Source organism: Schistocerca gregaria, chromosome 4, assembly GCF_023897955.1.
Source record: "Schistocerca gregaria isolate iqSchGreg1 chromosome 4, iqSchGreg1.2, whole genome shotgun sequence".
NCBI classification, from domain to species: domain Eukaryota; kingdom Metazoa; phylum Arthropoda; class Insecta; order Orthoptera; family Acrididae; genus Schistocerca; species Schistocerca gregaria.
The window spans coordinates 155,014,740-155,086,828 of record NC_064923.1 but is presented as its reverse complement, the minus strand read 5'-3'; positions in this window follow the sequence as shown (position 1 = coordinate 155,086,828).

Here is a 72,089-nt window from a genome sequence, read left to right as displayed (position 1 = left end):
CAACATAATGGCTGTAAAATTAGAACTGAGAGAGCTTCCCTATTTTAAATGTCAAACATTTACAAACTTCCCTTTTACGGGGGCGCGGAGAAAAGTAATGTCTCACACTTTTTTATGTGAAAACTTTTAAAGTTTCTAGAATGAAATTTTCACTCTACAGTATTCATCCAGTATCTGAGGGTGAGGTAACATAGCCGGCCGGAGTGGCCGAGCAGTTCTAGGCGCTACAGTCTGGTTTAAGTAGTTGTAAGTTCTAGGAGACAAATGACTTCAGAAGTTAAGTCGCATAGTGCTCAGAGCCATTTGAGATCACATAGCGACTACTAACATTTTCAAACATTTTCGAAACATTTCCTCACTGAATTCACCCAGCTTTTGGTATATATAAAACAAATCAAAAGATAAATAATTATCTCTTACTACATTTTAGTTGTTCATGCAATAAAACGTCAGAATCGCGATTGACGTTTTAATTTATTACGTCTGAGCTATTAGCTTTATATGCAACACATATGGTACACACTATGTTAATATATCTCCGAATGTACATGCAAAATCATACCTTGTGTGGCACATGGTTCAGCAGGAGTGACGTCATAAGCCATGAGATGAATGAAACATGAGATGCCTATGAAGCTATGGAGCGTGTATTGCCCAGCTATTGGTTTTTAATATTTTATTAGTGTGTGGATGAATAATCTGTACCTAATGAAACAATCATAATTAGAATTTTGTGTCTTCAACCATAAACATTTTACATGTTTAACGTCAGATATTTAGCACGTTATCTCATTTGTAAATTGCGGTATGCAGACGTTTGTGGCTGTTTTATAATGGAAGTTCGATTAATTAATCCTTTCACTGTCAGTGCTTACAGCTGGAAACCACTTTTATTATTATTATTATTATTATTATTATTATTATTATTTGCAGTATCAGTGCCTTCCGCATGAAATCATCGATGCTACTGCAAGAGAGAGACGTCAGTCTAGTGTACACTGAAGTCACTTACATTGCTTTCTTTGGTGATAAAAATTAACGCTGCGAAAAATTTAAAGTTGTCTTTTATGTTATTGAACTCAAAGCGTTAAATAATCTGGGCTGCGGGGGTTGCAAGTGTTTAGACGAAGCAGATTCGTGAAATGCAGATGGTATGATCATTTAACGTGTGACTTAGTTGATTTGACGTAATTCCAACTTGTGGTATGACAAGGTGATCTCCAAGTGCTGTGATTTTCCTTAAAGTGTTGATAAAAAGAAGACAGGATGACTCCCTGGCTCACAGTGCACATAGAAACCCACACACACTGACAATCTCCAGGCGTCGAGCTATCACCATCCGTGACAAGTAACTTGGTCCTAAGGATTTGGCCCATAGAGGCCGGATGCTTTCATATAAGAAGAATATCGGCGAAGCATTACCCCCTAGTAATAGTGCTCCAAACGAATGTGTACTAAGATCGTCAAACTGAACGGGTGTCTTACTCAAAATCAAGAACGCCTGAAGAAGAAATTGTGACTGGAATAAAGAAAGCGACTGCAAGGATCGCTTGTCTACCTTATGCTGGCCTAACACTCGGAAAGACAATAGTGGATTCAACAATAAAAGAGGATTAACGACTGTACTGAGAGACGGAGGTTGAACTCCTCTAAAATGACAGCGCGTGACAAACACTAGTTGCCAGTCTGGCTATAATCTACAGCTACATCATTACTCTGCAATTCACATTTAAGTGCTTGGCAGAGGGCTCATCGAACCACAATTATACTATCTCTTTACCATTCCACTCCCGAACAGCGCGTGGGAAAAATGAAAACACAAACCTTTCGGTTCGAGCTCTGATTTCTCTTATTTTATTTTGATGATCATTCCTACCTATATAGGTTGCGCATTCGGAAGAGAAAGTTGGTGACTGCAATTTCGTAAATAGATCTCGCCGCGACGAAAAACGTCTTTGCTTTAATGACTTCCATCCCAACTCGTGTATCATATCTGCCACACTCTCTCCCCTATTACGTGATAATACAAAACGAGCTGCCCTTTTTTGCACCCTTTCGATGTCCTCCGTCAATCCCACCTGGTAAGGATCCCACACCGTGCAGCAATATTCTAACAGAGGACGAACGAGTGTAGTGTAAGCTGTCTCTTTAGTGGACTTGTTGCATCTTCTAAGTGTCCTGCCAATGAAACGCAACCTTTGGCTCGCCTTCCCCACAATATTATCTATGTGGTCTTTCCAACTGAAGTCGTTCGTAATTTTAACACCCAGGTACTTAGTTGAATTGACAGCCTTGAAAATTTTACTATTTATCGAGTAACCGAATTCCAACGGATTTCTTTTGGAACTCATGTGGATCACCTCACACTTTTCGTTATTTAGTGTCAACTGCCACCTGCAACACCATACAGCAATCTTTTCTAGATCGCTTTGCAACTGATACTGGTCTTCGAATGACCTTACTAGACAGAAAATTACAGCAACATCTGCGAACAACCTAAGAGAACAGCTCAGATTGTCACCCAGGTCATTTAAATAGATCAGGAACAGCAGAGGTCCCAGGATGCTTCCCTGAGCAACACCTGATATCACTTCAGTTTTACTCAATGATTTGCCATCTATTACTACGAACTGCGACCTTCCTGAAAGGAAATCACGAATCCAGTCGCACAACTGAGACGATACCGCATAGTCCCGCAGCTTGATTAGAAGTCGCTTGTGAGGAACGGTGTCAAAAGCTTTCCGGAAATCTAGAAATACGGAAACAACTTGAGATCCCCTGTCGATAGCGGCCATTACTTCGTGCGAATAAAGAGCTAGCTGCGTTGAACAAGAATGATGTTGTCTGAAAGCATGCTGATTACGTATCAATAGATCGTTCCCTTCGAGGTGATTCATAATGTTTGAATACAGTATATGCTGCAAAGCCCTACCGCAAATCGACGTCAATGATATAGGTCTGTAGTTCGATGGATCTAGCCAGCGAGAACACATAATAACAAATCTCCCAGCATCAAAAGAAGATGAGTGGGTCGAGCGTCGAAATACAGCACATAAAATACAGACAACTTCGTGATACTTCCGAAAGTGCCCAATTTCTTCAGACTTGTCATTTTCAGCTGGAGGTAACATCGTAATTCCATTGCATGGAAACTGGTCCATAACTCTTTGATTTCTTTCTGCATCACCGATAAGGCGTTTTATTTCCTCCACACATCGAAAAATCACCTGTATACTTCACATAGCCCAGAGTGAATGTCTTCAGCACGTAATGTCCCTAGATCAATTTACACTTAACATTTACCACTACACGAATAACAAAGGCTACTAAAATGCTTTACGTAGCGGGTTTGTCATACTGGATATCGTATCTTCAGATGAACAGAGATTGACGTGACACGACTTGTACGTACAAAGTAATCATTCCTTTCTACTTTCTGTAGCTTATAGAGATAGGCGTAAACTCTCCTGGTGGTACTGTAGCCTGATTTCTGCGCCGTAACGCTTTAGTTATTGTATTTCAAAATATTCAGTGTTTAATGTAAAGATCGTTACTTACTCCACGTATTCTCTACATTTTGTGCATCCTGCCATCCAAGGCAGACTTTCTTTTCTATCCATCTTTCTTCAATTGCTCCTCGTCGGTATTGTACTTTGTATCTGTAACTTCTCGAAATATCTTTTATTTAACATTTCAGAGCGTTAGTGAACCTGCTGTCAAGGCCTTCTGTTTCAAGATATTTAGTTTTCTTTCGACGTCTGATAGTTTTTCAGATAAGGTAGCGAAATCATCCTCAAATGCAAGGTAGTTTACTTAAATCAAGAAGATGATACATCGTACCCTTTTAATTTTGATTTTAATTTTTACTAGTCTTTCTAACACGTAGCTTGCACAGAATGGAGATAAACCATCTGCTTGTCATGCTCCTGTATTTACTTTAAACGATCGGAATTTAAATGTAACAAAAAGAGTAATCAAGACATATTTCATCGTTATTAAACAGGGGAGAAAGCTTTAAACTTGCGACCTAAATATGTCATACAGTGTTTAACTCACACAATGCCATACTATTCCGTGTTTTTTTATTCATTTGAAACGAATGCACGTGCGATTTTTTATTTTTTCAGTAAAGTTAAAACCGATATCTCCACTCATTTTTCTGGAGTAACTAACAAACCCTTCGACCACAATATAGTAAATTAAGGGATTCCTCCCTGAATGGGCTGCTTTTTGAGATTATCCTCCCCATCACGGATTTATAAAGCAGAAGTAGCTCAAAATGTATACATGTAAGTATCGTTTTTAATCAAAGAATTTCTCAGAAAATCATATAGATATCTAAAATGGTTCAAATGGCTCTGAGCACTATGCGACTTAACTTCTGAGGTCATCAGTCGCCTAGAACTTAGAACTAATTAAACCTAACTAACCTAAGGACATCACACACATCCATGCCCGAGGCAGGATTCGAACGTGCGACCGTAGCGGTCGCTCGGCTCCAGAATGTAGCGCCTAGAACAGCACGGCCACTCTGGTCGACTGCGATATCGAAAATATAGTGATATTGACAACAATATTTATAAAATGGTAAAAAATAACAGAACACTGTTTAACTAAGATACCATTTTCTTTGGTATCTCTGACTGCGCAGCTTAGAAAAATAGCCAGGCTACAGACAAAATTCAGAGAAGTATTTATGCCTCCAGTTGGCTCTTTGAAGTTTATCTGTGACAAATAAAAAAAATATTTTACCACAGGAAATGTATTAAAAATTTAGATCAATAATCACACACACGATCATCGCATTTTAAAATTTTCTAAAAACAGTAGCAAGTGGGGTAAGAAGATAGATCTAATCATGTGTGCTAATTTTGTTGAATTTAGCTTCAGTCATTTAGGAGAGAAGTGCACCTGATTGTAAAAAAATAAGATTTCTGGTAAACTATTGAACAAAGAAGGCCACTAACATGATTTACATAGAACACTGAAGTTGCGTATTCCTTTGGTCACCTGTTTCTTTGTCTCCCATACACTTTTGCTTCGTTCTTGTATTCATCCTGGCCTCCTTGCTCGCGTCCGATCTCTAACAGTTAGGCCTCAAATTATATCCCCTCCAGTATGAATGGCTAGCCTTCTTGAAACACGACTCCTATAAATTGCACTATCATTGATAGTTATGCTGAGTTTATTACTCATATCTTCAACATCGCCAGACGGACAGATTCTGTTTCAGGTATACACTCCCCTCTGCAGCTGTTGAAGGTTCCTTTGGAATTCTGTGAGAGGTCATGGAGGATATCTCCTAAGGAATTTGTATTTGCCAGATCTCTTTACTCAGCTGCCAACAAAACCAGAAAGAATGCTTGTGAGAGTGTTGTGTGCTAGTACACACAATTTCTATGGGTGAGTATTGAACCAATGATCGGTGTTGCTCGGAACTAATTACATCGAAATCTCCTTTTAGTGTTAAATTTTTTTATTCTTGGCATTTCTATTCTTGGCGGTACGTACACTGAAATAGAGCACCAGTAGCTATAAAGCACACGTGCATAAAAATTCCGAAAACAAGAAGTCAAAATATACATGGTAAGATCTCTGTTTGCAGCTAGGCCACAGCCTTCTAGATACGCCTGTAATTATGTTAGAGTAGTCAGATCCTTCTACAGAGGCACCATTGCTTACGAGCCATATCTACAAGGTGAAATATACGGAGGGGTATAGCACCTGTGCAACATTAAGTTCAAACTAAATTTTCGAATAAACGGGTGATTAAATTTTCCGTAAATTATACATTTTTGTAATTGGGATGAAATGATCTTTTCGGTACAGTAAAAGTATTTTTTTTACAAATTACTGGTCATTTTGCACGAGCAGGTACCCTCAACATTTAACTTGTATCTGTAATTTTATTTTGTGTTATCGTTCTACTCTGGATCAAATATTTCATTCGGAAGGATCTGACATAAAAGAGTCCTACGTCCAACGGAGACAGCGTGTTAATTTTCTGCCGTCTCACTGATTCTGGAATGCAGTGCAACAAAACGGACGCCCTTCAACACGGCGGGGGGATCGACCGGCAAAAGGGTCCGAATGGCAAGGTAGGGTGTGTAGCAACCCTGTTCCCCGCCAGAAATCGATTGCTAATTCCAGGGACGTGTCAGATGCACACTGCGGACTTATTTTAAAATTAAAGCTCGCCGGGCCCCCTACCTGTAATCCCTTTATGCAGAGCACAAAAGCGCTCCCCGGACCCCTTGCGGCACTCACCACTTGCTAATTTCTGACCGGGTAATTGGCTTAGGAACGCGCAGGCGGTGATTTCCTTCTTTCTCCGCCACCGCCACTAATGCCCAGGTTCCGATAGCTCCCGCGCCCCGTTACGGCGCTGTGTAATCACCAATAAAAATTACCTGAACGGGATATCGTGGCTAGGTGCCGTGTTTCAGCGCTAACGCAGTGCTACTCAGACATGCAAATCAAAGTTAACATTAATTTGCGGAACAGGCAGGGACGAGTTCGTATGGAAATTCCTGCGGCTCTACTACCACTGGAGTGAAGTAAGCTTGGTGTTGGCCGAGATTCATCGAAACTGACTCTCGCTGCTGCAGTCGAGTAGTACGTACTAACAACGAGATGCTCCGCATTCCAAACTGGAATGAACTGTGAGGCCACTGTGAAATATTACCAGACACAGGGTGTAACGCGTGTCTGTGCAGATATTTTTAATATGTACATACGTCCGTTTGTTGGTTCTTTTTCTCTGCGACGAACAGCATTACCGTAAACACGTCACATTTACCACCCGATGTTTTCTGCTCGGTCATAATGCACCACTAAGTGGACTACGCCTGTCAGTATCGATTAACAGTTTGGCGTTCACACGTCCCCACTTCAGTTCCGATCTGCTGCCCAAGGGGAAAAACTGTCAATGGCTTACTCTTTGCCGGCCGCGGTGGCCGAGCGGTTCTAGACGCTTCAGTCGGAAACCGCGAGACTGCTACGGTCGCAGGTTCCAATCCTGCCTCGGGCATTGATGTTTGTGATGTCCTTAGGTTACTTAGGTTTAAGTAGTTCTAAGTTGTAGGCGACTGATGACCTTAGCAGTAAAGTCCCATAGCGCTCAGAGCCATTTGAACCATTTGTTAAGTCCTATAGTTCTCAGAGCCATTTGAACCATTTGGGCTTACTCTTTCCACATGTACTTCGATGTACTACCCGACCTAAAAGCACAGCACTCGTAGTAACTATAATTATTAGTCTGCAAATTATTTTGTAATGTTGTTCACTGCAATGTCCTCAGTCACCGATTGAAATATCTGCACAACGTATGTACGTCACGTATAAGAGACCACCTGCCTTTCATTAATATAGTGAAGCTTTGTATGTAATACTTGTGTAATATAAGTCTAACAATGGAAAATCCAGATTGGAGTGAAACAATCTTATGAAAACGAAGATGCCGCTCATCATATAGCGGAGATACTGAGCCACCGATAGGCACAACAAAACGACTGTCACAAATAAAGCTTTCGGCCTGTAAGGCCTTAGTCAGACAAAGACGACAGATACACACGCACTCAAGCAAACGCAACTCTCTCTCTCTCTCTCTCTCTCTCTCTCTCTCTCTCCCACACACACACACACACACACACACACACACACACACACACACACACATGATTGCAGCCTCAGGCATCTGTAGCCACACTGCAGTTCGTGACAGTCTTTTTGTTGAACGTGTCTGCGTCTCACCATCTCCGCTGTAATATAAAGAAAGTCAGAGTGGTGTCGGGAAAAGGTTCAGAATTTGAGTGCTTTAGTTTCACATACACGCTGTAAACGCACTTCTGCGAAACACGGCCATCTGTATCCGAAAAGATACCGAGTAGCGGAAATGGTCACCAGAGAATGGCACACTGTTCGCACAAAGTGATATCTGGACTCAGCAGTTGCCTTGGGCCAGGTACTGGCCATTGGCGCTTTGAATAAGCAGTGAGACTGAACGATTTTTTGTTTAAAATCTATTTTTCATGTTTTTTGGTTAGAAATTCCTTCTTGTGTTTTTCATTTTTCCAATGATCTCTTCAAAGTAAATAGTGCGAACTCAGAAAACGAAGCAGTTTTCAGTCGAACGAATAGTTAAACTCCGTTGTTCACCTCTTAATTAATGATTTGCATCATTAAGTTACCACTTGTATTGCGTAATTTAGCGCTGTGTAAAGCTGCGACAAATTGGCATCGGAATTCTTACCAAGTTTCTGTGCTTGGATTCATATAGTGGTCTATCTTGAATCCATGGGAACTGAATTACGTACACCAACTAGCGGTTTATTCGTTTTATATTTTCAATACCTGTTCTAAACATTTTGGGCAGGAGGACAACTCATGAATGCGAATTTTGTGCGCCACATGATTAGCGCCAACCTTTGTCCCGTTGACTTGGGTATTTGAAATTTGTGGGAAACGAATTCTTACGAAAATTGATGCTCTTTATAAGCAAGCTGGGGTCAGTTTCACGACAGTAAAGCAATCTTTGAGCAATTCTGATAACTTTAATAATCTATGGATAAATGGGTCTTACTACCCCGCCATATGTCCTGGTGGGGTAAAGATTTTATAGTTAACGTTCCTCTATGATGTTCAACTCTGTTATCACTTAGAAATCAGATTGTACAATACTTTTGTCTAAAACCTGTGGCTGAACTATTGGATATATTGATATGGGGCAATTTTTGTAGATGTAGGCCACATCACCTCTCCTTGACAAATAAGTTTAACGTTCCAAAAAGCTTATACCTTTTGAAGCATTTTAAGAAACTATATGCCTCGCTATTTCATATAATTAGCAAATTCTGAAATTTATTTAATTTCGAGAGATTGCAGCGAGTGGTACTGGCTAATTAACTAAAGTGTTCATAACACGTCCCATTGCAAACACTCATGCACGCCACTGTTACTTATTTCAGTTTGATGTCAGTGGTAGGCGTGTTGCAGTTCCAGTGCTTTCGGGTGACAAATGTAGCTAGAGGAGATTAAAACAGCACAGAATGTGTATGTGTGATCAGGTTTCTTTTTCGTAAGGCGCTAAGTTCACGAAAAGATGCATTAACTTTTGTAGGACGGAGTACTGTGTTCAAGATCGTATGCAGCCAGCTTCTTTCAGATACACAGAAGTAATTATTGTTAGATACCGTATGTTATTCTTTATTCTTTTGGACAGGACAGATAGCAGTAACAACAATTTCTTTTGGGTTCATAGTAGTTGTGTGTGGATTCGAATGTTCATTGGACTTCTGAGAACGTACAACTTGTCGAAGAGAATACGGCAGGTGCCAAAACACTGTTTTCCGAAAAAAAAAAAAAAATGGTTCAAATGGCTCTGAGCACTGTGGGACTTAACATCTATGGTCATCAGTCCCCTAGAACTTAGAACTAGTTAAACCTAACTAATCTAAGGACAGCACACAACACCCAGCCATCACGACGCAGCTCTGACCCCGCCGGGAATCGAACCCGGGAACATGGCGTGGGAAGCGAGAACGCTACCGCACGACCACGAGATGCGGGCACTGGTTTTCAGAAACTTGGCCAACAGAAAGCAAGCAAACACTTGTTTCGGCTTATCCGTAGATCCTTCGTTGTAAATTACTTTATTTTCACACGACCGGTTTCTGACTGTTATAAGCCCATCCTCAGGTGTCGAAGCTGTGCTGCGGTCCCCGAGCGCCGCGTGTACCACTGTATCACATCAAAAACAGCCTCAAGATGACGCACTGAAGCGCTGAAACTGGTAGCGACAAAACAAAACCAAATCATAAGCGTGGCTTTAGGTCTTTTTATTTACTTGTCACTTTTTGAGTACGTCGCAATGAAAATTACTGTTATAAGTGGCGACGTAATGTGTTTATTTAAGGGTGAGTATACATAAAGTAATCTAGGTTTTCAGAGAGCCATCGACCTGTACGCGTTGCTACATGTTTCTAAGATACTGACAGAGACAAAATTGCTACGTTGCCTATAATGTACCACTGAAAGTATCCGATAATGTAACTATGCAGTTTGAGGCATTTGCTCTTGTAATGATATTGATTTATGCGTTTCGCATTATTAGTGCAACACTAAATTTACAAATAATGTTGCTAATACCAGAATGAAATTATCACCCTGCAGCGGAGTGTGCGCTGATACGAAACTTCCTGGCAGATTAAAACTGTGTACTGGAGACTCGAGCACTTGCCCGCGAAAGGCAAAGGTCCCGAGTTCGAATCTCGGTCCGGCGCACAGTTTAAATGTACTAGGAAGTTTCAATGTTGCTAATTTTTAATTTGTTCTATATTTTATTATTTATAATAATTTGTATTACAGTATGGCACAGTATTGTGTTGTGGAATGTGGAGCACAGGTGAAATATGTTTAGCTGAAACATCGTCTAAAGGGGGACCATGGATTAAATGAACGTGCTTGCTTATACAATATGTGTAAACCAAGAATTAAGAGGCATGCTGAAAATAAAAGGAAAAATTGCCGTAGATAATTTCAACGTTTCTTAATAATAATAATGGTTATTTGTTGTGAACTAAACTCTTGTCTTTAACTTCGTGTGCCTATATTGTAGTCTTGAACAATGCAAGTGATGTAGTTACAGAAACGCTATCTGATAAACGAGTCACCAGAACTGAAACTGTCTTCCTATTTTAACTATCTTCAACCAAATTAATTAGAAAGCCATAACTGTAAACTAAATAAGATGTCCTGTAAAACTTTACTGTGCGGAACATTGAGCAGTGCTACAATGAGTGACGTCACAATATGTAACTCGCAGTGTTAACGCACGAACTAACAGAATAAAAATATGACATGAATTACGAAACTAATTTTGAAAGAGAAAAGCACTATGACGTTACTACAATAATGGCCCGTAAAATTTACGTACGCCATCTGACTAAACAAATCACAGATGCTAAATATTGTACACGTAAACATAAAAATGCACTATGAAATGAAACTGTCTGTATATGAAATTAAATCTGAATTGATCCTCAACACGATAATGATTTTGAAAAAGCAATGCTTAACACTGAATGATTATTCTGAGTCCTGACTGCAATGTAACTGGCACTAACAAATTTCTTTGCCTTGCTCGTGCCAATGGAATCTCGGTAGCGCTGGAAGTGATTAAAAAAAATTTTCTGCGCATCAGCAAAATTTCTGCGCATCAGCAACCAAGTTAAACAGGGAAGAAAAGCTTTCCGCAGTCCAATGCCAGTATATGCAACTATTTTCAGCAGGTCGCGATTCAGTCAATGTGTTCCACATATTCCAATGCATTGACACACATGAAGAGAAAATACGAAATCCTTCCGTAGTGAAACAGTAGCGGAATTTGAACTTGCTAAATGATTGAAGGAAAACTGAGCTACAAAAAACTATACTGCAAAAACTGAACCTCATTGTCTAACTATTACAATCACCTTTGCAAAAATTATTCTTTTTTACAAAAGATATTACTCTGCAAAGTGACTAATAAGTGAAAATGGTAAAGAAGTGGTACAAATCTTTAATTCCTGAGAGGGAGCCATGTGAATAAAGACTGTACTCATTCTAGTTGAAACAGTGAAGCCAACTAAACCGAACCCACAACCAGAAATTCCACTAAAACATTCCGTTATTCACACACATTATAATTACGCTCAGACAAACAATGCCTTAACACCTGTACCTGGACATCTTCACTTCCGAAATTATCTTAAACAAATAATATCTCGCAGTTCATCGTCCTCCGTAGTTTTCTCTCTTTACTCTGCAAGCTATCTGATGATAGGTCAGTAGCGTAGCCAACATACAACTCTCTCACTAGCGTTTCTTCGAAAGCTGCTGCAACCACAATATTGGCAGCAACCAAAGGTCAGAGAGCTTGTACTCACAACCTGTGTAGCGTAACATACCGACTATCTAAAACTGCTGTTCGAAAAATGTCGTGTGTATACCTATGAAACATGACACGTCGAATGAAAATATAAGGCTCACGTCACTTTCCTGGAACACCAAAAATAAACTAAGAACCTTATGGGCTTACAGAAAACACACCGGTGCTATTTTGCTATTTGATGCACGTACAAATTGGTTGGTGAACGTGTAAATGGCATTCTCAGCAGCGCACCTCGTCTGGATTCTAAACTGTGACTTATTGAGGATATTAGGGTTCGGGCAATATTATAAATACACTAACTACTTAAAAATTTTGGAAAAATGATGCCAGCATTGAAAGTGGTCCACGGTTACTGATTTGACAATGACATACTTTAATCTCCCTGGAAAAATGCCTTGTGTTAGTGATGCGGTAGATGTTCCTCTATTCCTCGCCAGCGCGATTGACAACTGATGGATGGTCCATGTGGACGAACTGCAATGCGTCTCTCACAACGCACCCCACACTTACTCATACGTGTTACGTCTGTGGAACCGAAAGTCGAGTTATTTCGCTAGTGTTCTCTCGTCCCAACAGTTCCTCCATCTGTGCTGTTCGATGTGGACTCTCGTTATGTTAAATAAGAATGAAGTCGGAGTTCTATCTAGCCCTAAAAAGACGCATATGTTGGATGTGTTGTATCAGTAGAATGAAGTCGGAGCTCAATCTAGCCCTGAAAAGACGCATATGTTGGATGTGTTGTATCAGTAACGCTGACTCGTAAGTTTACAGTGTTCAAAGATTTGGAAATCAGTACGTCCATGTCTGTGATTTCAACCTCTCGCCTAATGAAAGGCTGAATCGGCTCTCATCAGTAAATAAGCACGTGACCCCAATCGTGGTTGGTCCTTTCCCTATGCTCTTGGCACCATAGCAAACGGCGCCGCCAATGTGCACGCGTCAACGGAACACAACGTAATGGTCATATGGCAAAGTGACCACTCCCATGCAGTCGCCGAATCACTACGGAGCGTCACATTGTGTGCCTTGCAGTTCTATTGAGTGTGGTTGGAATGGCAGCGGCTGTTTGCCGTGGATCTTCCCCGTTGCAAAATTTACAATTTAACTTATGAGGTGACCATGGTCTACCGTCTTCTCTCCTTCGGGCAGCAGTAAATGTGGTTCGGAACGATCCCGGCATACTTTAAACAATATCTAATTCCTGGGGTACACTAGTCACACTTCGTCATTCTTCCAATTTTTTGTTGATTCTTCGCCGTGCAAAGCCACCCAAATGTTGTCTCAGGGTCATGTTGTAATGAACGAAACAGTTCCCCGTAACTGCTCGCTGATTAAGACGCACTGTCCTTCCCTTAAACGGCCTTGTTTTTTGAGGTCCGCCTCATTTGGCAGTACAGTCGCTCTGACTTCAAGTCGAATGACATCCGGCGTTTTGTAGACGGCTGGGTGACCTCAGGGAACGTGCTCCCATACTTTCATTCCTTTTTACTTAGCTGTTTATACATGGCGTCTCAAAATTTTTTGGTCAAATTGAAAGATGAGAAACACACACATAGAATGATGCTAAATAGAGACTACTGGTGGAACATGTATTACACCCTATCATAAAGAACGTGTGCGAGCACTGCGACCAACGAATTTTGAACCCTATGTTCACTTCTGTCAGTGGATTATCCACCGCAGTGCTGTAGTAATGAACTTCGTACAGTTTTTACTGTTCATGGATGAGGCCTCATTCCCAATTATGGAGTTTTCAGCTGCCACTACAGCCATGTCTGCAGTGAGGACATTCCCGACGCCACCGACATCGGTGATAATCAGAAACGATTCTCTACCAACAAATGGGCGGGCATTGTCGAAGATCAGATGAGAGGACGTTAAGCACTGCCTTGCCGTTTGTCTGGTCCACGTCACCTGGGGTTCCTGCGAGATGTTCTGCCGCAGTTATTGGAGACTATACCCCTTGTCTGAGAAATAATGTGGTTTCAACACGACGGTGCACTACCTCCCTTCTATGTTAATTTTCGCGAAAACTAAACAGCACCTACCCTCAACGTTGGATTTGAAGGGGAGGTCTTGTCCCAAGGACTGCTCGATCGCAGGATCTGAATCTCAAACCTGTGGGCTTTTTTCTGTGGGGTTATGTCAAGGCCTTAGTGTATGAACCCCTTGGAAAAACGGTGAACACCTATCTGCTGGGTCCAAGGGGCCTGTTTCATGGTAGAATAGACACCAGGAATCTTTGAGAGAGTGCAGCTCAACTTCATGCGCCTTTGTCATGCATGGATTGAGCCTGGCGGTCGTCACTTTGAACAGTTCCTATGAACAACGTTGTTGTTATGTGTTTGTCCATAAGGAAATAAACATGCATTTTCCACTACTCGTTTCCTGTCTCAGTATAATCGTTTGTGGATCCATTATCCCCTGTTTCAGGTTGACACAAAAAGCTTGTGACGCCTATTTGTTATGTCACTATATCTAACTCGTCCGAAAGTTTTATATTTCATTCACCTTAAGGCAAGTAACCGCGCCTACAGCAACCATCCCAGATGCGGATAGGTGCCTATTTTAAATTCATCATCATCACTATCATCAGCCGATTTAGGCCCTTGGCAGAAGACAAAAATATTCAAATACATTAAATTAAAACATAACAGAATGGTTAACACATGCAGTGCACGAGTCACGACTTAATAGAATTGTAATATCACAAAAACTGGTTATATATTTTTTCCCACTTCCTTCTGTGCTGCTGTTATATCTGCTTCTTCCAGGGTCACTAAAGTTCTGTCTTCCCACTTCGTTCGCCGTCGACCTCTTGGATGACGACCAATTGGCTGACGTACTAATACTTCGGTAGAGACAGTATCCACTGCTTGGAGAACATGCCCTGCCCACTGTAGTCTTCTTCTTACAATCATAGTCTCAGTATCAACTTTATTAAACCGCCTTCTCTTCCATCTTCCAGTTTCTGTGTTGTATACTGGACCATCAATTTCCCTTAAAATCTTCCTCTCAAATGCACGGATGCGCTCTTGTTCATGTCACAACCATGCAGTATAACCGGTCGCACTGGTAACTTGTACAACTGTACCTTGCTTTCCTGTGATACAGTTCTTTATGCATATATTGATCTGTTACAAATTTATTGCATCGTGTATTCCTTGACGGGTTCTTTTCCACGTGATGCAGCACGGCCTCTTTCAGTTTGGAACAACTCTGCCATTGCCGAGAGCTTCGCAATACAGAACGATCATGTCGGTGTATTCTGTAAACGTGTACTCAACCAAGCTGCTCTAGCACTCAAACACATGTGAATGAGGCTCTAACCAGGTCAGATAGGTATGATAGGATTCAAATGACATCAGCCAATCCGACGTAACCGCTCCCCACCATCACTACCTTGCTCTATGCTTACCTAACAAACATGTTTTCAAACGTCTGTAGCACGGAAACGGTACCATTCCGTACAGGGGTTATTTTGTACTCACGCCCCTTTACGAGCCATAGAAGATTGTAATGGTAACTTCCGAACACTGTTTATATGTGTTTCTGTTTCTATGCTGTGTAAGATTAGTGTCGGTTGTTCGCATATTACTGACAGAAGAAAACAATTTATTCTGGGGATACCCTCTTCCCCACATGTAAATGTAGATGCCTGTCTCAGAATTACGCCGTTTAAGTACCTGGGATAAGGTCCGTATCAAATTAAGAATTGTACCATATCGTGGCTGGGATCGATGTATTTCGCTTACAGCAATTCACCAATGTCAGAGAGCAAATCTTACAGTCTATGTCCCTCATCACTTACACCCACTCACTTTTCCATGTACCCAAACGCCAACTTTAAAAGTAACGTGTCTTCTGCATCGGTAGTCCAGCTATTGTGTGTACCATAACTAGTTCAAATGGTTCAAATGGCTCTGAGCACTATGGGACTTAACATCTGAGGTCATCAGTCCCCTAGAACTTAGAACTACTTAATCCTAACGAACTTAAGGACATCACACACATCCAAGCTCGAGGCAGGATTAGAACCTGCGACCGTAGCACTCGCTCGGTTCTGGACTGAAGCGCCTAGAACCGCTCTGCCGCCGCAGCCAGCGCCGTATCTAGTCTTCCCACCCTTAACCACTACTCTGTATTTGCTCGTGATATCTATAGGGCACATGTCGAACACCACACATAGTGCATCCACTGAGGTGGCGGCTGATGGCCTAAGTAGAACAGTTCTTTGCACTCACCTCATGGCTTGTTGGCGCCCAGGTTCAGTCTGTGTTCCAATGTGCTCGGTTTGATCCTGAGTACTGATGCGAAGAACGTACAGTGGCATGTCCGTATGACAGATAGGGAAGTTCTGTACAGTTTCAAAGTCAGCCCACCAGTTTACGCAGTAATTTTTCTGCTTTGTTTGTTGTTAATCCTATGTGTTCGTGGAAGCTCAGTTTCTCATCTATATGTACCCCAAGATGGCTGTGACATATGCTCGTTTGATACATTATATGTTTGGATAGTTTAAGGCGTAGTACACCCGGTTCGCCTTAATTATTCTCAGTCGAAATGCTTGAAATAACATCCGAGCCAGTTTCATTTTGCGCGACTGAGCCAACGTTAATCACCAATATTATAAGTGTATTAAATCCATTCGCAGTTTCGTATAAGGACAACCATCAGAAGTAGAATGGATGGACGAGAACGAAAATTCGTGCCGAATCGGGACGCGAGCCCGGATTTCCCGCTTATCGCGAGCGGTAGCCTTACCATTTGGCTATTGGTGGACGACTCATGGTCAAACCCAAAATGTCGTCTGCAACCTGTACTCGTACATCCATTATGTATATTCCCATACAGGTCACACGTTGTGCTTGAAAGTACATACCAGTATCGGCAGATAAATACGATATTGCAAATGAATCCATGTATGTCCAAAGGAATTTCGCATCGTAGTCAGAAGACCGCAAGCACTGCAATATTATATGTACACTACTGGTCATTATCATTGCTACACCAGAGAAGAAACGCAGATGATAAACGGGTATTCATTGGACAAATATATTGTACAAGAACTGTCATGTGATTACATTTTCACTCAATTTGGGTGCATACATCTCGAGAAATCAGTACCCAGAACAACCAACCCTGGTCGTAATAACGGCCTTGGTACGCCTGGGCATTGAGTCAAACAGAGCTTGGATGGCGTGTACAGGTACAACTGCCCACGCAGCTTCAACACGATACCAGAGTTCATCAGAAGTAATGACAGGCATACTGTGACGAGCCAGTGGCTCGGCAACCATTGACCAGACGTTTTCAATTGGTGAGAGATGTGGAGAATGTGCTGGCCAGGGCAGCAGTCGAATATTTTCTGTATCCAGAAAGGCCCGTACATAACCTGCAACATGCGGTCGTGCATTATCCTGCTGAAATGTAGGGTTTGGCAGGGATCGAATCAAGGGTAGAGCCACGGGTCGTAACACATCTGAAATATAACGTCCACTGTTCAAAGTGCCGTCAATGCGAACAAGAGGTGACCGAGACGTGTAACCAATGGCAGCGCATACCATCACGCCGGGTGATACGCCAGTATGGCGATGACTAATGCACGCTTCCAATGTGCATTCACCGCCTTGTAGCCAAACACGGACGCGACCATTATGATGCTGTAAACAGAACCTGTATTCATCCGAAAAAATGACGTTTTGCCATTCGTGCACCCAGGTTCGTCGTTGAGTACACCATCGCAGGGGCTCCTGTCTGTGATGCAGCATCAGGGATAACCGCAGCCATGGTCTCCGAGCTCATAGTCCATGTTGCTGCAAATGTCGTCGAACTGTTCGTGCAGATGTTTGTTGTTTTGCAAACGTCTCCATCTGTTGACTCAGGGATCGAGACGTGGCTACACGATCCGTTACAGCCAGGAGGATAAAATGTCTGTCATCTCGACTGCTAGTGATACGAGGCCGCTGGTATGCAGCACGGCGTTCCGTATTACCCTCGTGAACCCACCGTTTCCATATTCTAAGAGCATTGGATCTCGACCAACGCGAGCAGCAATGTCGCGATACGATAAACCGCAATCGCGATAGGCTACAATCCGACCTTTATCAAAGTCGGAAACACTATGGTACGCATTTCTCCTCCTTACACGAGGTATTACAAAAACGTTTCACCAGGCAACGCCTGTCAACGGCTGTTTGTGTATGAGAAATCGTGGTGACACCAGGAGAGTTTCCAACCGTTTTAGGTGTCGCCACCAGCGCCAACCTTGTGTGAATGCTCTGAAAAGCTAATCATTTGCATATCACAACATCTTCTTCCTGTCGGTTAAATTTCGCGTTTGTAGCACTTCATCTTCGTGGTGTAGCAATTTTAATAGCCTGTAGTGTAGTTTGTGTATTAGCTTAATACTTGACAAATGATTTCAGTGTCAACACAGACATTAGAAATTGAGAGGTTGAGAAACTGGATATTTATGAGAGGACACTGGTACCTGCTGTCGACATCAGCCGATCGAAAACCGCAGGGAGCCTCGCTAGCGGCTGTCACCGCCTCCACCGCCCGGGGGGTTGTCATAGCCGCCCCCGGCGAGTAATGAGCCACCAAAAGTAGAGTCGCGGTGGCGGCAATCAGACGGCGCCACAGGTAGCCGTCCGCCGTAACGAAGGCGGGCGGAGGGCGCTACCTGTCGGCTGCAGGCGGAGGCGGGGGCGGCCACCTGTCACCGCCACCCAATAAGTCGCACCGCATTGTTGGCGCCAGCGGCGGTATTGGCTGGTGCCAGCGGGCATTTAGCAGGCGGCGGGCAGCGTCGGTAATCAGCTGCGGCGCTTCAGGAGCCGCAAATAAGCGGACGCAGCGCCGCGTCTGACAGAGAGTCAATCGCCCCGCAGACGGCGTGCGCCCGATAATTGCGCCCGTCGAGGCGTGGCGTTTATTAGTAGACTAAAAAGTATCTTCGACAAGTAGCTGCGGTGTTAATTTTAAAGACAATTCATTTCCCGGTTCTACACATCGACTACACCACTGTTCCGTCAGAGCTAGTGGTTTCGCGGACTCGGGATATGTGAGAACCGTTCAATAGTAACAAACGCTTTGTTTCTCGAGGCACGATTCTTTGATTCGTGATTCTCAGTTCTTCACAACGAAACCTTGTGACAGTACTGCGATATTGTTTCATTCGCTGTCGAGGTATCACAGTTATTATTTTGTGAGTACTGGGTGTGCTTGGGAGAAATGCTTTACAGTTTTTTGCACTGGTGCAGTGCGCTACCAGAATGATCTCAGGATAATAATTTCGGCAGAAGACAGTCAGTGAATCTTACTGAGATAGGCACACCTCCTCGGGGAGACGGGCAGTGTTTGCTGAAGTGAGGATCCTGTCTGTTTCGTACTGTGTGCAGGCAGCAATGTGCAAACACAGATATCCATAGAAAATAAATAACTCTGACGGTTTCATCTTTCCTTCATGAATTTCATAGTCTGAGAGGTTGTGGCACCACCCGGCCAGTGTGGCGACATTGTTTCTTTTCGCTCTGAAATTCTGATTACCCAAACGGTTTCAGCCACCCCGCCAATAAGCTCGGTGTGAAGGGCCTGACCAATCGACCGAGGGAACACTTCTCCAGGCTGGTACCAATTCGAATTTTGGACAAAAAGAGTACGAGTTTCTGCTGTGTTCCCCTGCTTTTTTTCGTGAATTAAGCAATATTCTCGTCTGTCGCATTGTTAACGGTTTGGGTCATCCCTCCTGCGTAAAATGTTTGAAAGAAGAGAATGGAGGGCTGTGAACTTGGATTCTGGTCGTTTTCATCTCCAGCCATCGTCGAGTGGAAGCCTTTTCAGGCTGCTGTCGGGAGATAACTTGCACGTCTAGCTGGATGTATCGCCAATTCCGCTAGCACTATCTACTTTCTGTGAAGATCAATACTTGCTGACCTTGCCACACAGTTATTGTTGTTCAGTTTGGTTATAGTTTGTGGCATCCTGTTGTTTTGATGACTGTCCAGATGAGCAGATCTTTTTTCAGTTTCTCCATATGGTCTTCCACACTTATTTGGTACCTCTCAACATTGGCAGTCTTATTGTAATTTTAGAGAACGTTGTTCTGATAATTTCACTGTGATTTGTGTCAATAATTAAATCAAATAAGGAACTGTTAACCTCAGTCTTCACAAAGATTTCTAGATTACTCAGTACCCTACAACTTATCTGTCTAAAACTAAACTAAACTCCCCTCAAAGTGGCCAACGGTGCCGACGGCCGCTGTTTCATCCTCGGCCCACAGGCGTTACTGGATGCGGATATGGAGGGGCATCTGGTCAGCACACCGCTCTCCCGGCAGTACGTGCTTCCGAGACCGGAGCCGCCACTTCTCAATCAAGTAGCTCCTCAGTTTCTCTCACGGGGGCTGAGTGTACCCCACTTGCCAACAGCGTTCGGCAGACTGGATGGTCACCCATCCAAGTGATAGCCCAGCCCGGTAGCGCTTAACTTCGGTGATCAGACCGGAACCGGCGTTACCACTGCGGCAAGGCCGTTGGCAACCTATCTGTCTAGCTGACTCACAAATGACATATATAACCTGTCGGTGCACCAAGTTTATTGTCCTCGCGGTGGGGGCGTTTCTGTTGTGCGCAGTGACCATGCTAAACCATAAGCTGTATTAACATCACAGAGAAAAGAGCGAACATAGCACTCACTCATCTATTATGATTAAAGATATGTTTAATAACGCTTCTCGAGCCAGATCTAAAGCGCACCAGCTACAGTTTCCAACAATGTTCTTTCAATGTAATCTTCGTTTAACGGTTCAAATGGCTGTGAGCACTATGGGACTCAACTGCTGTGGTCATTAGTCCCCTAGAACTTAGAACTACTTAAACCTAACTAACCTAAGGACATCACACACATCCCTGCCCGAGGCAGGATTCGAACCTGCGACCGTAGCAGTCCCACGGTTCCGGACTGCGCGCCTAGAACCGCGAGACCACCGCGGCCGGCTCTTCGTTTAATGGCCTAACGCCATTGTAATGTGTGATACTGTATGCAATCAAGATACCACTCCACTTGTCTGCAGGTTGATCAAGTTCTTACTGCATCAGTAACTTTCTATTACTGCTCTAGCGCTTCTTACGGAGTCCATCCATCGGTGGGCCAAAGAGATAGTTGTCAAAGGCTGCCGGATTTGGGCTTTAGGGAAAATAACTAGGAACTGCCCACTGATCTCCTCTCAGGTGTAGGTATGGCCTTGCATGCAGAAGAAGTGTATTCGCAGTTTTGTGGCCACGAACGCGCTGGAATCGTTCCTTCAATTTCACAGCAGTCTCGCGATAGACTTCGGAGTCGATCGTTTGACCGTGAGATATTCGGAACTCCTACAAGCTGAGGGTACTACTTTCAACCTCTTGTTTGGACACTTTGCTTTTATTTCTGTTTTTTTTTTCAGGCTCAAAATAGTGAATCTGTGTGTATAGCCTTGGGTAATATTTAATAAGAAACCTTAATCAGTCTCATCGTTCTTTCTTTAATAGTTTTCAGTTAAGTTTCGAGGAAACTGGAGGGCAGAAACCTTTTAATACGCCAACTAGTGAAAAATGTGTCAGTACTATCAACAGAGATGTAAAATTCAGCAATGAGTGTCTTGATTGCTATTCGTAGATCACTTCGAAAAGAGTGTGGAGGAGGAGAAGTTCAGTGTTTAACGTCCCTTCGACAACGAGGTCATTAGAGAGCAAGCAGAAGCTCGATTTAGGGAAGGATGGGAACAAAATCGGCCGTTCTCTCTCAAAGGAACCATCCTGGCGTTTGCCTGAAGCGATGTAGGGAAATCACGGAAAGGCTAAATCAGGATTATCGGATGCGGCTTTTAATCGTCTTCCTCCCGAAGGCGAGTCCATTGTGCTAACCACTGCGCCACATCGCTCGGTGAAAAATCGTGTACGCACGCTTTAACATTACAGGCGCCACAGCTGTGTGCCTCCGAATTGCGAGCTGTAGATCTGATATATTTCCTTCTCCTGGAACTGCTAACACCAGTGGCTTCGCACGACCACGTGCCGTGCATTTAGATATTCACTGATGACCGTAGGCACTGTGTAAGTGTCTATGAATCACTGAGATTGTCTGTCTTTCTTACGGGAGTTATTCTGTAACAGCTGTTTGCTTGGAACGGACCCCAGTTAGGGACCCCAACTTGAATACAGTTTATAGTGCTGCCGTATACTGGGAGTTATTAAAAATACACTTCATAACTTGACACTATTTAAGGATGTGGCAAACAAAAAGACTGTTTTTGAATCGAAATGACCAGATAAAGATAAATGTTTTTTTTATTATTTATTGAATGCCCCTCGGAGAACAACAGGGAGAAACATAGGTAGTGTAACATGTTTGATGCTATTGACATGACAGTCTTCACGTGCCATTCATATCATATCACGTTAACACAACGGATGATTGTATCTACCGTTTCAGCCCTGTGCTGGAAACTGTATTCAGTTTTACAGGCAGGACAGCAGTTTCACCAGCAGTGGAGCAAAAATGCATGTAGAACAATGCCAAAAAGCTCGACCTCTCTTTAATCGTTAAGGAGCCGAGACAAGATAAACGCCTGCCAAATGAAATATTGCCTTATACGTAATAATTATAACAGGTATTATAGTTTGGCAAGAATTCAATGTCCTGAAGTTGTTCACGTTTTCAAAAAACATTGGCAACAGGTCATTTGGGAAAATAAATGTGTGTAAATAATTTTTAATGAAAACTGCCTCAGCTGTATTATTACAAGTTTATTGTGTTACGACTAGTTTCGTTCTTAGAACAACTTCAGGTTTCAAGGTTGTGCGAAGTCACGATACAAATGATCTGGTTGTTGTTCGTAATGTTAACGACCAAATCGCGACCTCACTGAGCGTTGTTTCCCTGAGACGCGTCCACCTACGTCACACTCCATAATAGCATGAACAGATCGCAGGGGCTGACAGCACCAAAGAACAAAACACGTGCCCTATACATGATCGTCTGTGTAATAACCTTGTCCACAATTTCTTTCCTTTACCATTTCTTTTTTTTTTTTTTTTTTTGTAATCAAACAGCCGAAAATTCCATCATATACGCATTCATAAAAATATAAGGTCTGAGCTCTCCGAGCGTATGGCCAGCTTACGCACGGAATGAGGCAGAGCGCACTCGTTTCCAAGCTACACCGCAAGGGACGCGGTTTCACCTCTTCTAGGTGGGGACCGGCCACGGCGTGCCCAACTGCCCATGAACCGCAGGCGTGGGCCGCTTGTGTGTCGATGCTCGGCGTCTCTCGGCTTTGCTCAGTACTTCTCGGAAGTATCTGGCACAGCGCGACATTTCGTTTAATATTTCGGTTCGGTGTATTTCGATCGGCGCAGAATCGCGATGTCACTGCTGTTTACCTTCGCTACTTGTCCGTGATAGGATGAACGTTATCAGATCCAGTGGCTGTCTGCACGAAAAAAGATAATCTAACTATCTACACTAGGCCATTAAAATTACTACACCACGAAGATGACGTGCTACAGACGCCAAATTTAACAGACAGGAAGAAGATGCAGTGATTTGCAAATGATTAGCTTACCAGAGGATTCACACAAGGCTGACGCCGGTGGCGACACCTACAACGTGCTGACATGAGTAAAGTTTCCAACAGATTTCCCATTCACAAGCAGCAGTTGACCGGCGTTGCTTGGTGAAACGTTGTTGTGATGCCTCGTGTAAGGTGGAGAAATGCGTACCATCACGTTTCCGACTTTGATAAAAGTCGGATTGAAGCCTATCGCGATTGCGTTTTATCGTATCGTAACATTGCTGCTCGCGTTTGTCAAGATCCAATGATTGTTAGCGGAATATGGAATCGGTGGGTTCACAAAGGTTAATACGGAACGCCACGCTGGATCCCAACGGCCTCATATCACTAGCAGTCGAGATGACAGGCATCTTATCCGCCTGGCTGTAACGGATCGTGTAGCCACGTCTCGATCCCTGAGTCAACAGATGGGGACACTTTGAACAGTGAACATTACATTTCAGATGTGTGACGAAACGTGGCTCTACCCTTCATTTGATCCCTGCGAAACTCTACATTTCAGTAGGATAATGCACGACCGCATGTTGCAGGTCCTGTACGGGCCTTTCTGGATACAGAAAATATTCGACTGCTGCCCTGGCCAGCACAATCTCCAGATCTCTCACCTATTGAAAACGTCTGGTCAATTGTTGCCGAGCCACTGGCTCGTCACAGTATGCCTGTCATTACTTCTGATGAACTGTGGTATCGTGTAGAAGCTGCATGGGCAGCTGTACCTGTACACGCCATCCATGCTCTGTTTGACTCAATGCTCAGGCGTAACAAGGCCGTTATTACGACCAGGGCTGGTTGTTCTGGGTACTGATTTCTCAAGATGTATGCACCCAAATTGCGTGAAAATGTAATCACATGTCAGTTCTAGTATAATATATTTCTCCAATGAATAACCGGTTATCATCTGCATTTATTCTTCGTATAGCAATTTTAATGACCAGTAGTGTATGATTACAAGCCTCTAAAAAGAATGGGAATAACAGAAGAGAGGGACGAGAATTCTCAATATCTATTGAACAGTCCCATAATTGACTTGGACTGAAACTTTGCAAAGAAACATGACTACAATACCCTGCAGAACGAATTAAAAGTTGTAGTAGACAAGGAAAGAGCAAAGACTTGTGAAGATCGACAGACGGTACTCATTGCTCTGTACATCAGCATTGGACAAGTGAAGAAATAGGTGGTTTGAACAGTAAATCTTCTGAAGTCGCATGCACTATTCCACTGTCAGTTGCATCCTTTCTGGATGGAACTGAACGAAGGACTTAATAGATTAATACAAAGTAAGGGGCATGCCTAAAATGACTTTTGGATTAAAAATCCGCTCTTGTTGAATTTATTATTGGAAAATCAATGCAGTAACCAAAATCAGAACATCCCTAATTGATAGTCTGTTAAGTAAGAGAGTGGTCTCAGTTACACACAGATCGTAAAAATCATCGCCTTAGTGTTTTACGGCCCGGTAGAGGGAACCTTTATCCTTCGTGCACTGTCCATACAGCATTGGTGTACTTGGGATTATTGTCTAAGATACATAAGAAGAGACATGTGTACCGCGCATTGTCAAAGTCACCCACGTTTCTAACCAATTTATAGCGTGTTATGCAGTCTTGTATAAATAATTTTGATTTCCCGATATATTTACCTGCTGCTCATGACTCATTTTTGGATCTTCAGGGTGACTAAAGACATCCTCAAAACCCAGCTATACTCTTAAATAATAGACTATAGCCATGTGAGAAACTCCTTATTTCTGGTTTTATGATGATTTATTTAGGAATAAAGTTGTATTCTAGAGGGACAAATTCTGGCGAAAGCACCGTCCACTTCCCTAAACTCCCTAGCTTTAAAGGAAACGAGAAGTTTGAGGAATTCACTGTGGCCTTCAAAAAATTCCAACGATTGTTTCGTAAACGTTTTGAGGATATTGATAATCGTCCAACCATTTGCGGACTGTTTTCGACACAGTTTGCCGTCCCAGCTGAAACCACCACTGTGCATGAGTAGATGGAACTGACTGATCAGTAATGTAATTCCCAAGACTAACACTTTAATGTAAAAACTGTTCAAGGTGTCTATATTGTTTTTCTCAGGTACAGTTTACACTTATACCGGGTGATCAAAAAGTCAGTATAAATATGAAAACAGAGTAACTCACGGAATAATGTAGATAGAGAGGTACAAATTGAGACACATGCTTGGAATGACTTGGGGTTTATTAGAACCAAAAGAATACAGACGTTCAAAAAATGTCCGACAGATGGCGTTTCATCTGATCAGAATAGCAATAATTAGCATAACAAAGTAACACAAAGCAAAGATGACGTTCTTTACAGGAAATGCTCAATATGTCCACCATCATTCCTCAACAATAGCTGTATTCGAGGAATAATGTTGTGAGCAGCACTGTAAAGCATGTCCGGAGTTATGGTGAGGCATTGGCGTCGGATGTTGTCTTTCAGCATCCACAGACATGTCGGTCGATCACGATACACTTGCGACTTCAGGTATCCCCAAAGCCAATAATCGCACGGACTGAGGTCTGGAGACCTGAGAGGCCAAGCATGACGGAAGTGGCTGCTGAGCATACGATCATCACCAAACGACTCACGCACGAGATCTTTCACGCGTCTAGCAATATGGGGTGCTTTTTTTTTGTTCTAATAAAACTTCATGTCATACCAAGCATGTGTGTCAATTTTTACCTGTCTATCTACATTATTCCGTGGTATATGAAGTTTTCAAATTTATACTCACTTTTTGATCAAATCGCTCAAATTGCTCTGAGCACTATGGGACTGAACTTCTGAGGTCATCAGTCCTCTAGAACTTAGAACTACTTAAACCTAATTAACCATAAGGACATCACACACATCCATACCCGAGGCAGGATTCGACCCTGCGACCGTAGCGGTCGCGCAGTTCCACACTGTAGCGCCTAGAACCGCTCCGCCAAGCCGGCCGGCAACTTTTTGATCGCCCAGTACTTAATTAGATTGCAAATTTGCTGTTATTTTCATCAACATATATGTGTGACAATCATTTTCCGATTACGAAACTAAATATCCTATAATTAGTGAGTGCATAAATTGTGTGTGTCCGTGCCTATGCAGACCTTTTGTACTCGATAAAAATTATGTCTTTAGTAGGCCAAAAGTAATTAACTGACATTGCAAATTCTTTTCGTTTGCAGTGCAACTGTATCGCTATCTAAACGCGGCACATTCGCAGTTTCACCCTCTTTAGTCAGTGTGGTGTGCTAGGGGAGAAATGTGCTGTCAGGATGAGCGCCATTGCACCTACGTCAGGGCATGGCTTACGAGCCGCATTCTTGGCTACCCATGGTCTCTCTTTTACCGAGAGACTGTAGGGACAAGCAATAGCCACAAGAAGACTTTAGCTTCAAAGACGGCGCTAGCAGTTTCTCCCTCTTTGGGCTCAGACAGAGTGGCAGTTAGTATGGGAAGTTTGCAGTCAGGATGAGCGTTATGGCACTCGTACCATAGCACAGATCACGAGCCGAATTCTTGGCTATCCGTGCTGTCGGTTCTCCCCAGAGTAGGCACTACGGACACTCAGTGAGTAAAGTCTTGGAGAGAGACTGTTGTCTGCAAGCAATCGGCGCACAGAGCCTTCGGCATCAAAGACGGCCCCGGGAGTGGCGTCTGGCATTCCGCCTCGTGGCGGCCGCAGACCTGCTCCTCGTCTTCCCCCAGAGGGCGCCTCCTGTTCCCTGCCCGCTCCGCTCACAGCCGGGACCGGAATTCCCTGCAAGATTTACGGCGCGCTGCGAAACCTCCTTAATTCCGCGGGACGCGCCCCGGGATAACGGGCCACGTTATTTCCCTGTGACTTGTTAAATCCTTCAAGACTGCAGAAGGAGGCGAGCGGAGGAAGGCAGCCGCCGGAGGCGGGGCGCTTCACGCCAGAGGCGGTCTCCTGCGCGGCGCGGGGAATCCCCGACCTCTCTGCATTCCGCTCTCTCTCTCCCGTTCTGTGTCCCTCTGCACACAGCAGGAATCTTCAAGTTTTCCCTGCATTACTGGCCGCACAGCTCTCGTTCCTCATCGCACTCAACTCCATTACCTGCAGAATGGTTTTCACGTCTGAAACTACACTCTTTTGCCACCGAACAAATTCTCGTCAAGTTAATCCTTCTATCCTCTCTGTCAAGGTCACGAATGAAGGAAAAGGCGAATGTATAGATTCCACCTCTTGTGTGCTGTTTATATTGTCCACAAGCCCGTTACCGATCTGTTAATCTCCTTTATATCCGTTTTCTTATTATTTTGAATGCACCTTCAACCATATGCCTTGACCTACGAGAAGCTACTGTCCTCTTTCCTGTCTCTGGATCACGGGGTCCGGAGTTCGATTCCCGTCCGGGTCGGAGATTTTCTCTACTCGTGTCTGTGTTGTCCACCATCGTTCATGAAAGTGGCAAGTCTCGACTATCTAAAGATTGGGAATTTGTACAGGCGCTGCGAATCTCGCAGTTGAGTGCCCACAAACCAAATATAATCATCACGAACTTCTTGCTAATTATTTCAATTTTACCGTTAAAAGGTATTACTTATGTTCCACCCAATAAATCATTCGAAATGCGCAACAGAGTTTAATAATCGTAATTCACCACGACTGTCGAGGGAATGGCTTTCATTAATCACTTGCAATTCATTACTCAAGTAGGACACCTTCTATTGGTGTTTAGAGACGATACACGAAAATAGAAGTGAATGAATCTGGAAGAAGCATTAAATAAATATATTACCTTGAACTCGTGCTTTCCTCGGTCTACGCATCATTTATAAAACTCAGTATAAACTTATTGACATGGTTACTTCAAGGGAGTTGAATTTCCAATGTACATTCTCGCAATTATTGTATCAGCAAGGGATCGTTATGCACATGAATTCTCTTCTGAATGGAATAAGATCAGACACTCACAACACCCAAGCTTTTGTACCAACTAACAGAAAGCTATGGCAGGAGCGGTCATAGAGGTCGCACACCATCAAACACGATCCTAACGTGTGTATCTAAAGAAAATCAGGAATTAGGTTCACCATGAGCACTAAGATTCTAATAATTCCATCACATTCCAAGTTATCAACGCATCCACTGGCTTCCACTATTCACCCTGATCAGCAAAGTGCGTATGGTACACTGATACGGTCTTTTTATAGGTGGACGATAACCGCATACGGACACTACAGTACCAATGGCAAATCATAGTCTAGACTGTGTACTGCCACGTAAAAGTTGCTACTATTATTTCAATTAAAGAGTTTGCGAGTTTAGGTCGATGCTATAGAATGAATAGTAAAAACTATTTCTTTCGGTTGTACTTATATAAATACAAAATCTTGGGAAAACCAATATCTGTTACAACATTTGTGTTATACCAGCATCGTCCTCTGATAACGGTTTTCTCTATGGAAAAAGTTGGCATTGATACACTAGGGATTTGTATATTTTTGTCAATAATAATTGGGGTATTGCATTTCAAACTTAGTTTTATTCTGTAAGACAAGAAACTTTAGTGATCCTGTTGTAACTAATCATACATTTAACTTCTGGCCATTTATATTAAACTGGACACTGTGTGTTTTGTAATGCAACAATTGAGGGCCTTAGGCGTTAGGCTGTTAGATATTTTATTATAAAGATGTCTATTCTGAATCTTAATTCCAAGTCTAATTATCTCTTCTCTCAATAGCTTCCTTTGTACCAACATTAAGTACATATGCAGTCATTCGACATCAAGCGACCGGTTAACCAACTATGACGGTTTTAACCTGAATCTCTCACCCAGTCCTTTAAAGTCAATACGTTGAATTTCATTAAAAGCAAAAATTATCAGCAATTATGGTAGAATGGTATGTGTATATAGTTATAAACCTAGGACAATTATTTTAATTTCGATCAAGAACAGTAGCACGTCGTCTTTTACTATCGGCTTTGGAGTTGATCCCTTTGTTTGAAGCCTTATGATACTCTTATAATGTGAAAAATTAATCAATTTATACAAAAGGTGTTACTTCAGAGTGCAAGTAAACAGTCATTTCATGGGATTCCAGTGAACATTAATTCACTTGGTTGTACGATTTAAATAATAGAATGGTAATCCATACTGAAATACGAAATGACTAACGTATTCCATCGAAATACGAATTTACAGTAGGTACACTCGTAAGAGCACCTCCTACTCTCCAAGCTGACATCAGAGTATTCTTCAGAAGAATTTTAGACACCCACCTTAGACGCCACCGTCTGGAGCGACGTTTGGAGTGGGGAGCTGTGGACGGCCAGTCGCCAAGAAACGCCAGCGAGGAGCTAGCTGGATGCTGAAGGCGCGGGAGACCATTGTTCTAGATTCAAAACAGGGCATCAGACAAGTTTTGAACAGAGTTCGATGGAAAATTCCGTAAGTCTGCATTCGGTTTGCTTGACCAATCACTTGGCGATCTTTTAAAAAGAGCAGGATACCTGTTAATCCCGGTCCCGTGAGGCCACATGGTAGATTTAAAACAATAGTCAACGGAAAGTTTTCGAACTCCTGTACAGAGAAACATGAACAACTGACCTGATAAATAGTAGATTTTGTACACATCCAACTACCCACGTATCACCGAGCTGCTTGTTGACTATTTTGATTATGGAAAAATGGGTAAGACAGGTGGCTGATTTGAAACACAAAGATAAAAAGCAATAAATAGGTATTTACCTACGCAGTCCGCATCCCAGCTATGAAATGTTTTGAAAAGTGGAGAACCCTTCAGACATTAGTCGAGTCCATGCCGCGTCATGTTGGGGCTCTTCTGCGTGCTCGCCGGGGCCCTACACGATAGTAGGTAGGTGTACCGGTTTCTTTGACTCTTCAGTGTATAACCACTGTATTAAATTAGCTGTTATTCAAGTGGAGCATATGATCGCATGGCAGTTTTCTATTTGTTAAAGTAGGTGACTTGTAATTTGAATACAGTATTAGAAAAGGTAAAATACACGAGCAGGTAAATGATTCATAACCACATAACCATGAAGCACATTATGAGTTGGAATGTGCGTACAAAATTGTAGACTGCAATTCAGATGAATAATAGAAAATTGGGAGCTTGTACCACGTTATATCAGCATAATAAAAAAACTGATGCGTTGTAGTAAAAATTATTATATCTATACCCATGCTGTAACTTCTATCTGAATGTCTTGCTGTATAACGTAACACAGATGAAACAAATTTCGTAAGTATACTAATACTAGAGAGATAATGTATTTCCAAAAAATCTTATGTTACATCCTGTTCAGGTTATTTTGTATGACCAGTAATATCTAATGAATATACGGGTCTAATACATCCCCACTAAAGTTTGACATGAGAAATTAATTACACAGTGCATTTGTTACAGAGTTAAAATGGTTACCTAAAGTTAACTTTATTACCACGATGTTTGCCTGGTTCTACATCTACTACTACTACTATTATTTCTATTAAAAATTTTCTATTTAGCTCACAATATCATCTCAGATGTACACATAACTGTGCTGAAAGGACGATTAAAACTGAAAAGTTTAATAAACGGTTTAGAGTAATAGTTGTTTATATACGTGCAGTTCTTGGTCTGACATTGGAGAGGATGTTAAATAAAAAATTTAATAAGTATAGTAGCTGACATAAGTTCTTATAACTCAACTTATTGGCAGCCTGAGATTTAAGGGCAGTTACTGAACTTCGGTAATGCATGTTGTCCATGGATATCATAACTTAAAGACCCCGCAGCGTTTATCTGTCTGCGTGAGGATGCTAATGTCAGGAATTACTGCGGTCATCTTGTTACGCTTTTTAGTAATAGATACACCGATTCACTACGAAGGTTTGTATATATCAGTGTGTACAAGGTGTTTCAGAAGAAGTACTAGATATTCCTGTGCGAAATATGTTTGACCAAAACTAGAATAAAATTTCTGAAATGATACGCCTTTAAACTGTTGAGATATGGACCATTCTGTCTTGTCCTTCCCGTCTGTCTGTTACATAGAAGTGTACACATTCGTCCATAAATCACATTAGATGTCTTTATCCTAGGGTTCCTCCAAAAACTCTAATATTTCATCACGCAGAGCGCCTGTTAATCTGGTGAAGTGCTTGGCTCTGTCGCCAATAGTTTCTGCCCATACATTGATATTAAAGCGATCTTAATTCCTCAACTCATTGATCGAGAATTTGCATCTGACACCTCCTGCGTATCCTGGTGATTTACTATGTCATCTCTTGAGAAACCTGTGTACACCGAGCGAGGTGGCGCAGTGGCTGGACGCTGGACTCGCATTCGGGAGGACGACGGTTCAATCCCGCGTCCGGCCATCCTGATTTAGGTTTTCCGTGATTTCTCTGAATCGCTCCAGGAAAATGCCGCCGGGATGGTTTCTTTGAAAGGGCACGGCCGACTTCCTTCCCCATCCTTCCCTAATCCGATGAGACCGATTACCTCGCTGTCTTGTCTCCTTCCCCAAACAACCCCAACCCAAACCTGCGTACACAAATAGTCGTTAGACGTTACCTGTCATATCCATATCTCAAAGGTATTGGTAACCGAACATATAATTGCAGGAGCATATCTCGTAATTTTGGCCATTGCTACCACGAGTAGGAAGAAATATGTAGTACTTTTTTAAGTGCCGTACACTATAAAAAAGACCTTTGCTTGATACCTACGTGATTATTAATCCGATCATCGCCGCTAAGGTGCTGCTGTTGACTTAACTTTCTCTTATCGCTTTTTGAATGCGATCAGCGATTCCACTTAAGCTGGTTCTGTCACTGGTACTGAACACGTACCATCCGATAGTACCTGACACATCACACATATTCCAAAACTCCTGCCCGTTCCTAGCATGGTTGCTGTGTTGGAGCAGTTCTGTAGCTTCATACAACCGATTTTCTGTTTGTACAATGATTCACTTGCTCCTCTACCTTATTAATACAACTTTCTGCTTCATCAAAATGGCTCTGTTGCTCCCCTTGTCGCTGTTCTGCATCGCTAACCTGTTGCTAAATTTTTTGGATTTGTTTCAGTTTCCCGTCTCCTCCTGATTGTTCTTTGTTTTCTCGCTCTGCTTATTCAACAAACCCTGTGTACACTTGGTCATTTCATCATAAACTTTAAATAACTATTCTCGCTGTAGATAATTAAAAGTAAACTCCGTCTGCACAGGCCATGAAGACCCAGCGGTACCGACCGGTCGCCGTGTCATCATCAGCCGACAGGCGTCATTGGATGCGGATATGGAGGTGCATGTGGTCAGCACACCGCTCTCCCGGTCGTACGTCCGTGTACGAGACCGGAGGTGCTACTTCTTAATCAAATAGATCCTCAGTTTGCCTTACAAGGGCTGAGTGCTCCCCGATTGCCAACAGCGCTCGGCAGACCGGATGGTCACCCACCCAAGTGCTAGCCCAGCCCGACAGCGGTTAAAATAGGAGAACTGGCGGGAACCGGTGTTACCACTGCGGCGAGGCCGTTAGCTGATAACTAGAACTACCTGTGCGAGACTGATGTGGATCAGGCAATAACCTAAACCATGTAGTTATGGTGTTAGTTATTCCTGTTATCAGTTTATCATTGTATGTTTTATATTGTTAACGCAAGACAGCTTAAAACAGTAATTAAACGCTTTTGCACATGACAAGCATTGTCGTCCTGGAAGTCCACCTCTGACAAACGTTCACCAAATTTCCCAATGAGTAACGAGTTTCAACCTTAATCTAAAACACGTCATAGGGTAACATTGTTCTATTAATTTGTTATGAAAGCGGTGCTGATAGGCATAAAAGCGGGTTAAAAGCTGTGAGCTATCTGAGGAAGTTAACCTTGCATTACTGAGCAACTGTTTCACCAGGTATCCAGTCTAGCTTACCAAATTTCCAACCAGACTAACATTAATTATTATCTTTTAATAGTCATGCGAAAACCGGTGATACATATATAAAAAAGAGAATTTAAATAAAAAGAAATAAATCAGTTTATATTTGAAAATTTATTTTAACATTGATCACTGAAATTTCAGCATGTTAAACTTGAGTCATAACTAAGCTGGTGCCTTATTTAGGATTGTGAAAATGTGAGTTTGTAATCTTACGGAACACATCAAATATGGAGCCAAGATTGGGAGACTGCATACAACACTACATTCATAAAATAACACACGAAAAACGTTGAAACATATGCAAGAGGAAATTAACCACAACCAACAGATTCAATTTTCACCCAAAGAAGTTACGTTCGTAGCGCAATCCTGTCCGTCATGTAATTACCACACACTGGTATACTAAATTCATACTAACTCTCTGTGAAATCTTTCCGAAAAGAATAGCTGAGGGCTACTTTGATGATTACACCACATGTTTCACGTGGTCAACTTGGTTTACACAAAGATTGTAACTCCACAATAATTTTGATACTTAAAATAAATTAGATCGAAAAGCAATTTACAAAAGAAAAACCTCGAACTGGTTACTATCGTCTTACTATTAACCTGATGGGTCAAAAAATTGTATAAGCACGTGGTACTGGTCTCACAAAGTACACCCCACGTGGGTTGAACATAAAGAAAAGTTGCTATATTGAAAAATATTGTTAAGACGAGACGTTATAATCTCATGCACATTCGCATTTAAGATTGATGATCTTAGGATTTCTGATCAACACGTGGTTCCACTTTACTCACAAAGTAGTGACAAAGCAACTACTGGAAGATATTCTGAAGTTGACACTCGAAATACACTGCGTTGCAATTTAAGATAACGTTAGATATTTTAGAGCTAAAACCTGAAATAAAGGTGATTAAATTTTCAGTTAGGCTGAACTTAAGAAATGCATTGTCCTGCGGACTTAGCAGACACGCGTTTAGCCGGAGATCTTACCACGTCAGACGCTCGCCGCGGACAAACTGACCGGGGTTTCTACCAAGGGAGCTTCTGTATACAAAACGGAAGTGACCGGAGAGGCAGCTTCCTATACCAACATGACAAGGGACGGACAGGACAATACTAAGGATAGAAACCTCTTTGCTTTTAGAAAGCGTAGCTACCTGTTCCGACGTTGGTCCTACTGTTCTCTAGCAGACAGGCTTGTCTACTACCACCCAGCATGCAACTAGAAATATATTTGCTCATTCATTCTTTCACACAGAAGGGAAGGGGGATGACAGTATCTTATCACATACTGTATATAAAAGAAAGCGGATGTAGGTTCCGTATGAGACTGTGTGACATGAATTACATATATGAATTAGATATAAACTGTGCTTTAAAGTGTAGTAGTGTGACAGATCGTTTTTTTTTTTTGTGTAAAAGTAACACGTTCCACTGCTCAGTCTCCTCGCAGATAGTCAGAAACGCCACAGTAAATTTAGAAGAGGCATTTATGCCGTAAATGACAACAGATTTAAGAAATTAACATGAAAGGAATCCAACAGAGACCTTTCAATTGGTTACTTGGTTATAAAGGACATTCTTACCAGATGGACTGTCACATGTCTGGAGCAGCTAATGACATATGGTAACATTTTCATTATTAATCCAATAAACAACGGCATATACTATAAAGGTGTAATAACTTCTATTGAGCGAATGAAAGATAATTGGAATGTTAACACCTAACCATTTGTGAATCTCAATGGTTGGTTTACAAACGTCCCATGAATTGACGACACAAGTATCACCGTTGATGCTGATCCGTCCTTCGGATGAGCCATTAAGATCGATGCCTCGCTTGGTGCTCTTCCAGGGGACTGACAAGTTTCTCTACATGCCTTCTGTTTCTCTCCGTAATTGTACAAAGCTCTACACTATACTGCACCTGCGCTAATCCATACTATAGGGATATACTCGGCACTTCGTAAGAGATGGGGGTGGGTGGAGGGAGGTGAGTAGCAAAAATACACCTCAACTAGAATTTTGCTGGTGGATAGCAATTCAAGCTTTTTGTTTCAGTCCGGATTAGACTGTTCCGGAGTAAGTGAAACCATTTGCAACGTGCTATAATAATCCTATATTTTGTAAGTGGTTTCACAATTGCCACAATACCTCTAAAATAATACCAGTTATATGTCTTCAGTAACTTAGTTTTCTGATAGGATTCCCAAATTAATAGCTTCTTTTCTGTCTTTTTTCAGGTATGTGTCATTCGTCTCTTCTCAGTGCAGTGGAGAGTTGTGGTACGTAGTTATTCTATTAAAAAATATAAAAATTCATTCATCGGTATATACTTTTTTACTTTATACATGTAAATGCTGAAACTGTACGTCCCATCATTTGTGTGTACTGTAATATCAAAATAGAGGTATATCTATAAAAGTATAGAATACACAGATAAATAAGTTATTATTTTCGTCCAACTTTTCTGAAATGTTTTTGACTAATATCTAACATCACCATATCAGCGATAAGCGTATAGACAGGAGTGCCCCAGGGAAGTGTGGTAGGGTCGCTATTATTCTCTATAAACACAGATTACCTGACGGACAGCGAAGCGGAACTCTTCGGCTGTTTGCTTATGGTGCTGTGGTGTATACTATACTGCCATTTAAGTACTGCACAGTAAGAATGTGTGATTAGTGTGGATTATATCACAAGTAGCAATTCACGCGTCTTAGTTCGCACCTACACAATTTATAGCTACGATTACTACTTTAACAAACAAAACTGATTGATATTTAACTCTCCTAATAACAGAGGGATATTTACCTCTTTTTTCTTGAAGAAGAAGATACAGCGTCCAGCTCCGTGATATAGAGCGCAGTATAATACATTCACAGATAATGTCACCGTATTTTCGAAGTTTGCAGGCTACGGCGTATCCAGGTATCATTTTCAAGATGAAGCAATTTAGAAATGAAAGAAACTGCCTCCCTCAGATATATTGTAAAAATCTTTACACAAGTATACAGGGTGGAGAAAAATTGTGTCACGAACTTTTAATCACAGATAGCTGATGCCAGTAACAACCAAAATTACTAATGTTGCGTAGGTCGACAATGCATCATTTGTAAACCACGGAAACTGCGCCACGCGCTCCGATTGGCCGTGGGATTGCCATGTTGTCGTTCGTTGCTTGACGGGCAGCTCTATGATTGTCGGTTCACACATACAAACGTCCATCGCCCCTCACTGCCCCAACGTGATACGCACAGGTGTCGAATACGTCTTGCTGTTTGTCACCATTTCACATCAGATACATTTACATGTAAGCTTCGCTTCGGAGCATACACACGTCTCCTGTGATTTACGCATACAGTAAGCATGGCGGCACAGTATTCGTTTGAAGAACAACGAAATATGGTTTTTGTTCATGGACTAGCCGATGGTAATGCGCATGAAGCTCGATGGTTGGGTGAGGAACGGTACCCAGCAAGACGCCACTCACACCCACAAACGTTTACAGCAATTCAACAGTGAGTTGGTGAAACAGGCTCGTTAGCGGGATATCATGGTGGCGCTGAAGGCCTCGAACACAACAGGGTGCTGCACTTGAAGAGACTGTTCTCAAGCGCTTCGAAGAGGCACCTACGACACGTACTCGAGCGGTTGGACACTTGGACATGACATATGGATCACTCATTTGTTAGTCTGGAAGGTTTTGAGGGACGACGGTCACCATCCATTTAGTTTCCTTCGTGCTCAAGACGTAGATCCTGTGGTGACTATGAACACAGTCTAGGGTTTTTCCGGTGGTTTCTGCGACGTGTTGTACGAGATCCCGACTTCCCCTCCATTATGTGTAAGTAGGATTTTAGGTTTTTTTTATTGGTAACGCCATATAGCGCTCTGTATGAAAATCACTGGCAGTGCCGTGTGCAGTCTGCGGCTGGTTTGCATTGTTGTCTGCCATTGTAGTGTTGGGCAGCGGCAGCTGGATGCTAACAGCGCGTAGCGTTGCGCAGTTGGAGGTGAGCCGCCAGCAGTGGTGGACGTGGGGAGAGAGATGGCGGAGTTTTGAAATTTGTAAGAATTGGTGTCACGAACTGATATATATATATATATATATATATATATATATATATATATATATATATATATATTATGACTATTAAGGTAAATACATTGTTATTTCTGTATTAAAATCTTTCATTTGCTAACTATACCTATCAGTAGTTAGCGCCTTCCGTAGTTTGAATCTTTTATTTAGCTGGCAGTAGTGGCGCTGGCTGTATTGCAGTAGCTTGAGTAACAAAGATTTTTGGTGAGGTAAGTGATTTGTGGAAGGTATAGGTTAATGTTAGTCAGGGCCATTCTTTTGTAGCGATTATTGAAAGTCAGATTGCGTTGCGCTAAAAATATTGTGTGTCAGTTTAAGCACAGTCTTGTACAATTTTTCTGAGGGGACGTTTCATATATGTTGTTTACGTACGAGTCCACCTTTCATAGGGATGGCCTTTGCAACACTCGAAACGTCAATTACTGGGCAAGGGGAAATCCTCACGTCATGTATGTCCACGGACACCAGAAACGAGTTTCGCTCAACATTTGGGCAGGCATAGTGGGTGACCATCTGATTGGGCCGGTCCGTCTACCTCATCGACTTACAGGGGCAAATTTCCTTCACTTTTAGCAAGAAACTCTAGCCGGACTGCTGGAAGGTATTCCCCTGGACATACGGCTACTCATGTGGTTGCAGCATGATGGGGCTCGCGCACATAACAGTAGTGCCATGTGTAGACATTTAAATGAGCTCTTCGACGGTAATTGGTGGAGGTGCTCGTAGGACATGGCGCCCGGAGTCACCTGACCACACGTCACAATAATTTTACCTGTGTGGATTCCTCAAAGGTTCTAGTTCACCCACCTGTGCCCGAACACCCAGAAACGAAGAGTTAATGCATCACATTCAATATGCCACCCATCACATCCGGGCAGTACCAGGAATCTTTGAAAGAGGTCGGAAAAACACCGCTCGACGTTATCAAGCTTGTGTCGCAAGAGAGTGTCGCGAGTTCGAGCACCTACTTTAAGTAAACAGTGTCCTAACTTCAAAGAAGGCCCTTTTTAGTGCCGACCCAATTTCTGAAAGACTTCCTGTACGCGAACCAACATCTGTTGTGAGGTTTGTTCCCGGTACGTCTGCTAAAGATACTACAATAGATGTGTCGGGACCCTGGAGGATTCGCCCTCAGGCCCCCATGGTGGAAGGCTTGCACGCTACCACCAAGCGTGCGAGCCGCCTTGGATTCATCGCGATCTCCAGCAGGCAAAGCATTCGCGGTCATGCGCCGTCCAGAGCATCCGGCAAAAGGGCAATCCCGCGACCAATTGGAGCGCGTGGCGCCAAGTTTCCGTAGTTTAAAAATTGTACGTTGTCGACCTACACAGTATTAGTAATTTTGGTTCCTACTGGCATCAGCTATCCAGGCTTAAAATTTCGTGACACAGTTTTTCTCCACTCAGTATATTGTAGTCTGATATACACTCGCTACGTCCACCCGGAATCGCAGGCGGAAAGAGACAGACAGTTGAAGAGTGGTAAATATGGTATCGGCTTCCGGTAACATTAGAATACAGATATATGTTCATCATTCTTTACGTAGGTATCCCTATCTGGCGCGGGCATGATTATATTACGTTCTTGTTCTGCACAGTATTCCGTTACTTACTGAATGACATATGCATTATAGCTAATCCAAAATAAGATCTATCACAACGGGAAGGTGTGAATGTTGAGCGTCTATAGCAGAATACAAAATGACATACACTCCTGGAAATGGAAAAAAGAACACATTGACACCTGTGTGTCAGACCCACCATACTTGCTCCGGACACTGCGAGAGGGCTGTACAAGCAATGATCACACGCACGGCACAACGGACACACCAGGAACCGCGGTGTTGGCCGTCGAATGGCGCTAGCTTCGCAGCATTTGTGCACCGCCGCCGTCAGTGTCAGCCAGTTTGCCGTGGCATACGGAGCTCCATCGCAGTCTTTAACACTGGTAGCATGCCGCGACAGCGTGGACGTGAACCGTATGTGCAGTTGACGGACTTTGAGCGAGGGTGTATAGTGGGCATGCGGGAGGCCGGGTGGACGTACCGCCGAATTGCTCAACACGTGGGGCGTGAGGTCTCCACAGTACATCGATGTTGTCGCCAGTGGTCGGCGGAAGGTGCACGTGTCCGTCGACCTGGGACCGGACCGCAGCGAGGCACGGATGCACGCCAAGACCGTAGGATCCTACGCAGTGCCGTAGGGGACCGCACCGCCACTTCCCAGCAAATTAGGGACACTGTTGCTCCTGGGGTCTCGGCGAGGACCATTCGCAACCGTCTCCATGAAGCTGGGCTACGGTCCCGCACACCGTTAGGCCGTCTTCCGCTCACGCCCCAACATCGTGCAGCCCGCCTCCAGTGGTGTCGCGACAGGCGTGAATGGAGGGACGAATGGAGACGTGTCGTCTTCAGCGATGAGAGTCGCTTCTGCCTTGGTGCCAATGATGGTCGTATGCGTGTTTGGCGCCGTGCAGGTGAGCGCCACAATCAGGACTGCATACGACCGAGGCACACAGGGCCAACACCCGGCATCATGGTGTGGGGAGCGATCTCCTAGACTGGCCGTACACCTCTGGTGATCGTCGTGGGGACACTGAATAGTGCACGGTACATCCAAACCGTCATCGAACCCATCGTTCAACCATTCCTAGACCGGCAAGGGAACTTGCTGTTCCAACAGGACAATTCACGTCCGCATGTATCCCGTGCCACCCAACGTGCTCTAGAAGGTGTAAGTCAACTACCCTGGCCAGCAAGATCTCCGGATCTGTCCCCCATAGAGCATGTTTGGGACTGGATGAAGCGTCGTCTCACGCGGTCTGCACGTCTAACACGAACGCTGGTCCAACTGAGGCGCCAGGTGGAAATGGCATGGCAAGCCGTTCCACAGGACTACATCCAGCATCTCTACGATCGTCTCCATGGGAGAATAGCAGCCTGCATTGCTGCGAAAGGTGGATATACACTGTACTAGTGCCGACATTGTGTATGCTCTGTTGCCTGTGTCTATGTGCCTGTGGTTCTGTCAGTGTGATCATGTGATGTATCTGACCCCAGGAACGTGTCAATAAAGTTTCCCCTTCCTGGGACAATGAATTCACGGTGTTCTTATTTCAATTTCCAGGAGTGTACACAAAATCTCTAGTTGACATGATGGGCGGCAGCTTCCTCTAAACGTAGAAAAATGTATGTTAATGCAGAAGAGAACTAAAAAAAAAAACTCGTAATTTTAGAATACAGGAATAGCAGTGTGCTGTTGGCACAGTCACGTCGATGTAATGATTGTAGCAGGGAAGGCGAATAGACGAATTCCGTTTATTGGCAGAATTTTAGGAGGCCGTGTGTAGAACACTAATACGACTAATTCTTCAGCAATGCTCGTGTTTTTGGGATCCCCGCCATCTGTTGGTAGATTTGTCAACGGTAGGGTCGACCAACACCCAAGTATTACGGAGATGCTTCAGAAACTCAAATGCGAATCCCTGGAGGGAAGGAGACGTTCTTTTCGAGGAAAACTGTAGAGAAAATTTAGAGAACTGCTAATTGAATCAGACTGCAGAACGACTCTAGTGCTGCCAAACTTTATTTTGCATAAGGATCACGAAGATAACAGAAATTAGAGTCAGTATGAAGGCATATAGAGAGTCGTTCTTTCCTCGCTCTGTTTGCGAGTGGAATAGAGAAAGAAATGTAGTGGTACAGGGTACCCTTCGCCACGCACTTTCTAGTGGTTTGAGGAGGATGGATGTAGATGCAGATCATATTACATTACATAATTTGGAGGACATTTCTCAAATCTTCAATGATCATTATGTGACATTCGCAATTGTAATAAAAATTCGCAATAACAGGGGAATTTGTTTTTTTTACACTATCTCATGTACAATTAGACCTCAGACCTCTGAGGGGAAAAACTATGATTGGGTGTTCTGTGTCCAGCCGCATTTCTACGTAATATTCGTCTTAAATCGCGTAGCCCCACCGGCAGCTACTAGCACGTATTTGTAGCATAAAGTGGTAGATTTAATGTGCTTTATCATCTTGTTTCTTAGAGAAATTTTTCTTGAAGTTAAAATCTTCCGAGTTATTATGCCGCGTCATGTTTCTTCTAAAATGTTCGACGTTTCGACCCCTCTGCTGGGATCTTCCTCAGGATCTTTTGGTGTCCACTACTGCTAGAACACTGTTCTAAAACGTCGAACATTTTAGAAGAAACATGACGAGGCCAAATAACACAGAAGATTTTAACTTCAGACACAGCGGCCTCGAAAGCCTGCAGACTCATATAAAATTTTTCTTGTTGACATTAAACACTTCCAAAATATCTCGACTCCTCATGACTGGAACTACGTGCCCTTATTCATGACCTACTCGCCTCTCAAGTCGAGGTCGCTAACGCAGGTCAGTGCATGGTGCTCGAGTCGTAGGTTGCACTTTCGAACACTGTTGATAGAGGAAAATGTCACAAACAGCATTTGGTCAGGTAGGAGGGAGGAGTTTGTGGGATAAAATTCCCGAACGCCAAACATTTTGCCGGTGTCCTGGATTACACAGTAAACCTCTCCACAGCTTCTCGTGAAGTGAGGGCATGAGACAAGGCTGGCGGTAAGTTGACTTTCGCACGAAGACGTTAACTTTGGCGGCCCCCTCGTTCCTATCACAGAGCAGTATGCTGGCATATTATCGTTATAACACAGAAACACGACACCACAATGCACACACACACACACACACACACACACACACACACACACACACACACAATTGCATTCACCCACATTACAAACATGCACTTCCAACACAACACTAATACTCCGAGTATAAAGAATCGTGGTGCCTGAAAACCCATTCGGGATCTCCCAGTTATTAGTGCATTGTCTAGGGAGTAGTCGTTACAGCGCGGAGGCCACTGAAACAAATATGTACGAAAACGCCACCGTGCAGAATCACTCGGTACTTATTTGAGCTAGGAATATAGGTTCAGAAGTTGGCTTAGACCAGCGGCCGTTGGTATAGCCATTGGAACATCTGTCTTACTGTTGCTATGTATAGCTATGTAACAATCTATCACTCAATGTTTCAATGATGAACCGGAGCTAGAGCCCAGGAAAATTTTACGAGTCAGTTAATTCCTTTTGCTAAAGACATTAATTTGGCTGTAGTTAATTCTCAGGTAATGACTCAATTTTATGTGCATCGTTCGGAGTTAACGTGCAAAAAACAGTCGCCCCTAAATAACACCGGTCTGGAGCGAGACTGATGGTTCAGATTTGGTCCACCGGTGTATCTGACCTTGGTGTAAGACAAGTTTTAACAGTCCGAAGAAAAGTCTTGCTTCGCTTGCATTGCACGTGCAGAAAAATAGGTTTTTCTGGCAGGTTTCACAAGCGCGCCACTTCCGTACTTGGAAACTTGTACGAGTGGGTTCAAAGTTCGCACAGAGGTAGGTAAATGGCTTAAACCAAAATGTATTTCTTTATCTAATAACCTTCGCCCGTTGTCGAGACAAAATTTTTTTTTAAGTCGAGCTAAATGTAGCACGTAATTTCCTTCGTGAACTCAACGCTCGGAAACAGTTTAAAGTGAATCAAATAAATAAAAAGGAGTGCATTCTTACGATGAAGTTGAAAATTATTTTCAAAAATGTATCTTCATATGGATTTTATGCGCAATAACAGGAATCTTGTGAGGTTTATCCGTTGCCACGGCATAGCGGCCTAACATTGCACATAAAATGCACGTAAAATCCGATTTTACGGGCATCGCACCTGTTCAGACGGTTTAAAGTGACGCAGATGAAAATAAAAAAATACATTCTTACGCCAGTTATAACAAGCTTTTCCGTATACCAAACCATAATTTTGCCCCACCGTGCACAAAATGATCGTTCATTTAAACCTTTATAGATGACCGTGCTGAAAATTAAACTAACCCAAAAATTACTATAAAAACAGCTGTCAGGAAAAAAAACGTCGCCATATATCTACCCAACAGAAAAAGTTTTACTGCGTTTTCTTCAAAAACTACTATGCTATTTTCTGCAAACACTTTATTCGAGTAAAACAAGCTTAATTTCTTCAATTTTCTATAGGATTCAAAAGCTGATAGCATTTTTTCATTCATTCATTATTTCGCAAATTCTTCTAGTTATTTCAGCCAAATATGCTCATACTGACTATTTGTTGCAACATTTAGTGCCAAATTGATTCTTGCGAGTGTTTCTAGCAATTTTATTTTAATTTTCAGCTCTTATTATTGCATACTTTAAATAAACGATGACAAGAATTGTAAGATAAGAGACAATAACAAGCTCTTTGCTTTTGTTGTGGGAATCGATCAGCTTGTGATACAGTAAGCTTTTAAGTGAGTTTATCTAGCCTGTGTTAATATGGTTGTATCGCAAGTTTTTCTACATAATATTAAGTATTTACACACATTATTGTCATAAATTTTGCACAGTATTTAATATTTCGCTCGGTACCGCATTTATGTTAGCTGTTACTTTGTGTACTATATTAAGTATGTACGGTTACTTTTTCGGATGTTTGTCTTATAGTCTCAAGTGTATTCGAACAAAACGTTTGCAGACATGAAATAAAAAAATTAAAAAAACAATAAAAATAAAATATGAAACAAAGTACTAAAAGTAATATAAATTTAAATAAAAGTCAGATAGCCGTTGAGGAGCCAGACTAACGATGCCCAGCTCAAGCTACATGGTTCAAAAGACAATGAAGCAACTATACCGCATCATTCGTCGTCGCCCAAGTAAAAAAAAAATCTGTATCGGTTGTGCAAGAGTAAAAGTTGGGAACCAGACTGAAAAAGTCTCCTATCATAGCACGAAAAGAATATGTACTGGGCAGGATTAGCGATGTAAAAGAAGGGAACTATCTTCTCGACTTATCTGCCAACTTCAAAGACATTTGAATCAAAACATGTCGACAAATTAGAGTTTTCCTATGAGTTAAATGGTTCAAATCGCTCTGAGCACTATGGGACTTAACATCTGAGGTCCTCAGACACCTAAGGACAGCACACACGTCCATGCCGGAGGCAGGATTCGAACCTGCGACCGTAGCAGTTGCGCGGTCCCGAACTGAAGCGCCTAGAACCGCTCGGCCACAGCGGCCGGCTTTTATGAGTTATTCTACTCTTCCAACGCAAAGAGCTCTCGTAAATGCAACTATTGGCACACCTCCATGTTTCATTCTATAGGCTGAACCTCTCGTGTTCAAAACCCGGAAGACTCACGAGCCGCAGTAAACAATATATAACATCATATGGCTAAAGAGCACAATGTAATAGTTAAACAAGTTTTTATGGGGACATAACATTTCTGCGGGTAGATATGTTCAATAGGAGACGCTAAAACGTTTTTGATTGCTGGGTGGGAGCGGTTGACGCTTTTGCTCGAAGAAAATCCTTCTCCCAATTACATGTTTAGGGAGGTGTGAAAGAAAACACAGATTTATATGCTTCTAGATGGTGGTATGCATCTACAATAGGAAGGATCTGAGAATAGCGTTGCATTTATAATAGGAAGTATCCCAAAGTGGAGGCGCATGCATCCTAAACCTTGAAGACGCGTTTTGTCGTATTGCACGACGTGACAAATGTCATGCTGGCTGACATGATGGCGTGTGTCATGTCATAGTACATGGCATAAATTATCATGTCACTTTAATTGACACGATGGATTGTATTAGATAATGTAAGCACTATTACTAACCACTAATAGCGCAAATATGTCAAGATGTTTACATTTAAATATATTTGAATCTGGCAGATCAGTGAAAAATATGGTTCCCTTCTTTTACAAGCCTTACTCTGCGCAAGACATAGTCGCCTTTTTTTTGTGCTACTATAGGAGAGTTTTTCATACTGGTAATTACATAGTTGAGTCAGATGATAAACCGAAACGTTGAATAAAATATTGCAAAACATAGTTATTGTCCACTATCATCTTTCACAGAAATATTGCACTAATTGGAGACTGTACCAAATCTCTTTAAACTATCATTAATTTGCTCTCTATAGATATTCCCGTCAATGTTGATCACATGAACACTCTACGGTAGGTGCCGGCTCTACTAAGCTTAATCATTTTCCTGTAGTTATGACAAGCACTGTTTCTCAAACTATAGGAGGGGTTTCTTGAAAGAGCATCTTTTCGACATATACTAAAATACGTTTAACGCTCAGCCATATGTATCACCCACGTAATGCTAGAGACTATAGCATTGGATTGCGCAGTAACTACATGATCAAATTTTTTCAGCAAATATTACACTTGTAAAGCTACAGAAAATACATACTTAAGTTTTCATCATAGCATTCTGCATCTATATTGTTCAACCTCAGCTTAAACGTATATGAGAAAACTGCGTCACAATTTTTTTTTTTTTCTGAGGTGTAGAATCGAATTACCAGTAGCCCTATGGACAAATAATTTTGTGTCTAGTTTACAATTCCTATAGAAAAATAAATTATTTATTGAATGGAATGTCAACTCTGCCTCTAGTACACCTCGTCAGATAGTTAACGGCAATCACTGTAGGCAGTAGCCTACAATTTCGTACCTGCCACCTTTACTCCTAGTGACAGTTTCTGATTTCCCGACAATACTCATTTACGAGTAAATTTGTTATGAAGCTGTTTATCCGACGTAACATAGTACGATCGTTTCCCTATATTAGCTAAGGTCGTGCATAATCTCTCTCTCAAACCTGACTCAACTCGAAAGAAAGTTTTTGACCAGCACGGTATCCAACAACAAAAAATGGCATTGGTATTCTTCATTAATTCTAACATCACGTTCATTCTAATTTATGCTGACTTCACGCCAATGCAGCTGCTACAAATTGTCAGAAACGCAGGCGCAGTCAGGGAAACAACTACTGTGAATCGTCACCCTCTGCCAGAACCACGCGTGGCTGTCCACCGCCTGTGCTGCCGGCGGACTTAACACCGTTCACCTTCGCGGGTCGTTCCTACGCGAGTTCAAAGTTGGCACAGCGGCCGCCGCGAACTGTGGCGCTGCCGTCCGGGCGAGTAGAACGCGCCAGGCGCGCAGGACAAATTACGCGCTGACGTCAGGGGGCGGCGGCGGGGGTGGGGCCAGACCCGGTGGGTGTGGCGAGGCTCGTCCTGGCCGGGACCGCCGGGGTCTGCTCGGCACACATCAATAAGCGACCCTCCGAGAGAAACCTACTAGTATATGGTCCGGACCACAGTTACCAGAACACACGGTGGGGATCGCGAGGTGTGTGGGCAGTGGCAAACTGAGGCCTTACGTCGCAGCTTACCCTGCCGTAAAGTGCTGTCACTGTGCTTATGTGTGAATACATGGCTGTGACTGTTTCCACTGCTTTTTATGCAATCCTGTAATCATAGAATAATGATCCTTTATAGGCTATTCATTACATTTATTGACAACCGCTGCACCGTGCGTCTATCCTCCGCTTATCTTCCCGCAGTTGGCTGAAACTTCTAGCTTTTCAACTTCTCCGGATAAGAGCGTCGTCCGTGATCGATGATTATGTGGAGATTTATGCTACAGTTAACAGTGTTCTGGGGGATGCTTAAGGTATGTTTTCGGTTTCTTTTTCTTTTTTTTTTTTTTTTCAGTGAAGAAAATGGTTTGCTCTGCGAACCGGAGTCGTTCTAATCATTGCAGACAAGGAAAAATAGTTGGAAGTAAGCTTCATACACTTTCATGGAACAATGAGAGGAAACAAAAGTGGTTTCCTAATGATAATCAGCTGCTAATGCTTCTTCCTGATCGTATTAAGAAACACAAGCTGAAGTCTGATACTCTTCGATTATCTCCTATCCTCTAGAGATAATTAAAACGTTTGCAGCTATGAAACAAAAAATAAAGAACAATAAAAATAAAATGTGAAACAAAGTACTAAAACTAATATAAATTCAAATAAACGTCAGATACCCATAGAGGAGCCAGACTAACGATGCCCAACTCAAGCAACATGGTTCGAAAGACAATAAAGCACCTGTACCGCATCATTCGTCGCCCTAGTCAGCAAAATCTACATTCTGATAGTACTAATGAGCCTAATAATGAAAGAAATTTCGTGTACAAAAACAAGATTACCGTAAAGAAGTCGAAGAGATTTTACAGCTAAATATTACCAACTAAGGATGACACTAATAGTAGAGAAAAAATTATCTCCAGGAACAAGCAGTGCTGTGGATGAGGTAATATTTGTTTCGGCCCACAGTTAGAAATAATGGGAAATACCTAAAAGAACTTTCCCTAAAGGTACAGATACAGATGATAATTTCTGTCGGTGTAACGCTAATTCACTTTTAATATTTTCAGGAACTATTTAGTTTTCCGTAATTTCCATAAATCGCTTGAAGCAGATGCCGGTATGCTTCCTTTGATAAAGGGCACGGTAGATTTCCTTCCCCGTGGTGCACTGGCCATTGTCGTCATAACTGCGAATGTGTACACTATCAGCAGATTACTGTAAACTAATCAACCTCTTGCAGTCAATATCGGTAATCTTGCTACAATCTGACGCTGTGCAGCGTCGTAGCCTGAGACGTGAACAGTGCCCGCACTGTGATTAATCACAATTGGAGTGTGAGTTAGGCTGTCAGTGACCGAGTTACTCAGACACTCCGGTGTCCTTTAGGACACCGGTATTTATACCTGCGGTCGAGAGGACGTTGGCATTGTGTTGCTTGAAAATCTGTCTCTGGCCCCTCTCGTGATGGGCATGCTTCATCGAGCAGTTACTGCCGATCTTCGCGCTACATCTTTGCCGACCGATGTGCTGGCGACAGCTTACGCCAGCGCATAATGTATCTATAACACAAATCTAAATCCGATTGACTGAACAAGACTAAATCTTTTCACTACATAAATGAGTACGTTATTGGATAAACAAGTACTTAAGTCTGTGACAGTGGTAGGTTGATCCTTTTACTGAACGAAATTTGTGAAATTCCTGAACGTGATTTTTATGAAATTTAACAACCTCTTCTGAATTTACATACATATTTTGGAAGGCAGTCTGCAGTGCATCACAAAGGGTATGTAACATGGCACCATCTTCTAGGGTTTGTTCTCGTTCCTATCGTGTATCGAACATAGGTAATATGATTAAATGCCTCTGAGCATACTGTGATAAGTGTACTAGCTATCTTTACTTAAGAGATAAATATGGAGCTAATTTTTGAAACTTTGCAAGTAGAATTTCTCGGGATAGTTGGCTTCTACTCTAATGAGACTTCATGTTTCTCAGCGTTTCTGTGTCGTTCTCATTCTAGTAAAACAACCCTGTGGCCCTTCACATTGCTTTTCTTTGTTTTAATTCAGTATCTCTTATTATTCATATTCAGTATTTTTCCCACTCACTTGATCTGTAACCTAGATAGGGAGGCACAACTAATTTCTAACCGTTGCCCTCTGTGGGTTGACAGCATTTTCCCAGCATCCTACCAATGAGCCGAAGTATTCCGCCTCCCTTCCCACAGCTGAGCCAATGTGGGCTCCATTTCATATCGCTAGTAATTATTACATCCAGTCTTTGTATGAATCGAGTGGTTTGGTTGGCGCTCATTTATCTTGTAACCATAAGAACTTTTCTGGTGCGCTTTGCGACGTCCACAGTTTTAATTTGCCGATTACATGAAACTTATTCCTTCGAGTCTGTGGACATTAGGAGTACGAGCTCAGACTCGACGATGCAGTTCCCTTATTTTACATATTTGCACAACATTAATGTAAATTGAACTGTGGAACCTACAATGATGAGCCATAACATTATAACCATCGCCCACCGCGACGTTGGATGTCATCTGGTGGCTTTGCGGACACGTGACGCGGTAACAGAAGAATGTAAGCGGAACAGACGCGGTCAGGGGATCACCTTAGCGAAGATATGGACTGCAAATGGGAAAATGCATTGAGATAAGCGACTTTGACAAAGGGCAGATTATTATTACGCAGAGCATACGAACGAATATTTCGAAAACGACGATGCTTGTCAAATATTCACTTGCTAGTGTCAGCATCTACGGAAAGAGGTAGAAGGACAGTGAAACGACCACTAAACTTTAAATGATTGAACGTCAACGACTCTTTACAGAACGTGGGGTGAGCAGGCTTGTTCGCTCGGTAGAGGAGGATAGATTGTGATCTGTGGTATCCCTGCCCTAAGAGCACAACGCTGGTGTTTCGGAGCACACCGTTCATCGAACACCGTTGAAGACGGAGCTCCACAGCAGACTACCTCTATGTATTGACATGACGACCCAACGACATCGTCAATTATGATTGCAGTGAGCACGGAACCATTGGGATTTGATCGTCGATCAATGGTAACATGTCAGCTCTTCGGGTTAATCATATTTTTGCTGCACTAGGTCGATGGTCGTCTCCATAAACGCCGTCATCGATGTGAACCGCGGCTCGAAACTTGTAGCCCGCCACGCACGTAGGCTGCTGAAAGCGGTATGGGGATGTTCTCCTGCGCTTGCATGGGACCTATGGTAGTAATCTAAGACACGTTGACAGTTGCGAACCACCTGTATCCCTTCATGCTTGGTCCGCAGCTCATGGTCGTGCGGTAGCGTTTTCGCTTCTCGCGCCCGGGTTCCCGGGTTCGATTCCCGGCAGGGTCAGGGATTTTCTCTGCCTCCTGATGACTGGGTGTTGTGTGATGTACTTAGGTTAGTTAGATTTAAATAGTTCTAAGTTCTAGGGGACTGATGACCATAAATGTTAAGTTCTCAGAGCCATTTGAACCATTTTTTGAACCTTCATGCATGATGTCTTTCCCGACGACGATGTCACCTTTCTGCAGTATTTTTCCGTTTCTCGGGGCCAGAACCGTGCTACAGTGGTCTGAGCAGCATTATAGTGAACTCCCGTTGATGCTTCTGCGACCAAATTCGGCAAATGTACATTCTATGCAACCCATCTGTTCGCTATTGGGTGCCAACACCACGTACGGAAATCAGCGGCCCTTTATTTACGAGAATCACATGACCTATGCGCAGACATCTAATGCTATATACCTTTGCAAACGTACCTATAAACTGTCGGATCCCCGATAGGCAGAATCAATTATGTCCAAACACGGACAGACAACTACACTCCTGGAAATGAAAAAAAAAAGAACACATTGACACCGGTGTGTCAGACCCACCATACTTGCTCCGGACACTGCGAGAGGGCTGTACAAGCTATGCTCACACGCACGGCACAGCGGACACACCAGGAACCGCGGTGTTGGCCGTCGAATGGCGCTAGCTGCGCAGCATTTGTGCACCGCCGCCGTCAGTGTCAGCCAGTTTGCCGTGGCATACGGAGCTCCATCGCAGTCTTTAACACTGGTAGCATGCCGCGACAGCGTGGACGTGAACCGTATGTGCAGTTGACGGACATTGAGCGAGGGCGTATAGTGGGCATGCGGGAGGCCGGGTGGACGTACCGCCGAATTGCTCAACACGTGGGGCGTGAAGTCTCCACAGTACATCGATGTTGTCGCCAGTGGTCGGCGGAAGGTGCACGTGCCCGTCGACCTGGGACCGGACCGCAGCGACTCACGGATGCACGCCAAGACCATAGGATCCTATGCAGTGACGTAGGGGACCGCACCGCCACTTCCCAGCAAATTAGGGACACTGTTGCTCCTGGGGTATCGGCGAGGACGATTCGCAACCGTCTCCATGAAGCTGTACTACGGTCCCGCACACCGTTAGGCCGTCTTCCGCTCACGCCCCAACATCGTGCAGCCCGCCTCCAGTGGTGTCGCGACAGGCGTGAATGGATTGACGAATGGAGACGTGTCGTCTTCAGCGATGAGAGTCACTTCTGCCTTGGTGCCAATGATGGTCGTATGCGTGTTTGGCGCCGTGCAGGTGGGCGCCACAATCAGGACTGCATACGACCGAGGCACACAGTGCCAGCACCCGGCATCATGGTGTGGGGAGCGATCTCCTACGCTGGCCGTACACCTCTGGGATAGGGGACACGGTACATCCAAACCGTCATCGAACCCATCGTTCTACCATTCCTAGACCGGCAAGAGAACTTGCTGTTCCAACAGGACAATGCACGTCCGCATGTATCCCGTGCCACCCAACGTGCTCTAGAAGGTGTAAGTCAACTACCCTGGCCAGCAAGATCTCCGGATCTGTCTCCCATTGAGCATGTTTGGGACTGGATGAAGCGTCGTCTCACGCGGTCTGCACGTCCAGCACGAACGCTGGTCCATCTGAGGCGCCAGGTGGAAATGGCATGGCAAGCCGTTCCACAGGACTACATCCAGCATCTCTACGATCGTCTCCATGGGAGGTTAGCAGCCTGCATTGCTGCGAAAGGTGGATATACACTGTACTAGTGCCGACATTGTGCATGCTCTGTTGCCTGTGTCTATGTGCCTGTGGTTCTGTCATTGTGATCATGTGATGTATCTGACCCCAGGAATGTGTCAATTAAGTTTCCCCTTCCTGGGACAATGAATTCACGGTGTTCTTATTTCAATTTCCAGGAGTGTATTAAGCATGTGGTCGTAATGTTTTGGGTCATCGCTGTACAACCATATCCAAATAATGGGGTACTTTAAGACACCGAAACGAGGTCATGGGGGAATATCTATATCGTCTTTTGGTTTGTGCCTAAATTTCGAAGCTGACAGTATACTTTTCGTTAACCCCGTCAACCGCTAGAATGTCATGATAGCACTTGCTACGTTAGAACGAGCGGAAACATGTAGGCAGGGAGTTCAAGTAACAATTTTCCCCACTTCAGTTCAGATTCACTGAACTATATTTCTCATAAGAGCATATATCTATCTAGTTTTGTTTTTTGCAATGAAATTATTCACTGACCGTAGTATATTTCATTGCCCTTGTAGCCAATATTGATTATTCATACACGATTGTTAATGCACGACCGGTCGCTGACGCAGACTTTTGGACGGAACACAAAATTGCTGCGGATGGGATTCGTATGAAGTTTTAAGTCAGCTGGAATTCCCGATAGCGCAATTTGAAGTAATGTCCTCAAGACGCAAAGCAGCCAGATACTCGCCATTATTTTTTCGCATGGCGTAGAGCACTAGCATCACTGTAGACGCCTTTGTGCTAAGCTGGAAGGACAAATGTATCCGTCCGGAAGCATTGCTGAAGATTTGTGGGCACTGTCAAGGTACCAAATGTAAATTTGAGACGAGGACTTATCTTCCTAGTCATTTTATTTCATGACTACTATGTGACACGGGCACCTTTGGTTCGAGTGGCTGGTGTTTCGCATGCTGTGATGCATACTTTTAATGAAATAGGAGTGGACGGGCAGATAATGAGGACTTATGCAGCGTGACCATATCCTCAGAGACGCCATATGTCACCCCACATTTCTGCTAACCATTGCTAAAATTCTATGTAAGTGAAGGAACATCTAAATTTTCCACTGAACGCAGTGAAATTTTGACGCAGCTGCTTCATTATCGAACTACCCTAAACCAAAGAAATTGTCGAGGACTATCGACAACCTCTGACGGTGAACTGAAAAGCTTCATTCCTGTCAACGCCTGCGGAGTGTTGGCGTGATTAAGGCTGCGTAGCGCCGGTGGAACGCAACCGACGAAAGCGATGCCAACTCAACGTGGTTTGGACGGTAGAGATGGAAGGGTGACTTGCGATGTGCCCAAAACCATCGATAAAATTAGTATTTGGAACAGAATACCAAGGGTACAAGGATGATTCCTGTATTACGAGGAAAACAATGAAATAGTGTCTGTCATCGTGAACCAAAATGGAGCAGTCGGTCTCCCCAGTAACCAGTGTATTGTAGACCGAAGTATTACGATAATGATATCTGTCGGGTATATTCCAAGTATCACGCACAGTGTTCCCGATGAGTTGGTACGAACCCCTCTGATTCAGCAGGTCAATCCTTGTCTGATCAACGTCCTGTTTGAGGTCATTCTATGTGCCCAAGTAATGACTGCAAAGCTTGATTCTCACCTGAAGAGGCCGCACTGCTATGTTCGTGTAAACAGTAGAGATGGTCTGTATTCGTCGAAATGTAGCCTCGCCAGTCTATATAGTATCTTTCTCTTTTTGAACATAGCTGCTACGTTTCAGTGACCGTGTCAGAATTATATTGTAACAATAACTGTACAGTCTTGTTGCAACCCTTGTTCACAGTACGGTTAGCCCTTAGCGGCTCGCCATCTCACAAGTGTTCATGACTTCGCCTTTCCGTCTTAGATCTTTTTTAATATGTGACTTGTAAGTACTGCATCTTTTCGAGTCAGCACAAACTTTAATTTTATTAATGTACTATATACCTAATGTAAGACCAATGCTGTGAATTGGGTTTGCGGACATGCCATTCACTACCTAATTAGTCTAATTCTGAAGGCGACGCTCACTTTTTTCCTTTTTCTGAATTTTCCTTTTATATATATTTTTATTTATTTTAGTTTTGTTGTGTAATTGATCAGAGGCCTTCTGCACCCCGCTGGTAATGTGTTGAGTCACGTCTCCTCGAAATTGATGTGTTCCGTTCAATTGTTCAGAAATGTCCATTGGTTCAAACAGGAAACCTTCTCTATTAGCTTAACACATTCCAGCTGCGTGGCGGATCGTGGAAAGCACTCCCAAGGAAGTTCGAGAAAAATTGTCTGTATTTTGGGTGACGGACAACGACATAATGACGCTCATTGAGGTATGTCCAAAAATTTAGTACAGAGTCTACAGTTTGTCCAAATAGGTAATGAATGGCATGTCCACAAATCCAATTCACAGCATTGGTCTTGGTTCAAGGAAAATGGTAACGTTCCGGGAATAATAATGAAAGGGGAGTAATCCGATCCGGAATGTCCCGCGTTAGAAAAGCCACAATACGACGAACCAAGTGCCAAACCTCCGCCGCCGGTCCGCAAACAAACCGATGTTCATCATTGTCTGGCACTCCACACGTGGAACGTCGAGGTGATTGGGCGAGGTGGATACGATGAAGGCGAAATTGGTTGATTTGCTTACCATTGACAGTTAGGTACCAGACAGATCGAACATTCGTGTCAAGATAACATGCGAACACCGCGCGCCATACATGATGCCAGTCAACCTGGGGGGACTTTTGTTCAATCAGGAGCGTCGAAACCAGGTGAATTTTGACATAATATTTGTGACCGAGGGCTTATTTGTTACAATATAATCTTTCTGTTTTGTTTGTTAATGTGCTCATAGGAATTTAATTTCTCATCTATGTGTACTCCAAGACAGTGTCTCACTAATCCACCTTTGATGTTTATGTCGGCACGCGACCACCGACATAGTGCAAAAGAAAAGCGTTTCATCCCACCCGGCGATACATTTCCACTGATCCATGAGCCAGTCTAGTTGATCACGTGGCCACTGCAATCGTAACTGACGATGTAATGCGTTCACCATGGAAACACGTAGAAACAGACTTCTGCAGGGCCGAGTGTTAGATAATGTCCTTTGAATGGTGTACCACAAAACGTGCAAACACCAGCATTGTTCACTGTCCTCATATCAACCAGATGTCGTTGCCTCTTTTGCTTTACATAGCGGAAAGAGTGCTACATCCGTGTTCTCTTGGTTTCAGCGTCATCAGTAACTTTCCGTAGATGCTCACAAGAGTCGCACGAAAGCAGCCGATCAACTTCATGGTTACTGAGACGGTCATTACTTGGCACCGTGCAGTAACAACCCGTCCTTTGTCTTAGTCATCTATGTCTGTGGATTTTTCATTTGTGGCCCGTATCGTCGCTTGATTTAATCCCCATTAGTCTCTGCTATGCTTATGTCCTTACCGTACCCAGTAGAGGGCGTTACCAACGTATGCATACAGCTAACAGGTTCCAGTGGTTGAATGTTGCAAAACTTTTGTAAATAGGAACAGACGATAATCTAGTGAGGAGTGCTGCATTAAGGCAGTCTTTTCAATGCGGTTTCCTGTTTACTACACAGATACATTGCATTCCCATTAAATTAATACTGAAAGATTATTATCAGGGGCGATCAAACAGTTTCCGTTGCCTGTATGCTTATACACTGAAGCGCCTAAGAAATTGGTATAGGCTTGCGTATTCAAATAGAGAGATATGTAAACAGGCAGAATACGGTGCTGCGATCGGTTCAAAATGGATCAAATGGCTCTAAGCACTGAGGTCATCAGTCCTTTAGACGTAGAACTACTTAAACCTAACTAACCTAAGGACATCACACATATCCATGCCCGAGGCAGGATTCGAACCTGCGACCGTAGCAGCAGCGCGGTTCTGGACTGAAGCCCCTACAACCGCTCGGTCACAGCGGCCGGCCACGGCGGTCGGCAACGCCTATATTAGAAAAACAAAGGTTAGATTGGTTACTACTGCTACAACGGCAGGTTATCAAGATTTAAGTGAATTTGAACGTGGTGTTATAGTCAGCGCACCAACGACCATTTGACGAGTCCACTGTGGACATCACGAATGCGGCCAAACATGAAATCTCCGATATGACTGGAAAGAGATCCAGCAAGAACGGGACCAACGACGACTGAAGAGAGTCGTTCAACGTGACACAAGTGGAACCCTTTCTCAAATGCTGCAGATTTCAATACTGGGCCATCAACAAGTGTAAGTGTGCGAACTATTCAACTAAGGATCATCGATATGGGCATCGGGAATCGAAGGCTCTCGTTGACCCTTGATGACTGCTCGACACAATGCTTTACGCTTCGCCTGGGCTCGTCAACACCGACCTTGGACTGTTGATGACTGGAAACATGTTGCCTGGTCGGACGAGGCTCGTTTCAAATTGTATTGAACGGATGGACGTGTACGGGTGTGGAAACAACCTCATGAATCCATGGACCCTGCATGTTAGCAGAGACTTTCAGGCTGGTGGAGGCTCTGTAATGACGTGGAGCGTGTGCAGTTGAAGTGGGACCCTTGATACGTCTAGATACGACTCTGATAGGAGACATGTACGTAACCATCCTGTCTGATCACTTGCATCAATTCATGTACATTTTGATTCCAACGGACTTGGGCAGTTCCAGCAGGAAAATGTGACACCTTATACACGGCCAGAATTGGTACAGATTTGTTCCAGGAACACTCTTCTGGGTTTAAACACTGCATCGGACTTGCGTTGGACTGTAAGTACGCTGCAACATCTCCCTCAAACGGTAACTTTTTTGCTATCCCTCATATCCTCCCCCACACCATTCTATCGACATATTCCACCGATATATAAAATTATCGAATACTTAGTATGAATGTCGGAACCATCGGTATCGAAACAATCAGTAATTGCTTAGTGCGTATGTCCTTGCAGGTAGCTAAAGAACTTTGAACTATCCCACATTTTGGGAGTAAGTAAGAGGGAAAATTTTACTTCTAACAGGGACACAGGAACCTTGTGGTAGCAGTGTAATTGGGAGATCCTGTGCAAACTAGGCATGCCACGTCCATCACGTGACTTAACAGGGGCTACTTTAATGAATTAAGAATGAGCCCGGTAATGGATGACAATATAGCTCGTGAATTATAAAGCGCTTTAATTACACACAGAGCACAATGCAAGCAGAATTTATGAATACGTGCTACGCCGCTCCCGTAGTTGCTCCATTAACGTATCAACGTACTCTTTTCCTCGCTGCGCCTCCCTCTACCATTCAGCCAAATTATTTCATTCGTGCTTCGTTGTGTTTCCGGATGCCAGCTTACATGCTTTCGTTTCATAATGGTTGACGGAGCCATCTGTGTCCAGGTAGTAGAAGCAAAAGTAGCAGGCGAAAAGTAGCAGGGCACTCATTTTAGTTTGTTACTCAATCTGCGGCCTTTATCCTCAACAGGTTACAGCTGTTACTTTATCATGTTGTTGTTGTTGTCTTCAGTCCTGAGACTGGTTTGATGCAGTTCTCCATGCTACTCTAACCTGTGCAAGTTTCTTCATCTCCCAGTACTTACTGCAACCTACATCCTTCTGAATCTCCTTAGTGTATCCATCTCTTGATCTCCCTCTACGATTTTTACCCTCCACATTGCCCTCCAAGGCTAAATTTGTGATCCCTTGATGGCTCAGAACATGTCCTACCAACCGGTCCTTCCTTCTTGTCAAGTTGTACCACAAACTCCTCTTCTCCCCAATTCTGTTCAATACCTCCTCATTAGTGATATGATCTACCCATATCATCTTCAGCATTCTTCTGTAGCACCACATTTCGAAAGCTTCTATTCTCTTCATTTCTAAAGTATTTATCGTCCATGTTTCACTTCCACACATGGCTACACTCCATACAAAAACTTTCAGAAACGATTTCCTGGCACTTAAATCAATACTCGATGTTAACAAATTTCTCTTCTTCAGAAACGCTTTCCTTGCCATTGCCAGTCTACATTTTATATCCTCTCAACTTCGACCATCATCAGTTATTTTGCTCCCCAAATAGCAAAACTCCTTTACTACTTTAAGTGTCTCATTTCCTAATCTAAACTTTATCATATGAACTCGAAATTTCATTTTTCCGTCGTGCTCGGGCCTCAAAATCTGTATAGGAGGAAACATATTGCCTCTTTCTACTTGGATCATACATTCTATGAAATTAAGCTCTAGTCGATGAACAGTTTTCATTTTGTAGTGTCTGCCACCTCTGTAAACCATTGCTATTTACTAAACGAAACTACTAGTCTTTGGATCCTCTTCATCTTTTCTATTACTCCTATATATTAAGGGTCCAGGTAAACGAACATTACCCATGAATCGGTCGAATCTTTTCAGGTAGTCTCTTTGGGTGGGTGAATTACATTTTTCTTTTGGCGGCCGAACACAACGAAAGACGCAGAGATGTACCAGAAAGCAGGAGTATGTCTATTACTATGCAACGCTTATTAAGGGAACTAGGTCTGTAGGACAAACAGGCAGAAGATTCGACATTCGATACAATGAAAATATCAGAGGCTGTTTGAGACAAGTCAATCAGCTTTTGTAGGCCAATAACAAGAGAGGCCATAACAAGAGAGGACTACACGAAAATGATTAGTTAAATAATGGAACACATCTCGTAACTTTACAAGAAAACTATCACACACACAAAAGGCTAAGTAGGCAGAAAACAATTATAGCCAAAAATTCGAGAAATTTGTCATCACTTACACAAACAAATGAAACACCATACACCACATCATGCAGCTTAATTAATGGTTTGTTACGAAATTACCATGACACTATACGAGTAAGTTCGACTTTCAACCTGTTTCACTGTAAGAAATATTTCTTGTTATTATGAAATATTTACGTGAACTGTTATAAATCCACTACCCAATATGTGAGGACGAAGCAGTTATTTAATAATCCAGGATACCCAAAGACGATGTCTTCTTAAAAAGGAGAAACACGTAATGGTGTGTACATAATGTATTAACGCACAAACTTTTATTATAACACGTAGGTTCAGTGTAATTATGTATTCTCAGGAGCAATAGTTTCTGGTACAGAGTCGGCAAATTTCTCCATTTCTATTGTCATGTCATTGTACACATAGAGGTAGTTCATATTCACTACCCGATATTATAAATATTGCATTGCGACTTCCATGTAATCCCTTGTGCTAAAATTCTAAAAATTCTAAAACAAATCCTTCCGTTGATAATATATGTTGGTATTAAATTAACAGGATAGTGTTAGAAATTGGTCCAACTTAGCCAGAGAAATGTAAAATCACAATACAAAGAACGTATCAGAGGCTGTAGGTATGAGACAATTGAGCAGTACCTTACATTCACCAACTGAGAAGATGTTAGAACCGAAGTGCCAATGTCTGTGGTCCCATAGCAAGCTACGGTGTATTGTGGTGTGTACCTTTATAATTATATCCGTTTCATATTCAGTAGCGTGCAGTACCCGGAATACAAATGTTGTAAATCGTATTTTAATTTTGCGGTCATGAAAATCATGCAGTGAGATAACAGTGTTGTGGAGACGTCGTTGCGTTTACACACGAGGAATTATAAGAAGCTTCATTTTTCTATAGCACTGTGTCGTTATTGTATCAAATCCCATCCTAATATTTGCGTGAACCGTTGCAATGTCTACGGAACTATGAGACCAATTCCACAGACCTCCTATGAATTATCACTCTCCCCCTTCCGTTAGTACATCTGTGTCGCATGATGATAAACGATAAAAATCTGACGGACGGAAGTACTGTAAGCGAATTATTATCTTTGCAAATTACACATCCCTAACAGTCTTTCAGATGACCTAAAACTGCCACCTGCCGCTGCCAAAAATAGATTTATTTAACCATTCCGCCTTAAAACTGTCTTGGTAGATACACCTCTGTGTGTGTATCGACCGAATCCGACGTCAGAAATTACTTAATGGAGCAATACAGGGTCATCATTCGTATTTACTTTCAGTACACTGAATTACGGGCTTTGCAGTCACTTGCATCAAAAAACAATATGAGTGGAAAGAGGGACACTTACAAAAAGTTACCTTTTTCCACACCAAAGTGTAGATAGTAAGAGCTGCAGCTGGAAGTGAGAGTATAGTTACGCAGTGTTTCTGTGGACGAGTACAACAGTCAGTATAATTAATGCTTAGAGAAGGCAGGGATAACTACAAGAAGCATCAGCTTCATTCGAAACATTGCAACTAGATTACACTACTTGCATGTAACTTTACATCTGTTCTTGAACATTTCATCTCAACACATTACGAAAATCCTTCGCAGCTTTAGTAATTCGTTGCCCAAGCATCAGAACTACATAGAAATGATGTCCGGAATCCCGCCATTAAAAGGCTCAACTCTTAGAGAGATAAGCTGAATTTCTTTGGGTACTCAGTTTTACAAAACTGTTGACGAATTTCTTGATCCCTTACCCTACTGCAATGGCTTATCGCTGACATGAAATTTCCCCGGCCTTCTGTAGCAGTAAGAGATCACAGCTTTTATCCCCTTAAGAATACATTTTTATCCTTTTAACCATATTACTGTCTAACAAAAATGTAATTAAACATAATGATAACTGCTGAAATACACATTATTTTATCATTAATATTATTAAAAGTATCTCGCACCATTTGGTTCTCTCTTTATATTTTTATGAGTAGATGTTTCAAAATTTTTGTAAATGTTGAGAGACCTAGATAATAGCGTAAAAAAAATTTAAACCAGGATTGCGAGTCAATTCTAGTTCAAACTTTTCTGTCTTCTTTACCGATAAGAGTCTGTTTCTCGGGTAAAATGAGGAACATACAAGTATAAACTAAGCCGACAGCATTGCCCGTGATATTCGTTGTTAAGTGGTTAGCCATGTACTTTGTGATGTACAATGAAATTTGCCAAACTGTACAGATACTGTTGTTTTCTTTGATATTTTCTCATAAGGTAAGGAAGTAGAAGATAAAATTACAAGCCTTCTACTATCATGTTACAGAAAGTCGCAAATCTTCACAGCACATATACGAATTTAATTGATATCTATGATCGGCAAAATTCTCTTTACTTCCCCATTTCCATGCTATTACGTTCTCTGCTTATTTAAAATGGATGTTCACTGTCCGGGAAAAGCAAATCGATGAAAACAATCTTTCGATTCAGCCTACAATCTTCGTGTAGGCTGTTGTTCAAGCAGCTCGAAATTCCATTTTTATCATCATGTTACAATCACACGCTCGTACTCTCTGAACGGCTTTTTAAATAAAAATACGGCATTGGAATTAGATAACTCACTCAACGAATGCGAGAGAACAGTTTATTTGTTGCTGAATAATATGGGAATTACCATTTTGAAAATCTGAAGAATGTAATGTATGGAGATGTCTGAGATAAACTATCCCAAGGTCGATGATAAGCAGATTGTAACGTTCGTTTCAGCAGTGATTCTAGCATTTTGAAAACAATGTATGTGGAGGCTCGTTCGAACAGGATATCACATAGGTTTGGATAGTCCATTCAGTTTTGAGAAAAGCTAGAAAAAATTTTAAATCTATGTGTGCCACACTTGATATTTGTAACTGATACTGCGGTGAAGTAATGGAGTGTAATCTCTGCTCATAATATCTATTTAAAACTGCTGATGCTGGATAACACCAGCGGAGTGACTCTTCTCAAACGGGGTATGCAAACACTCAAAACTTAATATAAATTACTCTGGTTATTTCGTTTGGTTGTTTAACATAGACCCATTTGTGATAGCCCTAGCGTAAATTTCTTTTGCGTAAATGGGGCAATTCGACTAAGGTTTGCCCTATATTTTCAGGGATAAAACTGCGTTATTAAAATTTTATCTGTTAAAAATATTATAGGAAACATCACATTCTAGTAATTTTGTCATATCTCACCATTAGACTATTATTTCTATCTCGTTCGGGGACGTTTCAGTAAGGGTCTGCATAGGGGCATTAAAGGTACAGGAAATCGACTGAAAATGACTGATGGGTCGTGTACAGGTAAAGATGGGTGGAAACCCGCGGACATTAGCAGAGCTACCAAGCATCGCCCGCGACCAGGTCTGTTCTCGCGGCAGTACTGCCGGTAGTCTGGTGGCAGGGTCGCGGCGTGGCGCTGCTGACGGGAGGCGTGCTCATGGCGTCACGGTGTCACGTGACGCCCGGCGGCGCTGGGCGGAGTCTGCACTCTGCGTCTGCGCGAGCCGGCCGACGGCGTCGCCATCTGGCGGGCGTCGCTGCAACTAGGCACTGACTTGGAAGCAGCGGCGCCGAAAGCTCGCTGCGGTGGCGAGGTACGGCGTCCGGTAACAATCAGCGGGGAATGTCGGCACTCGCCGGCGAATAAAAATTCCATACTGGTAGCGCGCATGAACTGAAGTTGCGTACAATGTCTCTCCAAGCCTGGCAGGGGGATTCTTCTGTAAAAAAATGGCATGCAGCACACTGACAGGTTCCGTACTAAAACTACATCGTATATTAATTCGATACTAGATTCCTGCAATCGGTCGTGAATACTTTTCGAGTAGTTTCAATAGGACACTGAATTTTGTTTTCTATTATAAAAGGAAAACTTCTTAGACCGTCGATGTAGAATGGTAAAAGTTTGTGACCTTCTTTTTCGTGGGCGCTGCTCTTGACTCAATATAAAGAAATTTTCCTGCTATCTCCCCACATTTTGCAGACAACCGATGTAGTTGCCTTGTATGAAACTGAATAACGTTACTGACAGAGATTTTACGAAACAGGTTTTCTTTAGGTGCTTTTAGTTGAAGGTGCTAAGTTTCTTCCGCAAACATTATTTTTATCCAGTTAGTCGTCCACTTCATAAGCCTTGTTTGCAGTACTCCCCAGAGTGATAATTTACGTTTTTAAATGAAGAAATGTCCACAGAGCAATGATCGATGGCTACGTGAAATAAAGGTGAAGAGAGTCACATCCCCCGAGTAAATCTCACTTCCTGAGCGTTCATTCCTACCTTATATAGCTCAATTCAGATACCGAAACTACAGAATTAAATAATGGCTCTTAGACACTGGGTTATTTGATCAGTGCAAGATTACTGTATCTGGAATATTGAATAATAATTCACATTGTACACTTCGTTATTCGAATTACATACCGTCTCTTTTTTCCCAGAGCCCTGATTAGTCTCCACTTGGTTTCACGATAGTACGACTGCACATACACTGAGCGCATTGGACGTAATGAAACAGTTACACAGGGGTTAAAGGGAGGAGCGCAGTGGATGTATTCGTATGCATAGAAACTTTATACAAAATTACAATGTGTCTTACTCACTCAGTCATGATAGCTACGAAAGTACAACGCGTTTGCATTTGTGAACAAAGTTTTTATACAATAGCTGAATATCTCTGGTGCCTCACCATCACACAGCTACTAAAAATGTTTATAAGGGGTAGACTTCAACATACTTTGAACATGGCAATAATTAGAAGCATAAGTTCAATACCCTTTCGAGTAAGTAAGTAAGGCAGGCGCAAATAGTCTTCTGTAGTTTCGTTATACGAAGATATCCGGACTGTGATTTGAGTCTGTCTGCTTCAAACTGGTTTCGCAGTGCCACGTCTTTACGTATACTGCAGTTGACAGTATCCCCATATTAACCTTAACTCGTATTAATGGCAAAAATGGCAACAAAATTGGCCGGAGATTCGAAACATTGGCCTGCGCAATCAGTGACACGTTTATGAAAATGCAACCCCGCAGTATACTATGAGGTGTGCAGTCCCTTCGAAAAAATACAAAATTCGTTTCGGTAGAATTAATTCTAATTCTCACGCCTAAGGTCACAAGCTAAGCGTGATATCCGTGCGGTCTGGGCCGCCTGGCCACGGTCCGCCCGGCTACCCCCGTTGGAGGATCGAGTCCTCTCTTGAGCATGGGTGTGTGTGATGTCCATAGCGTAAGTTATTCTGAGTTAGATTAAGTATTGTGTAAGCCTAGGGACCAATGATCTCAGCACTTTAGTCCCATAGGAACTTACCTCCTCCGTTGAGTAAGGACAAAAAAAAAAAAAAATCAAATGGCTCCGAGCAATGCGGGACTTATCTGAGGTCCTCAGTCCCTTAGGCTTAGAACTACTTAAACCTAACTAACACATACGCCCAAGGCAGGATTCGAACATGCGACCGTAGCAGCAGACCGGTTCCGGACTCAAGCGCCTAGAACCGCTCGGCCACCGCAGCCGGCGTTTTTGGGTTTCCTTCGGGAAAACAGAACTGACATGTTGCAGATAACAGCTCGCAATATATTGTCTGCGTGGCCTCTCACAGCAAGTAAGACCCAGTCAAACGTCTCCTGTAGTCCCATTCAACTCCTTGTCGCTGCAATGTCCGTCCCATTCATCTTCGGGCTCGCCTTGGCTGTGGACGCTGGCTCCATCTGAGCACGTGTTTCGCGCTGTATCGCAGCTCCCCTTTAACCGGAGCTACCCTCGATACAAGCGCCGTCGTCTCCCCTGCCCTCCCCCCTCCACCCACCGTCGCACAACTCTGCCCTGCTCACCCCCTCACTCCCCTCGTCCAGGACGGCCCAAGAGAGGGAGCGCGGCGAAAGGAGGGAGGGTTGTATCGAGTTGTTTCGCAGGTCGACACTCCAGCGCTGCAGTCGTGGCTTCTCTCGCAGCTTCCAGTCTCTGCCAGCAGGTGGAACCTCTGCCAACTCGTAGTGCTGCACCAGGTGGAAGGGCGCGAACTATAGTTCCTGAGTTTTGCACAGATAAGCTGTTTCACACACTTGACATTTCGTGAATGTCCTCGTTTCTTTTTGGTGGTTACGTATGATGTAATATAAGCATCATGTTAACTGTCTCTAAGACAGATCATCGCACTTCTATCATTTCTGCAAATAACACGCTAACGCCCATACTCTCTCTTTCAGTGTTTGAGAATTACAGGAATGGAACGCTCTCTTAAGGGTAACGAGACCTTGTAATCATTTCTGTTGATACTATGTAAAATGCTATCCGCATACTGGGCTAACGGTATTTATTTTGTGTGAGAATGAGGAGACAGATACAGATTTCGCTTATGACCTACCATCGACGATACGTTCAATATATATGTTGTAGGAGCTCACAAGGGGACAACCAGACCTTTTAAACAAGAATTTTGGTGAGTCTTACGTATGTTGTGTAGGTACCTAGTGTGTGTATCTGGCTAGCGGCTTTTCATGCGACGGTACCTAGCCTTCGAGAAAATCGATACTGCAGTTTTACGCGTAACTTATGTTTGTCATGTTCCTACCAAAAGACCGAAACACACTAGCTTATGTCCAAAACCACCATCCTTGCGGCACTAGTTCAAATCCAAACTGTTTAGCTTTTTTTTAATTTCGTCGCAAATAATACCATTAAACAGTATTATTCATACAAAATAATTAAAAAATAACCACTTCAGCTGTAGAAATTTCATTAGCAATCAATAATTTCAGCAAATTTTTTTCAATGTTTTTTTAGTTTGTTACTGAGTAGAGTACACAATCGCTATCGCTTCCATTACTTGCTGTGCCAGAGCAGAATTACGTATTGTAATTGTCGTTGAATCAACCAAAATACGAGCACCACGTACATTTAACGGAAGTTGTTGCCTTGCAACCATACAGATTTTCCAGAAGCGAAACCAGAAAACAGATTAAATTCAAAAAGCTCATACCTCTGCAGCGCAAACTTCAAACTATATCGTCGTGGAACTTCAACAAATGGTTCAAATGGCTCTGAGCACTATGGGACTCAACTGCTGTGGTCATCAGTCCCCTAGAACTTAGAACTACTTAAACCTAACTAACCTAAGGACATCACACACATCCATGCGCTAGGCAGGATTTGAACCTGCGACCGTAGCAATCCCACGGTTCCGGACTGCGCGCCTAGAACCGCTAGACCACCGCGGACGGCGCGTTCTTTATTCGATGCGACCACACGTATCTTATCGTTCCCTTTAAAGCAGGTGCATAAAAAGCGACGCAGACTTTTTAAAAAAGTATTTTATGTAATGTTTCCTGGAAGCGCTTTCTGTATTTGTCTTCAGCATGTTGGGAGCATTTTGAATGTCTTTCGTGAAAATTTTAATCTGAATGCAAGAATGGACATAACAGGAAAGTGGAGGACATTTGGGTCTGACAATTTTTACTTAAAAAAAAAAATCAAGACACTAACGTACTAAATGTCGAAATGGAAAAAGCGTTTGACAATGTAAAATGGTGCAAGATGTTCGAAACTGTCAGAAAAGTAGTTGTAAACTATAGCAAAAAACGGATAATATACAGTATAGTCCGAATAAATTTCTTGTTTGGTTCTTGCGTACGTGAGACATCGTAATGGAATATCTTCCCTGATAGTTACATTAAACTGTTTTTTTTTCTTTTTCGCAGGGGTGCTTTTCGCTCGTTTTTCCACAAAAGTTGGGCCGACCGGTGTGGCCGAGTGGTTCTAGGCACTACAGTCTGGAACCGCGCGATCACTACGGTCGCAGGTTCGAATCCTGCCTTGGGCATGGATATGTGTGATGTCCCTAGGTTAGTTAGGTTTAAGTAGTTCTAAGTTCTAGGCGACTGATGACCTCAGAAGTTAAGTCCCATAGTGCTCAGAGCTATTTGAACCATTTTGAACCACAAGGTTGTGTTGTAGGTCAGTTGTTACTGGAAGCCGGTTTGATCAGTATTAACTGCATAATCGAGGGCAAAATTTGAGATGAGTAGCTCAGTCTCTATCTGGAATTCTTCTGTAGCTGCTAATATTTCGTTCATCGTTCCGAAGTCTTTAGAGCTGTCGGAACACTTGGAATTCTAATTACGAACCTAAACTGGGCGATATGTTTAGAGAAAGTGTGCTCTAATCACTGATTTATTAATGAAATTTCCACTGGCGAAAAAGACTATTTTGGAATAATTTTACAAGACATATACCATTTAACAGCAGTCTGTATAATGAATGTGTACGGGTTGGTTTCAGTCCCTACCTCCAGCATGGTAGCCATTAATCTTAGCCGTTGCTCTAGGGTCGCTTGCGCGAAAGAGATGTAATTTTATACACTCCTGGAAATGGAAAAAAGAACACATTGACACCGGTGTGTCAGACCCACCATACTTGCTCCGGACACTGCGAGAGGGCTGTACAAGCAATGATCACACGCACGGCACAGCGGACACACCAGGAACCGCGGTGTTGGCCGTCGAATGGCGCTAGCTGCGCAGCATTTGTGCACCGCCGCCGTCAGTGTCAGCCAGTTTGCCGTGGCATACGGAGCTCCATCGCAGTCTTAAGCGCTGGTAGCATGCCGCGACAGCGTGGACGTGAACCGTATGTGCAGTTGACGGACTTTGAGCGAGGGCGTATAGTATGCATGCGAATTGCTCAACACGTGGGGCGTGAGGTCTCCACAGTACATCGATGTTGTCGCCAGTGGTCGGCGGAAGGTGCACGTGCCCGTCTTCCTGGGACCGGACCGCAGCGACGCACGGATGCACGCCAAGACCGTAGGATCCTACGCACTGTCGTAGGGGACCGCACCGCCACTTCCCAGCAAATTAGGGACACTGTTGCTCCTGGGGTATCGGCGAGGACCATTCGCAACCGTCTCCATGAAGCTGGGCTACGGTCCCGCACACCGTTAGGCCGTCTTCCGCTCACGCCCCAACATCGTGCAGCCCGCCTCCAGTGGTGTCGCGACAGGCGTGAATGGAGGGACGAATGGAGACGTGTCGTCTTCAGCGATGAGAGTCGCTTCTGCCTTGGTGCCAATGATGGTCGTATGCGTGTTTGGCGCCGTGCACGTGAGCGCCACAATCAGGACTGCATACGACCGAGGCACACAGGGCCAACACCCGGCATCATGGTGTGGGGAGCGATCTCCTACACTGGCCGTACACCTCTGGTGATCGTCGAGGGGACACTGAATAGTGCACGGTACATCCAAACCGTCATCGAACCCATCGTTCTACCATTCCTAGACCGGCAAGGGAACTTGCTCTTCCAACAGGACAATGCACGTCCGCATGTATCCCGTGCCACCCAACGTGCTCTAGAAGGTGTAAGTCAACTACCCTGGCCATCAAGATCTCCGGATCTGTCCCCCATTGAGCATGTTTGGGACTGGATGAAGCGTCGTCTCACGCGGTCTGCACGTCCAGCACGAACGCTGGTCCAACTGAGGCGCCAGGTGGAAATGGCATGGCAAGCCGTTCCACAGGACTACATCCAGCATCTCTACGATCGTCTCCATGGGAGAATAGCAGCCTGCATTGCTGCGAAAGGTGGATATACACTGTACTAGGGCCGACATTGTGCATGCTCTGTTGCCTGTGTCTATGTTCCTGTGGTTCTGTCAGTGTGATCATGTGATGTATCTGACCCCAGGAATGTGTCAATAAAGTTTCCCCTTCCTGGGAGAATGAATTCATGGTATTCTTATTTCAATTTCCAGGAGTGTAGATGCAGGAGGCGAGCACAAAAATTCAACATAAAGTTTCTCTGCAACTAGGGACGGAGCGTGAAAATCCGTTAGCCTGGTGCGCAAGACAGATCCCTCTACAGCATACCTTTGGCTCATCTAAATCCCCGATGAGTAAGTCTGATGTTCTTCTTGTCCGACATCTAAAGTGTACGAAGCACGCAATGGTATTTCGTAAAATACCATCCTGGTACATATCTTCGTGATTTTGAGGAACCTAAATTAATGTAGTTGGACTGGGATTTGCACTCTGCACCATCTGAATCATGCATATTGTGCTGAAGTATCTCTTCTCACCATGGGCATTTTTGGACTTTTACGTATTGTCAGCACTGCACCGTCGCCGCATATCACACGGACCGTAACAACTTTTCAATAAATTTTTGCTTGGTTTGCGATCGCATTGTGAATACATATAAAACTACCGACGTTTCGGTACCTGTGCGAGTGACCTTTTTCGGGGTGTTTTTGTCTACCGCTGAATGAGTTTTAGTTTTTATTTATTTATTGGGTTTCGGTTTCCCCCAGAGGGGGCAGGCTGGCAGTAGCCTACAGAATATTTAAAACCATAATAAGAAGATAATAAACAATAAAAACAGGCGATAAAAACGGTGACTTTTTAAACTGTAAATGGCGGAAATTTGTGGAAGAGAAAATATAAAAACAAAGAGTTGGAGTTGCTGATACAGACACACACTAAGCATACAGGTACAATAGTAGGCAGACAATTAAGAAACACAGCGACAGTCTGGTTACTGTTCGCAAGAGTTACAAAGCACACCTAGTACAGTATGGTTTATGTTTGCGACACTTAAAAAAAAAAAAAAAAAGGACGCACAACACTCAACTCTCACTTAAACTCTGCACTAAAGAGTGAACACGGAGATCACACACCACAGTCTAAGGCAGATGGGGGCTGAATGAGAGAACTTTGTTTCTTATATACCTGCAGACTATTATCTAATTGTGATAGACTGTGTACGACGGAGGGGAGGGATGTTAGAAGTCTTCATTGGTGTTTGTATTATTTCTTTTCATTAGTGGGAAACCAACGGTTTCATTGGTGTTCGCATTACTGCTTGGGACTGGGGGAAATCAGCAAATGGAAAACCAGGTGGCCGCTGTGACGTGGCGTTGTTTTCCTGCTTTCTAGTGCTCCCGAGTGTGAACCCATGATGACCAGCTACTGTGGTACGCAAAACATAAAGGCGAAAATAACTTATTCAGGATCTGTTACTGCCAAGTAACACAGCTCAATGAAACCTGGACCATATATAGATAGAGCTTCTACATCATAGTACAGAAGGTAACCGAAAGAAATACTCAGCGAGACGAACAGAAATGATTCTTTTATTCAGACAGAATAGTTATACTGAAGTACGCTGAAGTAACCGCTATTCATGACGGCATCGTGCACTTTACAGAAGGCGGGACATGAATCATTATAGGTTGGGAGATCACGAAGGACGGCAGTGCATGTTCTGCTCGTAATTGCCACAAGATTAAGGAGCAGTTCTGGTAGCAGGGCTTTCCATTCCTCCACCAGTGCGGTTTACAATCTTTGGTTGGTCGTTGATTGCAGTACGTTTCCATAACGCATCAAATAGGTGCTCGATGGAATTTAAGTCGGGGAAACGGAGAGGCCAGCCCATTCGCGAAAATCCTCTCATTCCAAGAGTTCCTCCACCTACGATGTTCTATGCTATCCACATTGTCTTTCATAAAAGTGAGGAGCCAATGAACCCCCGGAAAGAAGCACATTGCAAAGGAATACAGTGCCAGATTAACGCTGAAAGTGTGTCCAGGAACGGTAGATGTTTGGTAAGTTGCAGCAACTCTACTGACAAGAATACATGTCCACATATTGCACTGCAAATAAGGAGCAGCCTTATGAATAGCGGCGTACATTTCATTTTTTGAAACGCATTACTAGATACCTATGATCAGAGATCCACAGAGGGTGCGACAGACATTCTAAATGGAGAGACGTTTCAACAATGTGTCTTATAAGTCTGCTAAAGCGTCGTGTGTGTTTCTGGTAGATCCATAGGTGCTCTCACTAAGGAACTCATGCGGAAAAATCGAACTAGCCATGAACTTCATGATGGTTGAAAGTTGAAATCGGCTGCACTGCACCTGTTTTTAAAATGATTATTATGCCTGGCCAGTGCCTCTCTCACATTAATATTCTTTTACATATCCCATATCCTATTCCAGTTATCAGCGCTAGATGCTGTGCTACTGTGGCCACTGATTTGGCTAATGCACGACTTGTGTAGGAGGAGGATGCCAGTAAAAACAAGACTATGTAAGATAACCGAGTCAAGATATATGCAACATTGAAAGTGACAATACGATGAATTACAATTTTTTTTAATGAGTGAAGCATTTTTTATTAATAGTAATTCACGATAAATTACATGCTAAAGAGGAAAATATGCTCGTGGCGTAACGTGTGATGGTGGCAAGGTACTAACCATTGGGGCAGTATCTCAAGTCCAGACCAGCGAACGCACTGATGCAGTTTACCGACAAACGTGGTGCCTTTGTACCGTTCACGTCGTAAATTAAAACTGTATTACGGTTTGTTGTAGTCTTTGCGTTGTCCCTACATTGCGAAAATGCGCCTGGTGCTAAACAGTAGCAATGTTCCTACGAGCGTCAGAACAAATAGCGTGTGCACTGATATCACTCGGCCGGCCGTTGTGGCCAAGTGGTTCTATGCGCTTCAGCACGGAACCGCGCTGCTGCTACGGTCTCAGGTTCGAATCCTGCCTCGGGCATGGATGTGTGTGATGTCCTTAAGTTGGTTACGTTTAAGTAGTTCTAAGTCTAAGGGATTGATGACTTGAGATGTTAAGTCCCATAGTGCTCAGAGCCATTTGAACCATTTGATATCACTCGGTCCTATGATAAAGCCTTTATAACTTAGTCGGTTTGAATATTGAAGTTAAAAGCTATGTTGCGAGTTAGTGGCTTGATCAGACACACCGCTATTAACCTGCAGGCATGTTTCAATAATTTAAAAATGTTTTATTTTTTTAATTGTTCAGAGGTGTGTCAATTCTCAAGGTACCAAACTGCGGAGTTCATTGTTCCCCAGACTTGCACACTACTTAAACTAACTTACGCTACAAACAATGCATACATCCATGCCCGAGGACTCGGACCTCCGGCCGGAGAGGGCGTGCAATCAATGACATTGCGCCTCTAACCGCACGGCCATTGCGCGAGGCGAAGTTTCAGAATAGCGGACATTTCACAGCATATTAAACCATGCGTTTTGAAAAACATAGTTTGAAAATAGCGGACATTTCACAGTATAGTAAACCATGTTTTAAAACATTTTTTTGATAAGAAATTTATGATCAGTATTACTTGTTCCACGCTTATTTGTCCAGTACGCTACGCTGGAGAACTTGCATAAAGTTTGGGAGGTAGGAAAGGGAAACATTGCAAAGGACCATGGTATGGAAAGAGCTCTTAAGGGCGTTTGTAGGGAAGGTTAAAGACTGACTTCGATTAATTGGGAGATTTCTCGGAAGGTTTAGCTTATCTTCTAAGGATACCCTGTACA